Genomic DNA, 60948 nt, shown 5'->3' on the forward strand with positions numbered 1-60948 from the left:
GTAGTTAACAGTACTAAATCATCCAACATAAAGGGATACACGTGTACCAGATAACTCTACTATTGCCTCTTTTATTTTCCACAAAATGATCAATGATAAAACCTGAATACCAAAAAGTACTATTTACGTTAACTTCTTAGCATGAAACTACCAATTTGTGAAATTACTATTATGAAAAACTTATACATTGTAATCAAATTCACCAAAGAGAAACAACAATTAAACCCAGAATGTGGGATGATACCTTACCAAAGTATCTAATCGGATTTTCTGAGCAGCTTAAAATTGTCAAGAGAACATATTCAAAAAGCCCCGATGTCTCGCCCTTTACTGCCTAAATTTGAACATTGAATAAGCACTTCTTTTCTTCGGGCAAAAGATTTTTTTTTTTTTTTTTTATACATTAAAAAATACAAAAACAAAAATATAAAATTACTCAGAAAATATATATATATATATATACCTTTTTTTAGTGAATTTCAATACATGTCATGGTAAGCAGAAATAATAGCAGCCAATGTGCCCTGCTTCGTTAACTGAATATGTGGATAAAGGTCTTCTCATCAGTTCCCAATTTCTTTTCCCCTGCTTTAAAAACAGCCTTTGAATCCTTCACAGCTATCTCTCTGTCAAATTCCAAGTCTTCATAACCGGGTGTGCTTACATATGCTACCAAGAGCTACATCAAATATTTTGCATTAAGATATTGATGACTTCATTTCCTCTCATATCCTAAAAAGGGATCTTTTAAATTCGAAAATATCAAGCCACCCCTCATATACCAGATATTACATATATAGTTATATACTACTATACTATAAGTTACTAATGCTGTTTTAACTGCGCCTATCACTACTACAGCATGAAGTGCAAAACCCCAAAGCCAAGGAGCATTCAATGAACCGCACATCAAGTGTGCACTTTTGACCCTTTTTGGAAAATCCCAAAGGCCATAAAGTGTGCTGCTATTCCTTTCTTTCATATTTTTCCCATAAATCTTTTCAATTAATCACTACATTTTCGTATTTTAGTGCTTCATCATCTCTGACTTTTGGTCATATTTTGGTTAAGCCATGTACTTCATTTCGATCATTGCTATTATAGCTGTCCAAATTTTGTAAAACAGAGGCAATTTCCTAAAATGTTGCCTTTAAATTGTATATGATTAATTGATTATCATGTTCTCCATTGATTTTTTTTTTTTTCAAATTTACTATGTACAAAATATAAGAAATTGAAATAGCCATTGTTTGATTTAAAATTTGAAGTGACAACCTTTGTGCAATTGCACCACTCCAATGATTTGATCTAATAGCCTACATATTACTATTTTAAATTTTCAAAGTAATTTTGATTGTATATTATAAATATTACTCCGTATAAGAAAAAGCCTTTAAATACTTCAAAAATGCACTTCCAACTAGGCTGTGCTTGCACTTTCTGTGTAGAATCTGAAATGATTGTCATGTAATAATCATTTTGTAATATGTGTTTATAGTCATGGCAAAAGCTATGAGGATACAGCAAATATACAAATGAAAAGCCCTACCTTTTCAACGCATGACGTCTCATACAGCTTTTCAACATGAGGTTCAATTAAGATTCAATGTTTTACATTTATTTTCGTTTTGGTTAATTCATTGAACTGGTTTGTCTTACATTCTTGGGATCCGAATGGTTGAGCACTTTCTACTACTGTCAATTGTTAGGGGACTGAAACAGGAGTTCAATGGACTTAATTAACCACTAACATTAACTGTGAACTATTAATATTAACAGATAGAAACAATTAAATTCATTAAGAACCAATTGCAATACAAAATTCTATATGAATTTAACAAATTCACCATCAAATTCATGTATAATCATCTCAAAATTCTTAAACACATTATTATTATGTATTGTTATTAAATATGATACTATGAACCTTAAAAAAATCATTTCCTTATAAATAGTATATCAAATGTTAACATACTATTTCAAACAAAAACAAAAAAAAAAAATGAATACTTTAAAAAATCTTCCTAATGACATATTTGTTGAAATCTTTTCGAAAGTGGGCAAAGAATCCGCAACACTCCTAGGAAACATTAAGTTAAGGTATAAAAAACTTTTTCCTCAATTTGTATCTACTTATTTATTTCCCTCTATTTAATTATGCAGTCTATTAACTTAATTTTTCCCTTCTTCTTAATTAGTTGCAAACGCTTCAACAAGTTAACGGAAAACAAGTTAGTTCTCCAACAAATTAAACTGACACCATATTTCAACCACCCAGCTCTACTACATGACAAAGAAAAAATCCTAATTTTTTCATGTTATGAAGCTGAAAATCCCGATGCGCTACTAATAGTGGGAAGCTACAAATACTTTTTGAATGAACAAGTCGATGAAGGAAAAAAGTTAATTGAAAAAACTCTTCCATCTCCCAATTTTATTGCAGCTTATATTCATGGAATCATGCTACTTTGTGAGTCAAATACTGAAGGCGTTGATAACCTTTTGGAAATTTTAAATCATGAACATGGGAAGCACTGGCTTCTAAAATGCCGAAAAATGCTTCGACTACTTGCTGCGGGAACCACCCTGTATAAAATTCCAAACTTTCAAGCATGCCACAAAATTGGAATGGGACATTGGAACCGAGATGAACCTTATCCTTACGGTTACGAAGAATTTGTGGTTACATGCAAAAGATGCTCAATCGACCTTGAAATGTTTAAGTTGGTGCATCGCCTTCTTTAATTCTCTTTTATTTTATTTTTCCCCCTCATTGTAGCATCACTTAAATTATAAGATGCAATATTCTGTTTTTTTATTTATTAATTATATGTTAAGCTTGGCAAAAGTTTAAAAATTATGATTTCCTTAATGCTTTGTAAAAAGGAATGCTTATCGATTGTGGAAAATTCAAAGTGTGATGAACCTTATCCTTCTGATTATCAAAAATTTGTCGTTACATCTCATTGAATATAAAACCCAAACAAAAAAAAAAAAAAAAAAAAAAAAAAAAAAAAAAAAACTTTTTAAAAATTTCATCTACCCTCTCATTTTCATCCCATAAAATTTAGGACATAAAATTCGGCTAAATTTGTGAATTTACATGAATTTCAGTTCAAATTCATGAAAATTTTGGGTGAGATCAAACCATAGATGAAACTTCATCTCTCTGCCTATAATTCTCCCATCCCCACTCCCTCTGATGTAAACATTGGTCTGTAAAGTATAAGGCTTCCCAAATGTTGTCCCAAGGAATTCAGTGTCTACTTCATCATGGAAACCTGGATGAGCTTCATTGCTGGAGATTTGCCATTGCCCAATTTAGTATACAATTACACTAATCAAATTATAATTCAAAAATATAGTTCCTTCAAAAAATTATTATACTTGTCAATACACATAAATTTTAATTACTTTTAAAAAATTTAGTCTTTTTTAAGTATAGTAAAATTAATACCACTTATTATTTGGTCCAACTTCTGACATAGAAAGCTGTAATGTCTCCTGCAGTGTAGCCAAGTTGAAACTTAATGGAGCCACCAAAGTAGCCACATCGAAATGGACGTACAGACTTGAACCCACTTCATGTTATGAAAAACCAAGCAATAAAATGAAAAATAGTTAATATAAAATCAGGATGTGCACAAAGAAATTTAAGAGCTATATATTACGTATACATAATGAGACTGAGTAAGACCTGAGGTACTATCAACCCAGATGGTTAATGCATTTTGGCCAAACAGAATATCCGGGTTTACTAAGAAAACAAACCAAATCCAGCTAATCAGAGGCTTCGGGTCGACCCACTGGTCTAAGGGTCTGTCGGATTCGGCCTTAAAACAAGCCCACCTCCCAATCAAAGCAAATTAAATTAATAAGATAAATTAAAGTCACAATATTGTTAACAACATACTTCATAATTACCTTATTCATATGATAAGTTATTGACGGTAGTCAAGAAAGTAATGTTACTGTCCTAACGATGACTCCAAAAATCAATAACAATTTACTAACTCAATAATTGTAAAAAATGTTTATAGTGTAACATTGCTCTAATTTAATAACAAAATTTTAATGATTCTTTTCTTTTTCATTTCATAAAAGAAGAAAAATTATTGAATACATTGGGAGTATCATAAAAACATATTTGCTAAGTTTTGTGAATGAAATTTTCTGATTAATAATATCAATTTAAACTTAACTGAGCATTTTAAACATAAATAAAATCATTATTAATAATATATCCATTCCCGTGCGGTAGCACGGGTTACATACTAGTATTGTTTAAAAACTGAAAACATGTGTTTGATTGAATGTACGACACAAAGCCTAAAGAAGCTAACTGGTATCTTGACTCAGCTTTTCCATGAAAGAGTAATTGGTGGAAGTAGTAACATGAGCTTGCAAAATGTACATTAACTCAACAAACGTTGAGTATTGGCAATATCGTTACATAAAAATTTTAATAAATTTGTGAAATCAAACAAACAAACAAACAGTGGAAAGTCACTTCAAATCTTCAAAAACTCTAACCTAATTATCGATCTAAGTTCCTAAATTAACTACTCAATGTGTGTGCGTGTGTGAGTAAAGAAAAAAAAAAAAAGAGTGAGCTAGATTCCATAGTATACGTACCACTCCAGCATCGCTGTAGGTAGAGACAGTGAACTTCTGATCGGAGTTGAAGTCCCTGGTTAGAAGATCTACAAACAAACAAAGCAAGCAACAGCGAATAATTAAATTATAAAAGAAACTGAATCAAAAATCAAAGCGAAGAAGAAGTAAACGAGAAATCGTGAGCGATGAGAGTACGATTTTTTTTTACCTTTGGCTTTCTTGCCGATATCTGTGAAAAGTCCTGGTCCCTTGCTCATCTTTGCGTAGAGATTCTAGAGAGGAGAGAGAGAGGGGTGTGCTGAAAATGTTCATATTTATTCGTGGTGTGGGGTGGTGTGGTGTGGAAATGAGGGTATAGAAAGGAAAAGGGTTTTTGTTTATTTGGGTAGTGGCCACGAATGTTGAGTGTGTGTGAGTGATGATGAGCTGTGACTGATTTTGGGGGTGACACCACACGCGTATCTCCAACCGTTTGATTGATTTGATCTCAGATCATTTGCCAAGTTTTTTATGCGTCCATGAGTGTGCTAATTGCTAAATCCTAATTACTTGGACATGCACTACTCTTCTGCTACTATCGGTGAGTGATAGAGATAGGCTGACCTTTAGCTTTGGAATCTCGGCCCACGGATCAAACTCCAAACTATTTTTAGTCGATAATGATTGAACAAAAAAATTTAAGGTTCAATTTTTGTCAATATCAAAAATTAATTAGTATTTTAGTCTTAGAGCATTAGCATTGGAAAATGCTAATGCCAAATCTAAAGGGAATTTAACATTTTCAACTTCAAAACAACCTGCATCAGGGAATGGCAAACAGCACTATTGCAAATTTTTTTGCAATAGTGCTACAGTGCAATTCTATGTTTAGAATTGCACTGTAGCAAGTATTGTATCAAAAATAATATATTTTATGTGTTTCCCCCTAAAACTTCTCTCTCATGAATTCATTCTGCGCGGGCTCTCCTCTCTCTCTATTCATTCTCTGTTTCTCACATCTGCTCTCTCCTCATCTCTGAAGCTTCATCTCCGAAATGTCTTTGTGACCATCTCCGAAATTTCTGGACCCATCTCCATCTCTATCTCCAAAATTTCTCACCCGATTCACCCTCACCCATCTCCATCGCTGACCCTCACCCATTCACCGATTCACCCTCACCCTCACCCTCACCTCACCCGGTCACCAATTCACCCTCACCCTAACCTCACCCATTTACCGATTCACCCTCACCCATTCACCCTCACCGATTCATCCTCACCCATCTCCATCTCTGAAGCTTCACCCTTGCAAAAACGAAGCTCCGTCGGTGTTGGGGGATTCAGCTCCGTCGGTGTTGGTGCTGACTGTAAGGTGGGTTTTGATCAATGTAGAGTTTTTGTGTTTGTGTTTCTTTTCTCTCTCTGCAAGAAAAAGAGGGATTCAGCTTGTGTTTGTGTTTGGGTTTTGATAAAACAATTGTTGTTGATGTTTGCAGAGTTTTTGTTGTTGATTTAGCATCTTCGAGATCGTAAAGCTCGAGTTCATCTTCAGAAAGTTTGCTCGGTTCATCTTCAATTACTAGTAAGTATCTCTCTCTATCTATTTCTCTCCCTTCTCTCTATTCTCTTTGTTTCTATAGCCCTCTGTAAAACCGTTCTTTGATAAGCCTTTTTTTTTTTCCTCCTGTGTAATACATGACTAGTTTAGTAATATTAAACCAAAATTTTGCTGGGAGCATCAAAACCAAATTTATTATTATAAACATACATAATCACAATGATGCTGGGAGCATCAAAACCAAATTCATTTGAGATTATTTGGTTTTAATGCTCCCTACATCACACAACACTTAGTGTCGAAATTAACATGTGGACCAAATTGTATCGTCTAAACTTTTTATATGATTGCTATATTTGAAAATCCAATAACTAAATTAGAAAATGGAGCAAATTTGAAGGACCCAAAGTGATGTTTTGCCCAAAGATAAACTTTCAATACAGAGCATGGCTAAATATGCTTACAATTCTGTCAAACAGTTCCCCTCCTGTCACATATTCTAAGACCATGTAAATCTTGGTTTTGCTTACCAACACCTGCATAGTTGTTGTGATAATGCATTAGCAAGAGAACATAACCAATGCTTACTAGGTACTTAATTAATATAATCATGGGAATATAGGTGTATTGCATAAAGTATTATGACAGAGATTTAAAGGTCGTAATTTCATTATTCATGGGCAAACTCTATGTGATTAATTGTTGGTGCCATATGGCTTGGTCTCAGCTCTATAACGTGATCACCAATAAATCCATTCCTAGCATAAGTGAAAGGAATAGTCAACAGGAAAACTACTAAACATTGTGGTCCAAATATTCTTCTAAACTAATCAATTTTATGTTCCTCAAATAGCATATACAAGGCAAAGTATGTGACTGTATTTCTATTAGGTCCGATTTTATTCATGACATGCCAAGCAAGTCCAGCAAAAAGTTAAGCATTAATATTTGGCTGTGTACAGGGCTAGTATTTCTGTCACAGGATATTACTGTAGTATACTTGAAATATGTTGATTAGGAGCTGTCAATATCTATTGTTTTGATTAGGAGTTGTCAACATATATTGTAGGATATTGCTATATGTGAGAAGTTGTCACCAAAATATTATGATTAGCTTATACTAATTGTAAAGACACAAATAAGAATTGACTTCATATACTAACTATTTTAAGTTCCCTATTTAAAAGGGATGGTTAGGCAAGAAGACTATGACCAATATGGTGATTTCTTACAAGCTGATTCTGATTTTGTGGAACCATTTTTAAGTGGGTCTCAAAATCCTTCAATGCCCATCCAGTCTTTACCGGAAGTTGAAATTGTCACCTCTAAACGTGGTGCCAACTTCAGTGTAGATGAGAACCTCCTCCTCATCGCTGCATGGCTTAACATTGGCATGGATGCTGTGCATGGTACTGACCAAAAGAGTGACAAATTTTGGACAAAAATTTGGGAATTTTTTTGCACGAACAATACTTACGGAACCACACGTTCTAGTACCTCCCTATCAAGTCGATGGGGAAATATTAATAGGGAGACAAGTAGGTTTGCTGGGTTCATGGCTAAAGTTGAAGCTCGAGATAAAAGTGGTACAACTAACGAGGACAAGGTATAAATTATATTACAATGATGTCACAATATTAATTTCTTTTATAGTTTCAAGACTCTAATTATTTTATTTTTTTTAAAAAACTTTAGTTGAAAGAGGCAAAGGAATTATATAAAGCTACACCAAATCCAACATCCGGCAAATACCTAGCTTTTGCTTATGAACATTGTTGGGTTGTGTTGAAGAACCAACCAAAGTGGAGTATACTTAAGGAAAGATCAAAAAGGCTTCCTCAAACTCCAAGTTCAATCAATCAAGTTGATAGTAATGATGATGACACAGTGGTACTAGAGAGACCAATTGGTAGAAAAGCCGAAAAGGCTAAGCGAAAGAGGCCAGATGATGATAAGGGTTTTGATGATTATTTGGCCAAAAAATAGCAGTATATTCAGGCATCACATGAACAAGACAAAGAGGCTCTTCGCATCAAAGCGGAAAAGCTTCGTCTTAAAACTATTAGGGAGGAGGGAAGAATAATAACCATGGATACAAGTGGCATGAATGACAAAGAAAGACTCTATTTTGAAAATCTCAAGGATCAAATCCTTGCAAGACAAGTTGGAGTTGACCCAAGGAACATGTAGATGTCTTGTTGTAACCTTATTTTGGTAGTAAATTATATTAGGGTTGGGTTTGGCATATGTAGATGCCATTTTGTAAGTAACCTTATTTTAGTAGTGGCTTATTTTAAGCATAGGTTTGGAACATGTAGGTGATGTATTGTTCCAACTTGATCAATTTGCAGTAGATTGTGCCACTTATGTAATCACATCATTTTTGTTTATATGAAAAACTTATGTATTTTCTATGTTTGATATCATATCTTCTACCAATTGGTTGTTCCAACTTTAAGTTTGTTTTCAGTTTTATACTTCTGTTTAATTTTTTCTGATAGTTATTTGCCTGCTGGTATCTATTTTAAGTCTGTTTAATTCTGTTTTAAGGGTGTTTCTTTGGCTGTTTATGGTAGTTAAGTTTGCTGGCTGTTTATGTGGCTGTTTTACTGCTGTTTGTGTGGCTGTTTGGTGAGATTAGAAGCACTATGTCATGTATCACTTAATTATTTTTTTGCTGTGGCTGTTTGAAAGGGAAGGGGAATTCGTCATGGTTTTCAGCTTTCACACTTTCACACCAGCTGACACTTTCACGCTTTCACACTTTCACACCAGCTATGTCATGTACCACTTTCACACCAGCATTATTCTATTTGTTGGAGCCATGCAATTGAGACAAACAGGACCAACATTGGAAACCTTACCTCCAACTAAAAGATTGATTAGAAAGTGGGTCCACAACTTTGATCTCTTTACACACTTATATTCTTTTACTTTTTGTTTGGGTTTGTTTCTTAAGGACTAGTAGAGATCATAGATGCTGGCAATGTTAACATGAATTTTATAAGTCATATGAATCTTATGAGTTATTCCACCTTCTTTCCTGTTTATAACCATCTTAGTAAATAAGATAGAGAAGAATGGAGACTTTTCCTTTTGGGCATTTTGCGTTAGACCATTTTTTCTTAGCAAGAGAATAATGCTGTGGACTTGTTGAGGCCTTAGGCTTTTCTTTGTGAAGGGTATTTAACAGAACAAGAAGGGAGAATAAGGCACTTCACTATCCCAAGTCACAGGGCTCGCCTTGGTAGACCCTTTTGTCCATAGAGGTTTCATTCTATCTGTCCTTTTTTTTTTTTTGCCTGTATTTTTTTTGCCACAATTCTTGTTTTGTCATAGATTTGTCATTTACTTGGGAGAATTGGAGCTGGTATTTTCCTTTCATATAAATAAATATAGATATATATATATATATATATATATGTATATTTTTTTTTTCAGTTGTTATAAATTTTTTATTGGATGAATTATACTACTGAGAATTACTAAATAAACATAATATGGGGTGACCATCTTTGGTCCTTGATGCTACCAAAATTTGGGTAGAAAAAGTTTACTATCCAACTAATTGCGTTGCTGGGAAATGGGAATTGTGTCTCCTTATTCAATGTAGTAGTTATAACTACTTATAACTACATTTTCTTAGCAATAAATGTAGTAGGTATAACTCATCTATAGGGGTTAGTAGATCCACCACAGTTCTATGCACATGAAACTTCAAAAGATGGCAACTGATAGTGGGGTCCTAATTAAATTCAAAAGTTGCCATATGAAAGAAAAACCAGAAGGCATTCCCAATTAAAAATGTTCTACCAATGGATAAATTGTCATTTTTTATGTACATAACCTTATGTTTGGATGGGGAATTGATGAGAACATAGAATAGGAGTAGGAAAAAGTGATCAGAATATAGTCCCCTGCTTTTCAATAAGAAATACAATGTGTTGTACTATAAAAACAACGGTGTGTTTTTATTTTTTAAATCCAATTGTTACTAAAAAGTGGTGTATGGGGATTTCAAATTTTGGTTCTCCTAAATAAGATTAGACAATGCAATTTTTTTTTTTTTTTGTTAAGAAACAAATGCACACACACAATTGAGTTACAAAGTTCTTAACAAAATAAGAATGTCTTATTATGTTAAAAAAAAAAAAAACTAATCAGTAGGGCTAAAGAAAAGTGGTCTGTCATATTGAGGAAAAAAATAGGCACAGATGTCAATAAATCTTAGACCAAATTACATTTTAAACCTTGTTCTTCATAGGTGGTTCAAATTAAACCCTAAAAATTAGAAATTATAAAGTTCTTGTTTGTTAATGTTATATGCTGAAGGCTACTTGGAAGTTTTTGAATTTTGGAACTTATAGTAATGTCACAGGGCAAAAAACGCAATGTGATCATGAGCCAAAATTTTGATGAATTTGATATTGACTTATTGACAGGGTAATATTCCACTAGAAAAGCCTCCCCTGCTACTTAGAGTGTACAATAGATTATGACTTGTTGGCTTAGTCAAGTGTTATGTTTGTATTGTTGTTTACTTTTCTGCTGCAGAAATGACTGCCCTGTGTAAATGAAATGTGTTTATTACAACTACTTAAATAAATAAAAAAAGTTTAATTAGTTTTCAAATCATAGAGCCCCAACGGTTTACACCTATTTAAGCCAACATTTCGTGTAATCAATGTTTGTTATTGTCTGAGGAGGTAATGGTTATCACCAGCAAATTGTATAAAAATGGAAACTTCTGAGCTTTCATTTACTTGCTAAGGTGTTTTAGCCCAATAAAGAGAACTGGTCCACCTGTTTTTGATTCATATTGTAGTAAGTGGTTGTGGATTGTCCATCCAAAAACTTAACTAAGCCTTGTCCTTAATAGATACCCTTTGAGCTCATCTTAACAAATTAAGTGATGAGTGGGCATTAAGTGATTCACATAGGTGTCCCTTCCTTCATCCAAAATAAGTGATTATGTTGATTTTCTAATATAACTGTTGTAGCTTTTATGGTTAAGTGGCTGTTTAAGTGGCTGTTTAGGTGGCTGTCCACAAAAAGGTAAATTCAAGTGTTTAATGTGGCTGTTTTATGTCTGTTTCAGTGGCAGAATTTGTCAAAATCTGTTATGGGGCTGTTTTAAGTATGTTTTAAGCTATTTAAGTGAGATAATTTCCTGTTCAATAATGGTGATAAATTCCTAACATTGTTGTCTTGAAGGTTGTCTCTATGGGTCGCTCTCTTTTCAAAAAGTTGCTTTTTGACGACTCAGACGAGGATGAGATAATGAGGCAAATTCTTAAGGGTTCAACTAAACAACGTAAACGTCGTTGGTATATCGAACGTGATCGTTTGGCAGGCCATAAAAGACTTTATCTCGACTACTTTTCCGACACACCAGTGTATCCTCCTAATTTATTTCGGAGGAGATTTCGGATGAGTCGGAATCTTTTTCTTCGTATTCAGCATGAGGTAGAGGCATATGAATCTTACTTTATCCAAAAAAGACATAATGCGCAAAAATGGGGTTTATCTTCTCTTCAAAAGATAACAGCTGCACTTAGGATGCTTGCGTATGGAGTTACAGCTGATTTTATGGATGAGTATGTGCGAATTGGAGAATCCACTGCAATGAAAAGTCTAAAAAAATTTGTTAAAGCGGTGGTTGATATTTTCTCCAAGGAATACTTGAGGTCTCCAAACAACGAAGACATTGCTAGACTTTTAGCCAATGGGGAAAGACGTGGATTTCCAGGGATGCTAGGGAGCATTGATTGCATGCATTGGAAATGGAAAAATTGTCCGGTTGCATGGAAAGGTCAGTATTCTGGTCACATTCGTGAGCCAACCATTGTTTTGGAAGCAGTAGCATCATTTGATCTTTGGATATGGCATGCATTTTTTGGGTTACCTGGGTCAAATAATGACATTAATGTATTAGAACGGCCTCCTATATTTTCTGAGCTCGAACAAGGACGTGCTCCTGCAGTTAATTACTCAATCAATGGTCATGAGTATACAATGGGATACTACCTTGCCGATGGCATATATCCAAAGTGGTCAACATTCGTTAAAACAATTCCATCTCCACGAGGACACAAACACAAATTATTTGCAAAAGCCCAAGAGGCGAATAGGAAAGATGTAGAGCGTGCATTTGGAGTACTTCAAGCAAGATTTGCAATTGTGCGTGGACCTGCAAGATTTTTCCATAGTGAAACGCTTCAAGACATCATGAAAGCGTGTGTAATTCTTCATAACATGATCGTTGAGGATGAACAAGATATAAATGAAGCGGTGGAATTAGATTATGAGCAAGTTAATGACAATCCTACTATACAACTGTCACGAGAGAACACAAATACATTTACGGAGTTCATTGAAACCCATCAATGTATTCGAGACCATAAAAATCATTTTCAACTCCAATCAGACCTCATTGAGCATTTATGGCAATTACAAGGGGAGTTGTAGGAATTTAGTAAGTGTGTGAGTTATGCGTGTGGTGTTTTATTGTAATTTGATATATGTATGAATCTTCTAAAGATAACATTGGTAGTTATGTATGTGGATTGTATCTATATATATGTATGTGGATTTTTGGCAAGTTGCATGTATATATATGTATGTGAATTTAGGTTGAGTATATTGATATTTGGCAAATTCTTTCTATAAAGAAAAATTGGCAGGTTCTATATGTGTGTGTGTGGATCATTGACAGGTTCTATATGTGTGTGTGTGGATCAGAAAAATTGGCAGGTTCTATATGTGTGTGTATGTATTTGGCAGGTTGAATTTGACAGGTTCTATATGTGTGTGTGGATCAGAAAAATTGGCAGGTTCTATATGTGTGTGTATGTATTTGATAGGTTTTATATGTGTGTGTGGATCAGAAAAATTGGCAGGTTCTATGTGTGTGCATGTATTTGGCAGCTTGTTTGAATAGTTGTTGAATTTGACACAAAAAAAAAAAAAAACGTTTGCTGGAAAGAAATGATGAAGGCCAGGGAAAGATATTTGATATGTTCTTTGGAATAGACGTTGAATTTGACCCCAAAAAAAAAAAAAAATGGTTTGCTGGAAAGAAATTATATAAATGGTTGTGGTGCTTTAAAATCCCTACCAATGTCCAATTGTACATGCCTGGAATATGCAACGATTGAGAGTTGTAGTTCTTTGATGTTCATTTCAAAACGCCAGCTACCTCCAACTTTGAAAAGTCTAGTGATAAATGATTGCAAGAATTTGCAATTTTTGATAGACGAGGGAGAGGCTTCTTCTTTATTATTGAAAGAGGAGAGTATTAACAGTAATGCATCTCTTCTTGAGCACTTGGTTATTTAAAGGCCAAGAAAGAAATGTGATTGCTGGAAATCTCAGAATTGTACTGTTGAAAAAAATTGGCTGTTGGAGCTTGGAAAGCCCAGGAAAGAAATTGGCAGTTGGAAAGAAAGTGACCGTTGGAATCACCAAAATCTGAAAAAAAATTGACAGTTGAAAGAAATAATAAAGTAAGTTTAAAAAAAATAATATTTTAATACAAATAGAAGTTTGGGATGTGGAGGTATTGTAAAATAAGATGTTATAAATGATAAAGTGGTTTTTAGAATTGTAAAATAGAATAGCATTAGCATTTTCCAATGCTAATGCTCTAAGATACGGAGTTCCATAACTGATTGTGATGGTTCTCTCTCTCTCTCTGCAAAATTAATATATAAATATTAATCAGTACTAATAAATAAATACATAAATAAACAAGTATATAATAATATAATTATTATACATAATATATATATATATGTATTTTTCATATCTAATTTTGTAAAGAAAAGAAATTTCAGGAAGGAAAAGTAAATTCTCTGAAATGAAACTTGTATTCACAAAGAAAATGAAAAGGCACGCATAATCTTACTCACTGGTTTGCTATTTATACTTCACAGCAATCAGTTACTCAAGCCCACAAATCAGGCGGTAAACTAGCAAATGTAACTAACTAAAACAGAAAACAATCTAACGGCTAAAAATAAATCTAATAAAATTACAACACGTGTCCATCTAACCGCCTGAATCACGTGCCAGAAACTGAAACCTCATTTAACAATACGACATCGTTTTTCCTTTGTAATTGCTTATTTCCTTTGACAGAAAACGATGTTGTTTTCTTCAATTGCTTCATCAGACTTCTTGCTTCAGTTTCAACAAATTTACTTGCTATCATTGACGAAATACATGAAAAGTTATATGTGTGCTTCACTGTCTTGATTGTTTTAAGAAATATTTGTAGAATTTAATGCTTGTTTTCTTTATTTTTCAAAATTTTTTATAAAAAAAAATCTTAAAGTTTAAAAATTGTGAAAGAGTTAAGAGATTGAAGAGAAAAATGCTGGTGGGGCAAGAAAATATGACATACATAGTGGTAATTATTATTATTACAGCCTCAGTTGCTTTCAAGTGCCTTAAAGATTTTGTTTTTTGTTTTAGTTTAAAATATAGAGAATCAATTATTTTGAGTTTGAGATACCGTGACATGACCAGTTGTTCTGCCCTGAAAAAATGTTGTGATATGGGATAATAGAACATTGAGTTTCAATTGTAGGGACTTTCAATTTCAAACATAACATTTTCTGTTATTTTCTGTTTGAAGATAATAGAACATTGAGTTTCAATTGTAGGGACTTTCAATTTCAAACATAACATTTTCTGTTATTTTCTGTTTGAAGGACTAACAACATATCCTATAAAGTAGGAATATAATTAACATTTTCTGTTTGAAGGACTAACAACATATCCTATAAAGTAGGAATATAATTTTCTATTTGAAGATAGAGAGTGGTCCTTATCGATGAAAAGATAAGTAAAAGCCACATAAGATATTAAGATGGTTTGATCATGTGTAGATAGGAGTAATTAATACAGAATCTAGAAATACTTGTGATTTTGCGAGTCAAGAGAATGAAAAGATGTAGAGGAGAAATCTCAAAATCATATTAATAGAAGTAGTAAAAAAAAAAAAATTTAATTAAAAAGCTAGAATATGATTTTGAATAAAATAAAATGGTAAAAAAAGATTATAGGTGATAACCATGAGTGCAGACTTGTCTATGAGAAATGAGGATTCATAGCTAACTTTAAAAATTATGGGATTAAGGTTTATTGTTGTTATTTGGGTGAAGATAATTGGTTTGGATAGCTATAATATTATTGTGAAACTTTGAACGCGTGTGTCACGGTTCTCACCTGTTAGGGATTGAGCCCTGTAATAACTATTGTGTGGTCCTAACTGTATGTGTCTTTTTTTTTTTGGGGGGGGGGGGGGTGTCTTAGACTAATGGTATGTGTTGTAATTACTGTTGTTTGGTCTTGATGGTATCATTATCAATGTGAGTTTCACTTTGTGTTTTTAAGCAAGTTAGTTTCTCTACTTGAAGCATGAAATTCAATTTCATTAGTAGTACGAAATTTTGGAACATGCATGTGCTCAATTCCAATCAATGGTCCCTGAGTATCAAGGATAATATCGGACTCTTAAAGAAATTCATTGAGTTGCTAAACTAATTTTTTGTTAAAGTAATCAAGCAAAATCCAAAACCATCAGTCAGCAACCTTTTTTTTTTAAATCATGAAAGTATGATAAAGTTATTGAAACAGTGCTTAAAATAATTTTTCTGCACCAATTGAATTCCATCAAAGTATCAGATTAAGAATTAATATTGGTAGCTAGTTGTAGAAAATAGAGATCACTGCTAAATAGGCTAACTTTGGTGCATTACTTAATTAATCTTCACTCTATTAGTTCTAACCAATGCAATTTTTACATCTACAGCTCAAACTTATCTCTGGGATGACAATGGTTACAGGAGGAGGTCACTACATCTCAACAACTTCACTAACAACAGCAGTGCAGCTTGCCTAGCTAATAAAATTGCAGACCAGTTAAAGAATGAAACTTGTAAAAACGCCTTTAACTTCGGCTCTACTCCAAGCACCAAGCCTAATGTCCCCAAATTTGACAAGTTCTTGCATAAGTGTGACATAAAAGACAAACACGCAGTTGATGGGATCATATTGCCTGTTTGTGTGCCCAGATTAGACCCAATTGTGGCGTTTTCTAATTATACAAAATCTCAATATGCAAAATATCTGAAGAATTGCCTCTGAGGATAATTGGATGGTGGTTGTTTTGAGCACTAACACAACAACCGGCAACTTTTCTGGTGCAGCTTCTTTGATTGCAAATATCAGTATGGGTAACTATATGTTGGCTTTGTTCCTTGGATTGCTGCTTGTTTCAGTGAGCTGAAATGCTCTAGGTGCTTGTGATTTACACAAATTTACCTCCTTTTGACATGTTTTTTATGTAAAGTTGTGAACTTGGCAGGGATTGTTTCTTTTTGTAACATATTATGATTGTAATTGTGCATATTTCTTATGGCAAGTTCATTCTTGCTGAATATGTAAGAACTGCATAACAAACTTGTGCAGTACATAAATAAAATATGGAGTTCCATTACTATGCTTTGGTAATAGAGTAATAATTAAGGGGTAAAGGCCCAAAAACATGACCTTTTTATTCATGTTTATAAAAAAAAAATGACCTTTTTATTCATTAGTATCTTCAATTGATTTAAAGCATTTTTTCTAGCTCATGCTTTCCAAGGTTCAAATGGAGAACTGATGCAGCAAAAGTTGCTTTTAAATAGGATTTTGCAAACAGAAAAATAAAATAAATCTAGGAATCAACACCAAGCAAGGATTAAAAACTTGTCCTCATTAAAGCACAGTGTACTTATATGGACTACTATGACTAAACTCTGACCATAATTGACTTGTACCAAAGCTCAATTATTAAATAATAATTAAAATAGCATTGACTCTAGAAAATTCAATAAATTACTAATTAGCTAATAAGATCTAAAATAAAATCCAATGGATCAATGGTAAAATACAATTGGTTTCTAAAATTAAATGAATTTTAAATAATTGTTGCGCTTCTTGCATCTAGAACTGGCATTACACTTTTATCTTTGTTTAAATTACACTTTGGCCCTTTAAAATTTGAGATTTTTTTTTTGTCCCTTAAGTGTTAAATTTTTTATTTTAATCCCCCAAGTTTGATTCCGTTTAGATGTTAAATCAATGTCAAATAAGCTCAAAACAACGTAAATTTTTTATTTGAAACTACATATTTTTAAAGTGTGTTTAATTCACATCACTTTTTATTTTTTAGTAAAATAACTCAATTTTTTTCCTTATTCTCTTTTTTTTTTTTTTTTTTTTCTCTAACACTAAAAATAGCAATTCATGCCTTAGAGTTGATACCAATTGGGGTGGAGGATGGTGGCGACACAGTTTGGGTCTATGTATGTTTGAGTAGTGAAACAACAAGATACGATGTGCAAGTGGTGCATTGTCATGGTTTAATCATGAGTCATCGGGACTTGTCCCAACTTGGCCATGCAACTGTGTAGGGTGAGTTTCCATTCCATGAAATTGGTCGGGTTTGTGGGTTGTGTTGATGGAGTTTTGTGAGGTTTGATTGTTGTGTGGATCATATTTTTCCTTGGTTTTACTTTCTTTATCCTTGAAATTTGAAAATTAATAGTATCTAATACTACTTGAGCAACTGTTGTAACGTTAGTTAGTATATAGTTAATTCTCAAAATAATAAAATAAAAAAAGAAAGAAAGAAAGAAAGATCAGTAGTCTATGGTCAGTAAAGAATTTAGTGTCCACTATAAATATTCTCCATTGAATTATTGCAGCGTAACACACAAGATATGATATAAAAGATATAACAATCAATAACTTTTTCATTATAGATGTAGATCGTTATGGTAAAACGTATTATCGTTTGTTTATATACAGACTTACCTACTTTTTGTGTGTTTCTTGTGTAAAGTTGTTAACTTAGACGAGATTGCTTTGCTTGTTGTAGCATATCATGATTGCAATTGTGTATATTTCTTATGGCAAGTTCATTCTTATTGAATATGTAAGATCTACATAACAAACTTGTGCGGTACATGATAAGATATGGAGTTCCATAACTATGCTTTGTTAGATAGTAATGGAGTAATAATCATTAACTCAAATGGTAAAAGGCCCTGAAATATGACCATGTTTATTTAGTATATTCAATTGATTTTAAGCATTCTTTTTTAGATTCACGCTTTATTTTAGAAAATCCAACACCCCCAGTACTCTTCCTTTAAATTAGTAACATACATAAAGTTCTCCCTATTGATCATATTCATGATGGCTTTAATTTTATTAAACTGTAAATCATGGTCCTGTTCAGAGGCATATATGATATTTTCTCACATATAGATTAGTTGAAGTGAAATTCTTCACTCCAGTGGCGGAGCCAGGATTTTAGTTTAGGAGGAACAAGATTTAAAGAAAATATTAAGCAAAAATAACCTAAAAAAATTAATCAATATCAATGACCAAATGAATAAAAAGTTGTAAACAACTGTAATTGTCATACAAAATTTAATATAAATGTAAATGTAAACTATAATTTATTTTTCATACCAGGTTTAATTTACTGAATAGCCTTTGACTTCTTCTTCTTTTTTTTTTTTTGAAATTGTTACATAGTCACTAACCATCAAAGTAAAATATTAATCTAAATAAATCAATCTAAATATGTAAGAGTATAGCAATAACCTGTAAAATTGTATATAAGTATGTGAAAATAACAGACAATAAATCATAGTCTTCCACGTAGAATAGTTGTGAAAGATGTGTAGTATTGGTTGACTTGAGGTTGTAGAATAACTCAAATGGTTGTGAATATAAATATATATTTTTTGGAGTTAAACACTAAAGTGCAGTGTATGGTACTTTTCAAATTGACAACTTGGACAATATAAAAGCTTAAAAAAGAGAAGTTAATATTACTATGGTAAGCATCCGCAGCGGGGCATGGATATGGCAAATGTAAGATGGGTTTAGCATAAAGGCCTCCAAAATCCCCCACAGCTGGGCTGGTAAAAAGAGTATTGCAAAAAAATTTGCAATACTGCTACAGTGCAATTCTAAAGGTAGAATTGCACTGTAGCACAATTGTAAAAAAAAAACTAATATTTTATTGGGTCTACACTTTTATCAATTCCTCCCTCTCTCACCGGTCACACTCTCATCTCCTCTCTCTAGCTTCTTCTTCTTCTTTTTTTTTTTTTTTTTCAGTTCACCCATTCAATCCCGCCCCCTCTCTCGTCCATCTCTTCCCTTTCATTTTTTTTTTCCTCTCTATTTTCCCTTGAATCAAGGGTTTGATGTGGTGGCAGATGGGTTTGATGTGGGTTTGATGTGGTGGAGAGCTCATGGGTTTGATGCGGTGGAGGGTTTCAGTGGTGGTGGGGATGGGTGATTGAGGGTGACGGTGTGGAGCTTGCTGTCCGGCGTGGTGGAAATCGGCGTGGAGCTATGAGCGATAACATTAGATCAGATCGGAGAAGCACCAAGCCACAAACAGAGAGAGAGATGAGAGCGGGTTTTGCTGTGAAAATTGGTTTTGCAGTGATGGGTTTTGCTGTGAGAGCGGTTTTTTTTTTTTTTTTTCCTGTTTTGCCGATCTGGGTTGATATGGATGATGGGATAAAGGAATGGAGTTGTGTGGAAGAAGGTGATGGGGTTTTGCAGCGATGTTGGGGCGTTTTTTTTTTTTTTTTTCGCCGATCTGGGTTGATATGGATGATGGAGGATACAGGACGGAGTTGTGTGGAAGAAAGTGGTTAATGGAGGAGTCTGGAAGGTAGCATGTGGAGGAGAAAATTGGGAAAAAACAAAAAAAAGAAAAAAGAAAAAATATATTTTATTGTGTAAAAATATTATTTTAATGAGTAGGATAGAAAAATAAAAGTTGGGATGGTGAGTGTGTTGTAAAATTGTATTGTATAATTGATAAAGTGACTTTTTGGGATGGTAAAATAGGATGAGATAGAATTTCCGGAAGATGCTCTTTTAAGCGGCGTGAATTGTAAAGCTTTTCCTTTTTCTTTTTTTTGGTGTCAGAGCTGTTTTTCTACAACAGGACAGGTTACGCTTTTTTTTTTTTTTTTTTCCCTTGTATTAGGCAAAGCATTTAAGAAAGGAACATAGATGCTATAATATCCATGAGACTTTTCAGGAGGAGTCCCCGGGGGGCGGGAATGCCCCCCTCGCCCCCCTTGACTCCGCCCTTATTTCACCCTAACTTCTTTTTAGGTGACAAATAGAAAATTCTGGTTACTATAGATATTTATTAAAGCAAATGATGAAGCTATTAAGGTTTTCATTTCACCGTTAAAACTTGAAAGGTTTTTTTTTTTTGATAACTTGAAGGGTTTTGATTCTCACACATCCACTTTTATGTATTAAAATATGGATATTTTCATATCAATTATGGACATGCGCAGGAAATAATGAATGTGAGTGAATGTGAAACAATTAATATTTTTCAAAAAATAAAATCTTACACCTACAGCCTTTTGTAACATGTGACAATTGTCTTTATTGTAAAAGCTACTTAGACGTAGCTTTAAGCTATTATGGGTACCACAGGTTATGTTACAACCAAATAAATAAATATAAATAAATAACTTGTTTGAGCCAAAATAAATTATAAGGTCCAAAATGAAATAACTTTAAACTTAAAATGTCAAAAGTGTACTTTAGGGAATAATTTAAAAGATCAATTTTGAGAATTGTTAGTAGTGAATTGATAAGCAAATAATCCATGTCTACCGGGACGGACCTATCTTAGGAACAAGGGGGCCAAGTCACCCACCCCAAAAGATTTTATATTATATTACCAATTAAAAAATAAATGCAAGTGTAATAAAAATATATAATTTTAATTAGTAATTTTTGCATCTGAAAAAAACAAGAGAATAGAGTTTAAGTAAAAATATTAATTAAGTAATATTATTTAAAAAAAATCATATTTAAATATATATAAAATGTCTCAATTTAATTCTCTCTTTAGGCTCCAAAATACATTAAACCACCCCTGAGTATAAGTATTGTGGCCCAACAACATTCGAAACATACAAGTGGAGCAACAAAAAAGCTAAACCTTACAATTCAAATGCTTTCTCAAGAGTCAAGTAATTCCAAGTTCTTTCCAATATCTTCCTCATATCCCAAGCAAGGATATATCCTTACAACTTTTTAATATAAGGCAAGACAAATATTTGATAGGAATTGCATTCAAGTTACATTAACGTTAACTTTTACAAAATTATAATACTCGTTAGCTTTTTCCCATAATGTAATATTTGGATATTACAAATATCAAGGAGATTTGGAATTTGGATACTACAAATTCACTTATCTATGAAGAACTTAAATTATAGTATTTTTTATTTTAAAATATAATTAAAAATAAACTCATAGAGATTTAGTGTCCGTTTGGCATGATTAATTTTGCCAACTTATTTTACTATTCATCTTATTTTTGCTACTATTCATGGGTCCTACTGCACTTTTTGGTACTAGTCATAGGTTCAACTATACTATTTTAGCTAATTTTTACTTTTATCTACAGTACTTTCAATAAAAAAATTTTCAGTTTCAGCAAAATAAACGAATTCCAAACAAACCCTTAATGACAATAATTGTTGTGAAGTTTTGCATGCATGATAAACCTGCTGAAGATATTTAATCAAACAATGGTTTCAACAAAATTGAAATTTAATAAAAGTTAATAGAGTGATGTAACTTTTTTAAAACTTACACTAAATTTAACTTTAACCCAATTCATTTGGCAATAAATCTAACAAAAATGTATTAATTTAAGTGAAAACCAACAACTAACAATTAGGCCCAAAATATATTGCATTTGACATTTACATTACAAATCACATACATACGTAAGAATAATCTTGCAAAAACAGCTTTTAGTACTTACAAGAACAAAAATTCAATTTTGGCTTTAGAATACCCCTAGGAAAGCTTCTGAGTTAGACCATGTCTTCATTCCTTTTAAAGTTAAGTTCACTTCGGAGAGTTTATCTATATAACTTCTACCCTATATAGGACTAAGGTGTTACTTTTTAAGGATAAACACATGTTCTTTTGTTTTTTGGTTTCAACTTATGACTATGTCATTGTGACCAAAAAAAAATTCTCAAAAACAAAAGAAACAAAAAAGAGAAACAAATGGGTACGTAAGGCATTTATGCTCGTAAACAAAATTATAAGAATCAAGAAAATACTATATTCCATTAAAAATTTTTGCCCCCACACACAAAAAACTCAATTTAAATCACTAGAATTTCCGTCTAAAATACGTAGGACGTTTGGCAGGTATGCAAAATTACTATAAAATAGTAATTTTTTTATATAACTTTTATAAAAATTCAGGAATCATAAAATTGGGTTTTTATTTATTTATTTATTTTTTTGTGGGTGGGAGAAACAAATTTTAATGGAATATAGTACTTTCTGATTCTTAAAACTTTTTTTTTTGATAAAATATATTTTTAGTACTATATTAATTCCAATGTACCTAATCCAGTTACAACATTGTTCACCTTGTTTGCTATTAAAGAATGGTAAATCATGATATTTTTAAACTTCATTAATAAATTCTAATACCTTTTATATGTTTACAATCTTTTTTAGATTATATATATATATAGTTTGTTTAGAAAATGAATTTTTAGAATTAGACTAGTAGTTATATATCCTAAATTAAAACTAGTGCATAGAAAAAATAAATAATAAATTGGAGACCAATAAATACATTTTTAGATCTGTGTATGTTTGATATGGCACTGGAACTCAACGAAGTCCTCACCTTATTTAGTGCTACAATGTCTCCAATCTCAAGTGCAGTCAATTTGGTGTGCAAAAGTTAGGATCAAACATTGTGAGAAAGAAAGTGTGAAGGAGAGAGGTTGAGAATGGGAATATATAAATTAGGTGTGGACATAATAACTGAAATTTAAAATGGTGTTGGGGATTAGAGTGTGGTCTCGTCTCCCCTTAAGCTTACCAAATATTAGTTTATCATGCTTTTCAAATATCAATGTCATTAGCCATTAATAAAAACTCAATAACTAATGACAAGCTTAATGTTTTTTTTTTTTTTTTTTTTGGTGTATTTGTATTTCTAAACAGACTAAACAAATAAGCTTATAGACTTAAATGGTATATGGCATCCAATTGTTGTGAAATTTTACATGTGATTAATTTATAACAGATGTTTAATAAGATTATAAATTTCACTTAATAGTGATTTATAAAAGTTAGAGATCATGTACCTTTTATCAAAGTAGCATTAGATGTGTAGGTTCCAGTTAGTTCAATTGATAAAGTCTTTGATGGTTGTATAAGAGATCATGGGTTCAATCCCCGCCTACACCAAAAACTAATTGGTGTCTTGGTCTGATGATAAAGAGTTATCATCAGAAGCGGACGTCATAGGTTAAAACTCTAAAAAAAAAAAAAAAGTAGCATTAGATGTAACATGAATCAAACCCATTAGTAATAAATATTGTTAATTCAAGCAAAAATGCCAAAAATTTGTTGCATTTTTAACATTTATAAGAAAATTAAGTAAGTAAAGCAACCTACCATTTATGAATGGCAATTAAAAAAAAAAAAAATAGGCATACGACAAAAGTTAGAGAAATAACCATCAATACTTACATTGCAAGAATAAGAATCAAATTTTGGTTTTAAAAAACACGGAAGCTTCCAAGTAAACCAGTTATTATATGCAAATTAGGCAGTCGCCTAATGCCTTTAAGTAGAAAAAAAGATCCCCAAATTTTAATCAATATGGTTATTTCTTTCATTATAATAGTATTAATTAAGCTCAAATATTAGCCAATAAATAAAATAATTATTTTTTATCAAATGAAAAACAAGAAAAAATGAAAAAGAAGAGAAATGATATATCTACAATATTTTCATAATAAATCTTAAGAGACAGGTTGTTATTAGTTATTATTGCTAGGTAAAAAATTAATTTCAATTGTGGGTTCAAATTATAGTCAAACAACTTAACACCTAGAATTTGTTGTGAAAATGTTGTCGATATAACACTTCAAAAAAAAAAATGGCACATACACAAAAATTTCATAACATTTTTATAAACAATTAAGTTGACAAGTTTTTACTAGTTCTCATTTAGGTCTACTACTAATATCATTTTTTAACTTATTACTAACAATCTGTCACATTAATAAGTGTGAAAAGTTTTGTCAAATTTTTTTTGCATCTATAAACTTTCTCAAAAAAAAAAAAAAAAAAAAATCTATATGGCTTGTAGGATCTGCTCTAAATTTTGTCACTCAAGTATAAAATTGTGATTTTTCTATGCTATGTTTAAACATTTAAACATAGCGTAGAAAAATCACAATTTTATAGCTGCGGGACTCAGGCTCTTCTCCATTCGAACCATTGCCTTTAGGTTTGCCTTTAAAAAATTTCAGAATTGTGTTTTTAGCCACTTTGTTTTATCCTTCGTGTTAAGTTATTGCTTTATTCTCTTCTCAAAAAAGTCATTTTGCCTTTCATTTTTTTTTTTGGTTAAAGTGAAATATGTAAAATTTATTTTATTAAAGAAAATTTGAGTACAACAAGTCAACAAAGGAAAAAATGTAGTCTATAGAGACAAAAGAAGAACATTGTAAATATATTATAGTCGGTTTTATTGCTTTAGATGGTAGGTTTTTTTTTTAAAAAAATAATAATAATAAGTGGGTTAGTCATGTTACATTACAAATTAAAAAATAAATGCTAGTAGAACAAGAATGCAAAATTTTAATTCATAATTTTTGCATCTAAAAAGAAACAAGAGAATAGAGTTTAAGTAAAAAAATATTATTTAAGTAATATTAAAAAAAATTAAAATCATATTTAAATATATATATATATTATATTAATAGGTCTCAATTTAGTTTTTGCTTTAGACCTAAATGCATCAAGCCGACTGAATGGTACAAGAAAAAGAGATGGCACCTAGAGCACCTTGACATGCACGGCAACTAAAAGAAAATCAGAGATTCTAAGGACAATTATAGCTAAGAAAAGTTACAAGCTCTTGTCTTTTCTATCCTCTGAATGTGTTCTGATAGTATTTTTATATACTGCTCGTTACAAGGCACAGCTCTCTGTGACAACTCTGAAACCATGGCCATCTTTAAACTTAGCCTCTCCCTTGTTTTGCTTGTTCTTCATGTTGTGCAAGGAAACGCAAAGAGTACTTCTGCTGGTACTCAGAGTACTTCTACTGGTACTCTCTCTCTCTCTCTCTCTCTCTCTCTCTCTCTCTCTCTCTATATATATATATATATATATAATCTCAATAACACTTACACCAATATTATACTCAATAAGTAATGTTACACTTACATTACTCAATAACTTGTTATTAAATTTATATTTTGAAATCTCACTATTGAATTACATGTTTTATATGCTCTTAACATAAGTGACAATTATCATACCAATTAGATATTATTAACCGATTGATCAATAAACTCATCCTTTATGCATTATTTTAAACTACAAAAACTTGAATTTAAACAATTAATTGATGACATAGTTATTGATTTTTGATTATCTTAAAATTTTGCAAGCATGAAGAATATACGAAGATAATGTAATCTAATAGTGTATTTGTCAAAACTTACATCCAATTAAATAATATCAAGTGATGCAAAATTGCATAAAGTTACACTTGGTGTAACTTTAAACTAAGTTACACCACCTAAATTTTTTTTTTTTTTTAAAAGATCACCTAATAATTTTTTATTGGATTAATATTTCAAATATCCTACTGTAGGATAACATGTTTACTATGTTCTTAATATGCATACCAACTTTCATACCAATTATATGCTATCTCTTATTCAATCTAAAAACTCATCTTTTATGTATAATTTTAAATATAAAAACTTGTAAATTAAACATTTAATTAATAACATGGTTATTGATCTCAGATCATCTTAAAATTTTTTAGGCATGTAAAGTATAAAAAGAAAATCTAATCAAATTGTAGATTTGTTAAAATTTGTGTTTAATAAATAATATTAGATAATATAACATAGCTTAAAACCCAACCAGGATTTTGATTTGGGAAAAGATTAAAAGACATGATTTGAAGCAAAAAAAAAAAAAAAACTATAATTATAATCGGTACTAATAAATAAATACATAAATAGAAAATTGTATAATAATATAATTATTGTTCATAATATATATATATATATATATATATATGAATTTTTCATTTTTAATTTAATTTACATGCTATAATTGACGATATACATGAAAAGGTGTATGTGTGCTTCACTGTCGTGAATCTCGTGATTGTTTTAAGAAATATTTGTAGAATTCGATGCTTCTTCATTCTACTAATTTTTAAAATAATTTGGGTTTATAGCAAAATTCTTAAGTGTGAAATTGTGAAATAGTTAAGAGATAAAAGGGAAAAATATTGGGGGAGCAAGAAAATAAGACATGCATAGTGGTTATTGTTATTATTATTATTATTAATTTAAAATATAGCCTCCATTACTTTCAAGTGACCTAAAGATTTTGCTATTTTAGTTTTAAAATGCAGAATCTATTACTTTGAGTTTCAAATACCATGACAAGATTAGTTTGTTCTGCCCTAAAAAAATGTTGTGAATATGAATATAGAACATGTAGGGACTTTCAATTTGAAAGATAACATTTTCTATTTAAAGGACTAAGAACATTCACATTAAATGTTCTAAAATAACTAAAATGTTATTTTAGCACTCAAAAATCTAAAAAATCTACAACATCAAAGGTACCAAAAGTCAAATTTTTTAACACCTAGGTAGGTAATAAACACAAGAAAACATTATTTAAATGAAATTTGAGAGGGAGAGACTTGAGTTGTAAAATAAATAATAAATAAACATATTATTACTGGTATGTGTTGTAGTTACTGTTGTTTGGTCTTAATTACTGTGTTTTTAGGCAAGTTAGTTCCTCAACTTGAAACATGAAATTCAATTTCATTTTCAGTTTCAGTATAGTAGGACTAAATTTTGGAACATGCATGTGCTCAATGGTCCCTGAGTATCAAGGATAATATCGGATTCTTAAAGAATTTCATTGAGTTGCTAAACTATTTTTTTTTTTTGTGAAATTAATCAAACAAAATCTAAAACCATCAGGCAGCAACCTTTTTTAAAGTGATGAAGTTATTGGAACAGTGCATAAAATATTTTTCTGTAGAATAGGGTAGCCTGCATTAGAAGAACTGAGCACTTAGACCATTTTATATCTTGAATCTTGATGAGTAACAGGCTTTTCAAAAGTATTTGGTGCTTTCAAGAAAACACAACCAAAATAATCTTTGCTTCTCTCACTTTTTCCCCCCTATAAGATCAAAATTATTTGACAAATCAAGAAAACACAACCAAATTATTTATCAAAATGGCATTTGTTTTCTTTTTTTATTTCTTAAGTTTTGGCTGATGCCTGTCCCACTCTTTCAACCACTTTAATTCCATCAAAATATCAAATTGACATTGGTAGCTAGTTGTAGACATAGAGAAGATTACTGCTAAATAGGTTAACTTTGGTGCATTACTTACTTAATCTTCGAATTTATTAATGTTAACCAATGCAATTTTTACATCTACAGCTGAAAGCTATCTTTTGGAAGACCTTAATGGTTACAGGATGTCACTACATCTCAACAACTTCACTGAGAACAGCAATGCAGCTTGCCTAGCTAATGAAATTGCAGACCAGTTACAGAACGAAACTTGTAAAAACGCCTTTCACTTCAGCTCTACTCGGCACCAAGCCTAAAGTCCCCAAATTTGACAAGTTCTTGGATAATTGTGACATAAATGACAACAACACAGTCGATGGGGTCATATTGCCTGTTTGTGTGCCTAGATTAGACCCATTTCTGGTGTTTTCTAATTATACAAAATCTCAATATGCAAAATATCTGAAGGATTCAAACTACACTGGGGTTGGGATTGGCTCTGAGGATATTTGGATGGTGGTCATTTTGAGCACTAACACATCAACCGGAAGCTTTTCTGGTGCAGCTTCTTTGATTGCAAATATCAGTATGGGTAACTATACGTTGGCTTTGTTCCTTGGATTGCTCTTGTTGTTTCGGTGAGCTGAAATGCTCCAGGTGCTTGTTATTTATATACAGATTTACCTTCTTTTTGTGTGTTTGTTGTATAAAGTTGTGAACTTGGCAGGGATTGTTTCTCTTTTTGTAATATATTATGATTGTAATTGAGCATATTTCTTATGGCAAGTTCATTCTTGCTGAATATGTAAGAACCGCATAACAAATTTGAGCAGTACATGAATAAAACATGGAGTTCCATTACTATGCTTTAGTAATGAAGTAATAATTAAGGCGTAAAGGCCCAGAAACATGACCTTGTTTATTCATTAGTATCTTCAATTGATTTAAAGCATCTTTTCTAGTTCATGCTTTCCAAGGTTCAAATGGAGAACTGATGCAGCAGAAATTACTTTTAAAAAAGATTTTGCACACAGAAAAATAAAATAAATCTATGGCTGTGGGTGTGCACACATGATTTTTTTTAGTTCATTGAATTTTTCTCACTCTTCGTTAAGAGTGTGGGTGTGCACACGCATGTGTGGAACTTTTTTATATAACTCTACTCCAAATTAATACTATCTAATCCTACTTGGAGTGCAACTGTTGTAACCTAAATTAGTCTGTTGTTGATTGTCAAAAAAAGAAAAAAGTTAGTCTATGGTTGGTAAATAATTTAATCTTCTTTTTTTTTTTTTTTGAAAAATAATTTAACCTATTGTAAATATTCTTCAACGTGTTATTGTAACGTAACACACAATATATATATATATATAATATTGGAAAATTATTAACTACTTCTGGAATACCATAAATATATAGTCACCCCTCTTATATGAATGGTAGGTCCCATCACGAATTTAATTAGTGGGTCCCACCATGAATTTAATTAGTGGGATCCACCATTCATGTGAAAGAATGAAGTACGCATTTATAGTATTCCGAAAGTGTATAATAATTTTCCTATAATATTAAGGATATAAATATAATTATCAATACATTTTTCGTTAAGGACATAAATCATCATATTAAAACATATTAAGTCTACTTTTGCTCTCTATTCTCCCTCTCACTCAATCCAAATACCAATTTTAACATATTTTTTTTTTGTACGTGTGTGTTTACAACTGTTTCTAGTTGGTGTGTCTACAAAAAAAGCTTCACATACTCTCCAATATTGCAAAGTGATAAACAAAATTGACATGTAATTGACTAAATTAATGTACTTCCACACCCCAAAGAAAAAGGAAAAGAAAAATGGAGGCATATTAGCTAGCTGAACCTGTCGGTGCAGCTATCATAATTAAGTAATTAGACCTTTCTTTAGCTGGGCCACAATTCATGAACCTTTTTGACTAATTAAAATTTATAATAATTTGATAAGAATAAAGGAACCTGGTTGGAAAGATTCAATTTCACTTCGTACATCACCAAGACACCAACATAAATTTTTTGATAGTGAACCATAAATATTGCGTCAAATATTGTAAACAGATTCTTTTCTTATTTGGTTTTCTCTACCTCTTTTGTTCCGTGTTTACCAAGTCAAAAAGTGGAACTATTAAAACATCTTTCCAAGAAGTTTGGATTGATAAATTATAAAGATAGAATTTTGAAGTATTAAGGAGTCAAGGGAAAAAAATGCATTTAAAAATGAAATAAAGTTTTGAGCATATATCTTCTGTATTTGCCTTGTCAAATGTGTGTATAATCTTGACACACTTTGAAAAAGACAATTGGTTCCCATGAAAATTGAAATTCACATTGAATTATTCGATTGCTACAAAGTTGCTCGTGACTTGAAAAGTTCTGAATTGATTCTCAGCCGAAGAAAATGATGGGGGAAAAATTCAAGCAACAACTGCAGCATGCCAACAATCTACATGTTGTAAGAACTTCCCTGTGATGACAATTGTTTTGGTATGTCATAATTATCGATAACAAATCCAAGTGATACTGTGATACTCGAAGAGTCTAAAAAATAATAGCATCTTTAATTTTATGCTAAGAGTTTTGTAACTCAACTAACACATTTGGGTATTTCCAACTAAAACATTTAGATTTCAAATCTCTCATCCTCCAACTATCAATTTTTTTTTTTTAAGCATTATTTATGGTGCCCCATGTTTGTGATTTAAACTCCACTTTTTATGCCCCTCACTTCCTACCTACTAAAAATATATATTCTTCTAAAAAAAACAAAAAAACTTTCTGCCTATTAAAAATATAATAGAATGGTGTTATTTGTACACATTTTCTACACACTCCATACAGATATCTCTTATTTATATCATTAATATAACATCGATTAACTATAACTTACTATCTCTATAAAAACAAAATTAAAAAACTATAACTCACTATCATACAAATCCATTCACATAAGCACACATTGTAATATGTTCTCTACATGTAGAATGGACAAAAGAAAATTGTGTCCACGTTATTCGTACACATTTTCTACAAACTTCTTTGGTTTGTTTCTTTTCTTGTAAAATGCAATTTTTATTTAACAAAAATAAAAAAGTAAAAAGTATTACATAATTTAAAATGAAAGTCAATTTTCACGAGATATTTGAATTTTTTTTTTAAAAAAATTGGCAACTAAAAAAATTTAAAATGTGAATTTATATTTTTGATTTAACAAATTTATGTTTCATCTTTCTAAAAAATTTAAATTAAAGTTCTTCACGTTCTTGCATGCAATTTATAAGATAGAGAATGATGTAACGGATCTTATAAAAAGAATGGGATTGACATTTTAAAGATATTTTATGGACCACATTATGACCTTTTTTTTTTTTTTTTTTTTTTTTTTAGGGAAATGACTTTAATTTTGGGAAACAAAAATCCAACTCACACCATATTTTAGGATGGAAAATAGAATAATGTTAGAGATAAAAAAAATTTTACAAAAAATTTTATAAGCTGCTGATGTGGTGAATAATTATTGATAAATGAAAAAAGTAATATTAATGGTGGGTTTAGATAAAAACTAATAAAAAGTTTGCCATATTAACATTTTGTAAAAATATTGTAAAATAGTTTGTCGAGGTAACATTACTAATGGAAAATAATAAGCTTACTTAATGACATATATTAAGGTGGAAATTTTGGTTTTTTTTTTTTAAATTATTATGGGAATAATTTTGTGGTTAGTCTAGTTTCACTTTTACATGTGATCAACCGTCCAACACTAATACAACTTGATATCTTCAACGAGTCATAAAGTGTATATCTTCCTAAACTTAAATTAGGAACAAAATTGTGTTTTAAACAAAAATAATAATAATAAAATTTTAGTGACAAAAAAATTTTCACCATTATTTAATGTTGTTTATTTGGTTGTGATTGATATACAACAAGACAGTAGTCCTATGATTATAAACTATTCCATAAATTTTTTGCATAATTCTAACAGGATAAATTGTAAGTAGTTATCTATCATCTACAAATGAATCGACAAATTTTTTCTTCGTCACTCACACTCTATATCACATCACAATTATGACCAAAAAAATTGTATAATAATTTATAGTTCTAGATTTTTTTTTTCCATAGAGTAAAGGTTAATTTGAAAATTCATATCTAATGGAGTTGTATTAATTACCCATTACGTTGCTTAAAAAAAAAACCCTGTAATTGCTAGTAGTATAGCCGTGTTGGATGGAGTTTATTCCACGTCAAATTACACCATATTCGAAGTTATTATTATAACCCACCCACGTGCGCACCGTTTCGTGCCAAGCCAAAACCCTCCATTACCAAAACACACAGAAAACAAAAGAAAGAGAGAGTTTTGTTCAGATTCAGAGGAGTCCTCTCCTCTCCTCTCCTCTCTTCTCTTCTCTTCTTCTCCAGCTAAGTTTTTAATATTCCATGGCGGAGGACGTCGTGGACGAAGACGAGAGCTTCGGTGATTTCCACTTCGCTTCGTTTCCCACCAATCACCATCCCACACCAACCCATATCAACGGTCGAATTTCCGATTCGTTCGGCGGTTCCAACAACCGGGTCGGGTCGGATAATTCTGGGTGGGTCAAGCCGCGCGGGGCAATACCGTTGTCGATATTTGGGGAAGAGGAGGAGGAGGAGGAGGAGGAAGAAAAGGAGGAGGGATCTGGTATGGACGAGTCTAGAGTTGGTGACGGTGCTACCGTTTTTTCTCTGGAGAAGAAGAAGAAGCCGGATTTGGAAGTTAATGATTTGATTGCCGATTTGTATAGTCGGGATCGGGAAACCGAGAACCGAAATGGGTCGGCTGTGAATTCTAATGGGTCGGCTTTGAATGTTAATGGGTCGGATTCGAATGGTAATAATGGTTTTATTGATGTTGTTGATGACGATGACGATGACGATGATGATGATGGGTGGGAATTCAAAGCTGCAGAATTGGAATCTGGGATCGGAAATGGGGATTCTAAGTTAAAGGTAAAAGCTTTTTTGGTCCCCTGACAAAAAGTTTTTTTTTGGTTGCTGAGAGAAAATAATACTAATAAAAAGAAATGACCAATAAAAATAAGATTTTGCAATTAATTTGAAATTGGTTTTTTGGTTTCTAGGTGATTAAAATTTAAAAATTTGGCACTCTATGATTTTGGTTTTTAATTTTTATGGGAAACAATTGAGTAGAGAATGATTTTTGATAGGATAGAATGATGGAAATGAATACATGTCTATTGAGATCTATAGCTGATCCCATAGTTTTGGAACTAAGGCTTTGTTGTTGTTGTACAATTGAGTAGAGCTTTTAGTTTTCTTAGCTCCTAAAGGGTTCACAATTCTTGAGTTGATAGATAGATATTACTGGCAACAATTAAAAGTGGGGTATTAGGAAAGCTATGGTTTTGATATTTTATTTTATATCAGGAAGAAGGGGTCTTTGAATCACCAGGATTGAAAATGGAAGCAACAGTGCAGAGAGATGAAGAAATCCAGGCGGGTATTGTTTAATTTTTGTGTAATTGTTTGTTGAATTCGTTTGTGTCACACAATTGAATTACCCTTTGGAATTTAGAAGCAATTAGCTACCTTTAAATTGGCAGTGAACTTGAAATAGGATGTTATATGTGTAGTTGATCATGCTGTTAATATAGATGCATATGAGCTTGAATGTCGATTCTGATTGATCTATATATATAACTAATATTTTCTTGTATAAAGGTTGATGGGAAAGGGCGGGAAAACACTGAGGGAGCCCAACATATATTTGAGTTTGGCAATGGTGTGCATGGTCCTAGTGATTTCTTTACTGCATCAAATGGATTTTCCCACAGAAGTAGTGAGTGGAGCTTCGGGTTTGATTTTAACATGGCTTCAATGACTAAACAAGATGCTTTTACCTTGGGTTCATTCTCTAAAAGTAAGGACAATGATATTGCAAATGTGGTGACCTCTTCCACAACTAATAAAAAAGTTGATTCTGTTGAAAATTTTTGGGATTTCAAGGGTGTGTTTCCAAAAATTGGATCACAGCATAAGTCGGTGAGTCAGTTTGATATGGTTTTTAGTTTTTACTGATAATATACGGATTAGAGGGAATGTTCATTGTCAAACTTTAATTTTGGCTGTAGGAAGAGCAAAAGATTGCTGTTACATCTCCTGCCGGTTTAGACGCACTGTCATTTGACAATAATGGCTTCGGTGGTCCTATTGATTTATTTGCCGTATCAGATGGGCTCTCTCAAAAATCTGGGAAATGGGACTCTGGATTTAATTTTGGTCCTAGTTCTGTGAATGGTATCGTCTTGGATTCGTACTCTAAAAGCAAGCAGAATGATTTGATATCCTCTCCTGGTGAGAATGATGGTGCCAGTGGGAATTTTTGGGAATTTAAGGATGCATTTTCAGAATCAGGATCACAACTTAAATCAGTGAGTCAGGTGATTTGAATTCTTTTTTCCTTATTTATCAAAAAAAAATTCTTTATTCTTTATATGATGTTGAAAATCTTGAAGAATGTGCTCAAACTTCATTCATTTTGGTTGTAGGAAGAGCCAAAGGTTGCAGATAATTTTCCTACTTCTGCTGGTGTAGCAGTCGTTTATGATGTCAATGGTGCAAGCAATTCTAAAGATTCGCTTGTTGCATCAGATGGGGTTTCTCACAAATCTGGGGAATGGGAGGTTGAATTTAATTTCAATCCAACTTCTGTGACTCAAGATGATATTATCTTTGGGTCTTACTCTAAAAGCAAACAGAATGACTTGAAATCCTCTCCAGTTGATGAGAATGATGAATTTGATGAGAACTTTGGGGAATTCAAGGATGCATCTTCAGAAACTGGATCAAAGCATGAGGTGTTGTATCATTTTGATTTGATTTCCTTTTATTCATTCTCTATGCTAAAATATGTGGAACATGATTACTAAAACTTTACTTTTGGATGTAGGAAGGGTCCAAGGTTGCTGATCATACTCCTTCTGTTGTAGAAGCACCAGCTTTTAGTGATGAAATCCAGGTAGTAATTTAGATTGTAGGCTTATTGTATTGATTCAAATATAGATGTTGGGTTTCCTATAATTCAATATCATTCAACCATAGTTGCTAAACAGAACATATTGAAATTCAGGAAAACCAATATCTCTTTCAGCTTATATATATTAGAACCATTCTTCACATTCTTCTTCTTCTTTTCATTCGCTTTTTTTTTTGGGTGGTTGTGGGGGGTGGACGGAGGGGAGTGTTAAAATGATATATATATATATATATATATGCTTCTTGTTGATCTTTAATGATGTTGTTCAACAAATGTAGTCCTAACTATAAATGTCACTGTAACATGATCAAGGTGATGTTTGTTTTTAGCATATATATGGTGCCTTGATGTTGATCTGTTTTCACTTAGCCTTATTGCTTGCAGAATTATATTGGTCTATTTTTTGAAATTTTTTATGCCAATGGCAAATGAAGTTTGCCAGTGGTTTATGCTTTCCTTAGCAAACTTTTTTCCATATAGTTCTGTGACCATTTTCCTATTTTTTTTTCCAGAGGAATGAGGTAAGATCTGAGAATCACAGGGAACCCTTGCCCATGTCCATTTTCAGTGATGGAAAACTGGAATCTGATGATTCGTTAATCCTTCAAGATATTTCGAGTTTTACACCAACCTCCAACCCAAAAAGTAACATCCAAAGTCCTGGTTCTAATATATCTATCAACGATCTCTTATCAACTTTATACAGTCAAGCTGAGCAGAATGCTTCTGTTAATAATATGCCAAAAGAAAGTGACCATGAGACTTGTTCCACCTCAACAGTGTTTGAATCTGATTTAGGCAACAGTGATGATTTTGATGATGATTCCTGGGACTTTAAAGATGCCATTTCAGGAACCAGAGCTGAGGATCAAACTTCTGATATTGATGTTGTAGATTCACAGAAAAAACTTTCTTCCACATTAGAGCTAAATGATTGCGTTGATTTCTTTTGTAACTTAAAGGGTGAATTGTGCTCAATTGCACTGTGTCATCTTGACAATCTGAAGGTTGGTAATTTGTTAAGATCATTTTTTGTTGTTGAAATTTTTTACCTTTGTTTACCCATTTAAACTTGTGAAAATGCAATTTGTTAGAAAGCTCAAAGCACTGCTGCTCTATCTGGTGAAGAGGCAAAAGCAAAAGCTCTTGATGAGGAAATCCAGGTTGGTGACTTTACCCTTTCACGTGTATTTCCTGGCTTATTATTGCTTTTACTATTTCTGTTTGACTTCATGTTTTGAGTTGACTGAAAAGCTTAAGAAACTTGTATAGAAGCATATTAACTTGTCTGTTTATCTTAAATGGTAATAAATTTATTCAATGAGATCATGGCTTCTAGAGATTGGATCCTCTCTCTTTAATCAATTTATATAAGCATCTTAGGAGTGGATATTGTATTGTTCTCTCTCTCTCTCTCATCAATAACACACCTGTTAAATATTTTTTTTGCCTCATTTTGAATTGGTTTGCTAATGCTCATTTTAAACCACGTTTAGATTTTTCTTTTGATTAGTTTGTTTTAGAATTATTAATATATCTTCTTTGATGAGCAACATTTTTTAATGGGTCTTTCACCTTGTTATCTTTCTTGTTTCTTTCCTTTGTAGAAATTCTATAATGAACTACACGAAGATAATCTGATATCTGAAGAAGACCTGTCTGAGCATCTATCCCAAAGAAATAGACACTTCAATGAATTTTTTGAAGTTTTGCAGGAACCAAAGTTCCAAGTGCTTGAGTCTGAATATGAGTTATCAAGAAGATTGTCATTGGTATGCATCTTTCACATTGATTTGTGATGATGAACTAGAAAGCATCTTATATTTTAGCTAAATGCTTCTCTATTTGAGAGTTTCATGTCATAATATTCTGATCAGAACATGCATTAATATATGTACAATGAGTTAACTCAAATAACTTTAGATACTTACGTTTTTTTGTATTATGGTCAATATATTTGATTTTTCAATTCTAATACTGAAACTGTGCTTTAACTGCTTGCAGTAATTTGAGCAAATTTTAACTATTATAAGCTGTTTGGCTTATGTTTTTTGTTCAAGTATGACTTAGAGAGTAGTATGTGCGATGAAATTAAATGCAATTGTTGAGAACTGGTTTTTGCTGGTTCTAAGAAATATTGTTTCCTTGTTTGCTGCCATTCTCCTCCCCCCCTCTCCCTCCCTTTTCATTTTATATTTTATTTGGGTTAGAAATTATGCCAGCATTATGTTTCCTCCTTGTTTTTTCATTGTTTAAGTAGTTCTTTCTTATGTTTTTTCTGGGGTTCAATTCCATAGGACCTTAAGGAAACAGTGATGAACTCTAATTTTTAGATTCTATGCATCTCATCAAGCAGTTCTGAATTTGGTGCAATGGGATATGTGGAGTCCCAACAATGCTTACAACCAATGTTCCATTTTTTGAACAACCCCCACCACACCCCCCCCCCCACAACAAAAAAAAACAAAAAATGATGTCTTTCAAGACACTTACACAATTTGTATCGGTCATAATATTCTGCTTATTAGACTTTGGCCTTTTACCTCACCATGTATATTTTTTTTTTAACAGGCAGAAAAGGATATCAGATCAGCTATTGATCTCCTAAAAGAAGTGGCATCAGCAGTAACAATTCTAAAATTGGGATCAGCGGAGGAGCAACAGTATTATGTTTCAACCTGGTCTAAAATACTCTCTGTTTGTGCTCAAGAGCTGAAACATGGAGCCTTAATTTGGAAGGAGTCATTACAAAAGAATGTTCAAAGTCAAATATTATCTGAACCTCAAGGTATATGCACCTTAATGATCATGGCAGATCCCTTTTTACATAGTCTTACACTTATTTTCTTTTTCTAAAAAGCAAAGGGTAGATTCTTTTGAGCTTAATTGTTATCCTAATTGTTTATTTTTTGAGGGTTGAAAATACAGGGAAGCGGTATATCCTTGCCCTTGGAGAAATTTACAGAGTAGTTGAAGTTCTTCGAGCCTCAACCAAGATTCACAAGCCGTGGCTATTACTAACTTCTATGGATAACGCTGGCTTGGTTGGCCTTCTAGGTGAATGTTATAGTATATGGTCAAGTTCAGGAATTGAAGATGCTCTCAAGAGTATTTCTGATCCTATTGATTTCGAGTATGATGGAACTATAAAGGCACTGCTGGAATCTATCAAGTATATTCATGATAGTGACGCACTTGCACTTCAAAATCATGTTTTCTCTGGACAACAACCTATATGTCACTTGTCAGCCTTGAGTGCCGGAATTGTACCAGGTATATTGATTTCATAGCTCTCAGGGGTCAATTAAGCTATTCCAAGCCATGAAAATAACCATTTTCCTTTGCATGGGTTTTGGATTTATTGCCACCCGCTGGTTTATTGGCATTCTCAGGTGTCCATGATTAAGAAATTCTTTTAGATAATTTTATATATAAAATGGATTGAGGAAAAATTATATGTAAATGGAATAAATAATTGGAGCTGTGATGCAAATTTCTTACTTTGGTCATCAATCTAAGAACATTACTTGACTGAAGCTGAAGCAGCTACTTTCAAAGTAACAGAAAGAAAATCAAAGCCTAGAGTGGGAGAGTCTTTTGCCATTTTCATCAAATTTTAATATATTGCAAGCATCTCTAGTTTGCAAATTTCTTCCTTTGCATCTGTGGTTTGCCATTTTTATCAAATTGTAATATTTTGCAAGCATCTGTGGTTAGCTTATCTAATGAAGTTAAATTTTTTAGTCCAAAAAGATAGTGTGATATGCGAGGATGACTATGTTCGACTTGGCTGTCTGGTGCTTATAAATTGATGCAAAAAAATTATAATACCCTACTATCTTATTTTAAATTCTGACCATCTTTGACCCAATCTCAATTTCTTAGTTCATTTTTATCTTTTGTTTTTGGTGGGTGGTGGAAAGAGCCTGAATTTTCTAACCTTCTCTATATTTGCCTGAATCAGGCTTGAGACTGGTGGCTTGGAATGGGGAGCACTACTTTCTCACACTTGCAAACTTGTGGGCAAATCTAATAAGTTGTGATCCTCCTAATTTGCCTCAAATTCATGATAGCTGATGAGAAGGAACCGTTCAAAAAGAAGTTAATGAAGGCTTTAAGAGCTCTTCGGCTGTGATCAAAATCCAAGTCAATTGTCTCCTCTGGAATGAGGCTTTCGGGGAACTAATTGCAGGTGCTTGACCATAAGAATCACGCAAGGGAAAGAGAAACAACAATTTGAATTTCAAGATCTTGATAAACAAATGCGTGCTCGGTTTTGATCAGGCCAAGTATACAATTCAATCTTTCTTTTTCTTTTTCTTTACGGATCATCATTCTTTTTGGTAGAAATCATAGCTTAGCAATTGGATGTAGAAGTGTTGTATTATTGTGTTGTTTTGTCTATGTATGTTCAGAAAGTGTTGATAAATAAAACACCCATATACCTAGAAATAGAGCTGGGAAAGAGTATTATGAGTTGAGAGGGAAAAATGATAATGAGAATGTTCTTGTTTGTGAAATAAAAATAATTACATTGTGCAACATATGTAGAATTTCAGGTCAAGACCAGTGTTTTATTTATGTTGGTGGTGGCGGAATACAATGTGAATTGTGAAATGAGTAATGAGTAATATTGTTTTCTCAATCTAGCTTTTCTTTTGAGATATAGTATGTCATTATTATCTGATAACAAATTCTGTAACTAATACTCATCTGATAATAAACATTTATTGGACATCACTAGCTGCAAAGGCCTTTTTAGGTTGTTTTAGTTTTAAAAATGTAAAGGATGATCTTTTACTTATCAAAAAAAAAAAAATGTAAAGGATGATCTTCGACAATTCCAAATAGAATTTGCACGTTGTGTCAATGCTTTTCTTGCTTTGCATTTTTTTTTTTTTTTATTATAAATGATACGTACTATTAATTCGGTACCTAAAGAAGGTATTGGAGAGAACCCCAAGCCCTTCCTCAATATTTTTTTCTTTTTCTTTTTCTTATTTGGTTAAGTAAGTGGGAGGCTAGTGGATGAAGAATTTATAGGTGCAAATCGCAAGCTCGACTTAAAAGAAATGTTTTTAACTTGTAAAAGGTAGCTTTATTAGGCACTTATAAAGCATCCAACTCTCTCCTCTCAGTAACGTCGGATGAAACACACGGCACTAAAAAAATGTCGACATCCCACTCAATCTCACTACCTCAATGTTATTAGCTAAAAATCTTTTTTAAAACAATAAAAACTCATAGTTTACCTAACCATGAGAATGGCTGCAAACGATTTCAAATTAGTAATATATATATATATATATATATATTTCATATAATACTATGTGGGCTAAAATCGCTTACCTATGGGATATGGGCCTTAGCCTTAACAAGTAACAACTAATTTGTAAAGATGGGCCTATAGACTATAATTTAGCTATGGAGAAATCTTGATCGCACAATGGCAGAAAAATAACTAACAATAAATAATAATAAAAACAAGAATGTGTATAATATATGACCTCCCTCGGGATGACCGAGGAGGATGGATTACAAAGAACTCAAGTCTCACTCTACAATTCTTTAATTAGGAATTTACACTTTTCTCTCTCAAGCTCTCTTGTTTTATAAGTTTTTTTTTTTTTTTTTTCTTCGGATACCCTTTGCATGAGGAATTAGCTTTTATTTATACTGAGGGTGGATCCATCTTTATCGTCCATTTGTAGGGCAAATATAAGGTGTGTGAGGATAATTGTCTCATCCTCTACTTCCCATTATTTTAAGGCTAAATGAGTGAGTAACAGGATATTGGAGTACTGTTCAGGGGTGTCATTCAATCAAAATACGGCATAATTGGTGGGTGAGGTGCATTTAATATGGAGGAGATGATTGCTTCCTCTAGAAGCTTCCTTCTTCCTTATCTGGGGTCCCATTGTTACTTTGTTTGAATGGTCATCCATGATACCTTTTAGGCTTATTAGGTGCTAAATATGTTTTTGAAGTCGGGTCACTCCTTGGACATGGGTGATCCTTGAACATTTCTTCTTGAAATCTGTTATGGTGACTCCCACTAGTTCATTTGGCTCTTATCCTTGGACATGATCAAGATGTGTTTTGCCAGGGCCAACTCCCTTTCATTCAAGCTCATTCGGTTTGGTCTAGGCCTCCCCCTTTATCATTAGCTTATGGGGACTTTTTGGGGTTTAGACATGTTTATTTGGATCTTTTCTCTCACACATACTATTCTTTAGTCTAAACTACCATAAAAGAAATTTGTTATTAAAAAATCAAATTTTAAATACACAATATGTCGTTAAAATTACCCAAAAAAAAAAAAAAAATGTAAAACTCATACTTACTGTTATTGGTACAACAATGATAATAACAAAACCTTAGTAAAAAAAACAAAAATTGAAATCAATCATAGAATCCTTAAGAGACCAATTACTTAGTTGCATATATTCTTCTTCATGATTCTATCATAATTGAAATTGTACCATATATTACAATTGCAAGAAAATCATACTATTTGCCGTCAAAAGCCTTGTATCTTAATTGATTCCTTCAAATGTTTTTAACACGTTCTTGGTTAAATCCCTTCTCTCTCTCTCTCTCTCTCTCTTAGAAGCCCTCTCCCAGGCAGGGTTAGGCTCACCCTACATCCCAAACAGCAACTATTCTTTTGCTATTTTGTCTTTTCACAACCTTAAATAGGCTTAGGGTTTTTGAAGAAGATAATAAAAAGCAAAACCTCAAAACCTTTTCTCCTACCTCAACTTTATTCCACTCCTTCTTCACCTCACAGTTTCAGTTTGCAGACAAAAAACGCAGAGAATAACAGATTCAAAATGCTGGACATCAATCTCTTCAGAGTAGAGAAAGGTGGAAACCCCGAACTCATTCGCGAATCCCAACGCCGTCGTTTCGCCAACGTCGAACTCGTCGACGAAGTCATCGCCATCGACAAACAATGGCGCCAACGTAAAAATCTCTCTCTCTCTCTCTTTCTCTCTCTTTACCAAATCTTTGGTTTGGATCTCTGTTTTTTGAATATGGGTTTTTGTTTTTTTTGGGTTGTAGTTCAATTCGATCTGGAGAATCTTCGCAAGGACTTCAACAAGATCAACAGGCAAGTCGCTCAGCTTCGAATTGTGAGTCTTTTCATATTCTTTCTTTCGTTTCGGGTTTTCGGATCGTACTTTTTTTTAATATTAGGATCCACTTCATTTCTTGCTTTAAGATGTTTGTAATTTTCACAAATCTTAAAAAAAAAAAAAAAAAAAGCTTACAGATTGTGTAAACAAATGTGATCAGTTTTCAAATCTTAGTATACTGATGATTACTGATTTCAAATTCAAATGACATGGCACCATGTATGTCTTATTGATTCCTTATTTAAAATACTAAATTTCATTTTGAAATAATTTGATTCCTCCCTGTTAAATAAACAAATGAAGAGAATGCTTATGTGGGGCCGAGCTGTATATGGTGTCATGTCATTTCAAATCTTAGTACTCTGGTGATAAGTAATCCCCCTGTGAGGTCTCCAGTTCAAGTCCTGGGGTTACGCGATACGCGATTCTTGCTTGTGGTGTCGTGTTATTCGGACTTTACTTGACACGGGTGGATACACAGAGTGATTAAAAGGAAAAAAAATGAAACGAAACCATTTTGATGCATTTAATAAAAGAAATGAAATTGAATTTCACATTTTCACTGTGAAAAGTTTTGATCCCTCCTTGATTCATAAAAAAATGTATAGGATCCTTATATGAGGTATATATGATGTCATGTTTTTTAAAATCTTAATGCCCTCTAAGTAAGGGATTATAACTGATCATTGTACACCTTTATTTTGAGAAAGTTAAAAGCGTCACCATGAAAAAAACTCTTATCAAAACACAAATGGTGAGGATGTTGATAAAGGTTTACCGGAAAATATTTCAACAGAAACATCCTTGTTTGTGATTATATTAGAGCAACAAAAAAATATATATGCCATACATTTAGTATGGCTTCATGCTTTTGTTGGTGAAAAGTTGAAAACTTTTAGGGTATATGATTAGATATGTTGAGAAAGTGCATAACATACTGTACCTGAAATTTATCGTGTCCAATTATGACATTTAGGAAAAAAATAATTAGGAGTGTAGAATAACCATTATGATAGTAGTGGAGCCTCTAAAAGTTTTTCAGAGAACAAATTTCCTAAAAAATTTTCCTGTGTAGTTTAGCTTCTGTCCTGTTCTAGTGGGAACAAGATAGATTTGGTCGTGGCACATGCTTCACTTGGGGCCTCAGGGTGCAAGTAGGTGGGATCCAAGGGACACATGCCAGTATCGATGCAGGTTCAACATTAAAAAAGATTTCCTGTATAAGCTAAACAGGAACTTGAGTGTTTTTTGTGTAGATTCTTTAGAAAGCAGAAAAATTTAGTGAAAATACTGGTTGTTCTAATTCTTAATTACATTCTTTTTAAATTTTTTAGATTTCTTTAGTTTTGGAAAAGAAATAAGTTGTTTGAAGATGGGTTTCATTGAATAGACTTCAGAGTGGAGTCTCTAGTTTTAAACCATTATTTTCTTGCTGTATATTGAAGTAATAGAAAAATTAAGCATTTGGCGGGTGTATGCATGCAAGTAAGCTGATGTATTTTGAATTATAGAAAGCATCATTCTTCTGTATAAGAGTCATGAGCTCCAGAATTTGGGATTTGAATTGGATTAATTCTGTGTGGGCAAATGCTGTTTGACTTAAAATTTGTTAGTATTTCAATCTATTTCTTCTGAATATTTTGTTCTTGTTGGATTTTTATTTTTGTAATTAGTTCTTGGGTTTGTCTGGTATGTAACTGAATTTCAGAATTTGTTTGTAAAAAAAGGCAGGTGAAGATGCCAGTGAGATGATAAAGAATACTGAGGAGAATAAGAAGTCAGCAGCAGAGAAAGAAGCTGAAGTTCGGGAAGTTTTACAGCAGTTGAATTCAAAATTGCTATTAATTGGAAATCTTGTTCATGATTCAGTTCCAGTTGATAATGACGAGGTATTGGAGTTGGCAAATTTCATTTCCTTTTTATTGTACTTAATGCTTATTCTGAATTGTAAAGTTGTAACATGTATTACAGGCAAACAATAAGGTGGTCCGATCATGGGGTGAGAAACGATTGGAGCCAAAACTAAAGAATCATGTTGATCTTGTTGAGCTCCTTGGGATTGCAGATTTGAAGAAAGGTATTTAGGAAACTACTTTCATTCAAAGTTCGAAAGCAAGATGGTTTTCTTATATTGAACACGTTGTGGTGGTTTTAATATTTTATGACTTGATTGGAGCATTATTCTAGTTTATTGTTTCTCTTGTGTGCGCTGAATTTAATATGTCAGCTTACAGTTAGTGTACCTGGCTTTCAATTCATGAGTTGCATTTTTAATTCTTTGGGTTTATTCTAAATCTATATTGATTCACCTGATTACAACTTTTTCTGGGCCATATCTGGTTGCAGAAATCTAAATTGTTGATCAAATGTAACTGCAAAACGCATTTGCATCATGACTTTTTTTGAAAAATCAAACCACATCTCTGTTCACTTCTCTACAAGAAAAAACTAAATAAGTAGAAAAGCACCTATATCTAGGTTGAAGTGTCTGGAGTTATTCATTCTAGCTTGATCAGCTCTGAGGTTTTAGGCTTTTAGCATCTGTACTTTTATAAATATGTATACTTGTTAAGCTTCTGGAATATGGTCACTAAAATTATGAATCGGTAAATTAGACAACAGTTTAATATATTCTTGTTCAATTCAACCTGGACCAGCGGTTTGTTCTTAGTATAGTGGGTTAGTTGCTTCAACTCACTCATTGCACTCTAACCCATGTATTGTGGTCAACTTACTGAGTTTGTGTAATTCATACTCAGTGGGAAAAAAAAAAAAAAACGTGTGAATCATATTCCTTGGCCATTCCAAGTTATACTCAGTATCTTAACACATTCTTTTGTCCTTTCATTTCTACTTCCTGTATTTATTACTCCTTTGTAGACCATTGCTAGGCTTTGTATCACTAAAACAATCTCAATAGATTTATACTATGCTACTCTAGATGATGTTAATTTGATTTAATTACTTATCCCAATATGTGTGAACTTTAGGTGCCGATATAGCTGGAGGCAGAGGTTTCTATTTGAAAGGAGATGGTGTGCGTCTTAATCAAGCTCTTATTAACTTTGGTCTTGATTTTTTGGAGAAAAGGGGATATACATTATTGCAAACTCCATTCTTCATGAGAAAAGAGGTCATGGCAAAGTGTGCTCAATTAGCACAGTTTGATGAAGAGCTTTACAAGGTAACATTCGTAAATTTTTGAAAATATCCCCTTATCTTTCTTTATTTGACTTTTTAATTTCTTGCATTTTTGCTTCTCTTCTTCCTCTGTTCTTGTTTTAACTTTTGTGAGTTACCTCTCATTTACCTCTCATGTACCTTTTATGCACTCATTCTTTATACTAGTAATTATCAGAAAAAGAAAACAAAAGAAAATGGGGGAGAAAGTGTGGGAGCCCGGGAGGGTCTGACGTCATAGAAAATGAATGCTTCATTCACTTTATTTTCCCACATCATATGTACACGTATGTGAGCTAACTGAAGTAGTTGTCATTTAATAGGTCACAGGTGAGGGAGATGACAAATATCTGATTGCTACAGCTGAACAGCCACTTTGTGCGTATCATCTGGAAGATTGGATCCACCCTTCTGAGCTACCAATAAGGTTGTAATATCTTCTTGAAGCTTGTTCCTACGACTAGAAAGGTGGCCTTTTGCTCATAAATATTCAATTTTTCCAGATATGCTGGATATTCCTCTTGCTTCCGTAAAGAGGCTGGTGCACATGGTCGAGATACTCTGGGAATATTCAGAGTTCATCAGTTTGAGAAAGTGGAGCAGTTTTGTATTACCAGCCCTGATAATAATGAATCTTGGGAAATGCATGAGGAAATGATCAAAAACTCTGAGGATTTCTACAAGATGGTGTGTTGAATTTTCCATTAATCTTTTTTCCTTCCCTTATGTTTTAAGACTATTAAGTAGCATATTAACAAGTTGGTTAGTTTTGTTAATGCCACATGATATGGATGATCCAAGAACAAGTTTTGATGGTCAATATCTATCTTCTTCCAAGTTAAGAGATACAGATATGTTTGTATTTGGTATGAACATTTGTGTATAAGTCAAGACATAGTGGTATACTTTTGTGTATAGGTTGACTCTTTCCCTCTCTGTGCTTCATGTAGGAGAAACGTGAGGTAATATATATGAATTCCTCTGACTGCTTTTCTCTCTATGAATCTGATTTATTTTTTCATGTTTCAGCTAAACCTCCCCTATCAAGTTGTTTCTATCGTTTCTGGTGCTCTGAATGATGCTGCCTCAAAGAAGTATGATTTGGAGGCATGGTTTCCTGCATCTCAGGCTTACAGAGAGCTGGTGTCTTGTTCAAACTGTACAGACTATCAGGCAAGAAGAATGGAAACCCGATATGGACAGAAAAAGGTAGATCATGCAAACTCTTTTATCACCTCCCATTTATTTGTGTATACTGAGCTGGAATCCTCTATCAACAGCAATATTGAGTATATTTTCAAGAAACAAGGTTAGAAACAACCAAATTTATTGGAAAATTTTTGAATTAAAACTTGGTGAAAGTTACTCATCCAAAAAAAAAACTTGGAGAAATTTCAATGCTGTTATAAATTTGTCTGCAAGTCCAAGTAATTTAAATTCGTCACCCACTAGATATTGATGAATTTTCCTTTATAAAGCTATACTCTATCCTAAGTTTTAATTTTAATAATGGCTAAGAAGCAAAGGTTTATAGTGCTTTGGACTTTTCGGGATGATCCAAAATGAGGATTGTCCAAATAACAAGAAAATAAATATTTCTAATAGGCCCTTTATGCTTTCAAACATGTCAAACAGAAACAGCAAGGAATGTTTGCTGTTATAAATTGTATCATCATGCCTTGTTGATCAGTCTTGCTAGGAAAGTGAATGCCTATCTTACAGAAAGCCAACCTTTATTGTGAGGATGATAAAAATGGTTTTAGGTTTAAATGGGCAAGTGAACCTAGATTGCACATTTCTGATATCATGATTTTAGCATTGACTGCATTCAACTTCTCAAGTTCTTATGTTATATGACTTTTTCAAATTTATGATTGTTTGCCCACTATTATTTTGTGCTGTTGCAGAGCAATGAGCAGACAAAGAAATATGTGCACTTGTTGAACTCTACTCTCACAGCAACAGAGAGGACCATGTGCTGCATTCTTGAGAACTACCAGAGGGAGAATGGTGTCGAGATACCAGAAGCTTTACAAGAATTTATGGGTGGAAAGACCTTCCTACCTTTCAAGATCAGACCAGCCCCTGAAGCCAAAGGGAAGAAACCGAAGGCCTAGTTTTATTATTATAATAAGCTTTGACTGAGTATTAGCTGGGAAGTAATTAACATTTCTATGTTTTTTTATGAAGGGTGTCGGGGATGGGTGGGAACAACAGAAAACAAATTGTTCTGATGCATTGTTGAGAAATTGGAAAACCTAATTTTATGATCAGTGTTTAAATTCGATTTTGCAAGATCATTCTTACCTAAATACCATATTGAACTATATGGTAGATTGATTTAATAAGGGCATTGTTACATGTTCACCATTGGCTGGCACCTTCATCGAAATCATTATTATCACTTTTTTTTTTATAGAAATCAAAGTAATGATTGATGATGTGTAAGTTTGTAGTGGTGGGGTTCTTGTGTTGATATGTCAACAGGATGAGTGCAACTATTCTTTGAGTTTTCAAGTAATATCAATGGGAAGATATGCTTGAAAGCTTGCAATTTTTACCAAATGAGACCCTGTTTTATGGATTTGTTGGGAGTACTAGGTTGTGTATGTGACTGTTTATGAAAGCAAAGAAAGATTAATTTGATATTCCTGTGGCTTCGATTTAAACTAATATTCCCACTTGATGAGGCTACACCGAGCTGATTGAATTTGATAATGAGCTGTGTATGGACGTGGCACAAGTCAAATGTCCCATGTAAAAGTGATCAAATCTAGTATATAGTCTCATCACTTATGTAGCCTTTAATCACAATCCCGGCTTCTGAAATTTACATTTTCTTCTTTTGCAGGACACGCAAGTCCATTCAATCCAATCAAGCTGTACCAAAATTCGCTCCAATTATGAAACTGTTTGAAAAGAGGAACATGGTGTGGAAACATGGGCTTAAATTATTCGGCAAACATTTGTAATATGAAGTCCAATCTTCTTTAATCAACTTTCCAAAGCACAATGTTTTTAGATTAATTCCTAGCTAGTAATTTATCTAGCTGACTGTTGAAAGTTGGACTTTATAAACTAAGAGTCCACGACAAGGAATTATTTTGACCTCTGAAAATCAAATTTAATCAAGAACCTTTTTATTATTTTTTATGTTGTATTTTGTTCCATAGTCAAAGAAGGATGTAGCATCGCTCATTTTATTCAAAGTATTGCCCCAATTCAAGGACATAAATATCTTTGTTGTACACAATTAAATATTGAAAATATCATTAGCATAAGGGATTTTCTGCCACATACCTTCATGCTTTTATTGATTTCTCTGCAGTTCATTTCTTTTTTTATGCACACTGCAACCTATATTCCTTATTTTTATTGTTGAACTTCAATATCCTATGGTTTTTTCTTTTTGTTTTTTCGTTTCCTGACTGGTTTATAACCTAAAACGAAGGCCCAGGGCACTACCACCATCCAAACTAGCAAAGCAAGGCATTAGTGGGTTTGCAATTTAATTGAAAAAATTTGGTCCTTTCTTACTTCTATTGGATCGAATTGGGATGGGATGAATATATTGAAATAAATTTTAGTCTGATAGCATTCGCATCCATTTAGAATGGTGGGTTTAATCCCACGAGGCCCAAACTCTTAACCACCTATCAATAAAGCTATGTTTCTTGCTGCACACAAAGGAGATCCTTAGAGATATTACAAGTGCTACAAGATCTTATTAATGCTGCAATGGTTTAATGAACAGCATGCTTATAATGGAGAAGAGAGACAAGAGAGAAGAGGGGAAAGACAGAAGAAATATAGATCATATTTGATATTTTCCTTTTCTAGTTGAATATAGACATGTAAATGAGACTAAATCCATATACTTAATTTGCTTAAACTTTTAAATAGAAAGATGTCTTAATATGTTATATTAACTCTTCGATTAGAACATTCCCAAGTTGTTATCTCTCAATACATACTTTGTCCAATATAGTAAGATTCATTGTTTATTATAGAGTTCAATACACAACAGGGAGAAAAAAATGAACACGATTGATGATTTATCTCTCAATACACTCTCCAAACACAATAGGGAAAAAAAAAATTAACATGGTGATTTATCTTCCTAACACACCCTCCATCCAAAGAAAGTTTTTATTACATAATTTAAAACACAATAGAAAAGGAAAAAAAGAAAAAGAAAAAAAGAACATGGTGATCATAGCTACGTGTGTAGGCAATATGACACTGTTATTTTGCACTGATATTGCTCACGTTTAAACTTATTCTTTTTTTTTCAATCCTAGGTAATAAACAATACAAAATAATAAGTAAAAAACAATAGCTCACGTTTAAACTAAAACATGCATTTTCAATCCTTACAAAATAATAAGGAAAAAACAAACATCTTTTCTATCATTCAAACTTGCCGGATTACTCAGAAGCTTTGACCAATCTCCCATGTAATCAGCAATTTATATACAGCTCCACATAACTTGAAAATTCACTTGCATGTAGATTGTAGACCGACTTAATTACTTGTTGTGCAAGGGGTCAGGACAAGATGGAACTGTTCTCTCGACTGTTGTAAAAGAGCTTTCAACTTCATTTTTAGAGCTTCCACTATTAGAAACTTGAGGGTTCTTTATACTATCCTCCTCTTTTAGATATCTAGCTCCCAAAACTCTATTGTGAAAAGCTGAAATACTTAAAAAAATCAGCAAGAGACACACAACTTGACTCCTTGAGACAAACATGGCTTCCCTATATATTTCAAGAAAAATATTTTATTTTCTTTCTTTCTTTGTCCCTCTTTAGCTTTCTCTTTGAGCTAAAGATGGAGAAGAAACAAAGAGTTGTGAGAGAAAGAGAGAGAAGCTGCACTTGTGGTGCAAATTTGTTTTGGTTTTAAAGGGGAAGGAGTGAGTGAAGGGCATTTATATGGGGAGTGCAATTGTGAAGAGGAAAAGATTTGGTCAAATTCCCTAGCATGGACAACTAGGGAGTGATGGGTTGAGTTCTTATTGTGGTAGAGGTGTCCCACACCTTTTCATGTAAAGAACCCATTGTTTTGGACTTGCTTTAACATCTATAATAATAACAACAACAATACTAGCAATAATAATGACAATACCAATATAGCATTCCCCTACATAAAAATTGATGGCATATGATCTCACTAGCTTGAGGTGATGCTTTTCCCCACAGAATATGAGGTATTGGTTACCTGCAATCGTTACACAAGGTAACACCTTGTCTTATATACAGACAAGCTTACACATCACAAGTAAACAGAAATTTACAGAACTTTGGGTAGTGTATGTATAATGAAATGTGTTTAAATTTCCACACCAACCAGTCCTTTCAAGTCTCAGACTATGTCAGCCAATAATATTCATATTCAATGAATTGACAATAATCTAAAGCAAGTGAACCTTAAGTATTTTCTCCACAAGAGCCTCAATTTCAGGATCTTTATTTTGACTCTTCCTTTAGTTGTTATAGGTTTCTTCATATCTTTCTTCTAAAGTCTAAATTGCTAAAGTCCATGCTAATGCAGTTCTCTAGGGCTATTTGTACTTCTTTCTGTTTTTTTAATAAAGTTTCATTTGTTAATTATGTTTTTTGTTTCACAAACTACGGTGCTTGCCTTTTGAAGTAACAACACATTTTCAGTAAAAGGTATCTTTAGCATTGGTTTTGTTGGGGTTTAGGTTTCGTTTATTATATATTTTGCAGTGTTTTGTTTTTTGTTTTGGACTAGCTTATGGCAGCTCTAACATGTTGGTCTACTGGTCTCCTTTCTTTAATCTTAGTGTTGGAATTTGTCTACTTAATCTTTATCTTTTGTTTCACCAAATCTCTCTGTCTCTCACACACACACACATTGGCTGTGATTAAGTCTTTCTTTTCATTTTATTTTAAATATTGTGACCATCAAGAGAAATCTCCACAATGTGTCACCATTCCAAATTTTTTGCTAAAATATGTACCATTTTGCATAGATCATTGACTGGTCAAGTATGTCACGTTGGCTCCTAAGTCATGGGTTCAACCATTCAAGGATGAGCAGACAAGAAAATCAGATTTTAGGCTGAGGAAATTATTTCACTAACCACTACTAGAAGTTAGTTGAAGGCTTTGTAAAGTTGGGTTTCAATTTTTTAGTAACATTATATATGTGTTTCATTATAATGCCAAAAGACTAAGCCACTTAATTGACACCTACCTTCTTCTCAAAAAAAAAAATAATTGACGCTAACCAATGTATATGATTCAGAAAAAGACTAATAAAAGTCTGAAACTCTAAATAGAAACTAGTTCCAAATTTAGAAATTTTGTGTCAACATCCATTGATCAGAATCTTCTTCTTGAAATTTAAATGAATCAAATAATCAGGCATTTTGGAGTGGATATCATCAAGAATGTGAAGAAAGTAACATCAAATAAAATTTAAGATAATGTCTGCCTTGATAACCCTTATATTGGACAAGTTGCATCCAATTGAATCAAGTCATCTGGACATTATCACAAAACATAATGATAATCCATGCCGTCTGATAAAAATAGAGTGGGAGTTCTAATTGTCACTGAAGTTAAAAGAAATAATTGCAGTAGATCATGGATGGAATTAAAATAAAAAAAATTATGTTAGAAATACCATGAGCTTTTTTTTTTTTTTTTTTGAAAGCAATACCATGGGCTTCTTAAAATTTTAATTGTTAATTGTCATAGATTAACATTTTATCATGTCACAAGTACTTAAATAAATGCTAAAATTAGGTTAATTTACTAATTTGGTCCTTCAACTATTAGATAAAATTGTTTCTCAAAAAAAAAAAAAAATCAGATAAAATTCAATTTAATCCTTAAACTACTAATTGTGTCTTTAGTCCCTCAAATATTCTTTCTAAAAGAAAAAAAAAAGTTCAACTACTAATTTTGTCAATTTAGACATTCAACATTTAAAATCAAGTTAATTTCATGTCCCCTTTATTTAATTTTTAATGGAATTTACTGATATATAACTAAAATATGCATTAACATGTTATTATAGATAGTGTAAAATTTTGAAATCAAGTCAATCTTAACTATTAATTCTATTAAAATTTAAATAGAGAAGAGATCTAAGAATGAAATTGACTTGATTTTGAAAGTTGACAAGCTAAATGCAATTAAATACCACAATTAATAGCTAAGGGACTAAATTGAACTTTGTCCAATAGTGGGAGGATCAAATTAGTAATTTAACCTTAAAATGATGATAATTCTTGTATATTTAAATATTGATAATGTGGCAAAATCTAGACCATTTATTTAACATTGAATTTTTTTATTTTTTTAGGAATTTTATGGTAGAATTATAATAAAAGTTCTAGAGTATCTTAATGAATCATATGATTTAATACACATAAATAGTTTTATGAATTGCCACATAATGGGTTGAAAGGAATTCCTCCAAATCAACTTTGCCCTAAATAATTACCAAGTAGATAAATTAAAGAAACATTTCTCCTAATGTGCAGCGCTTCAATTTTTATTTTATTTTATTTTTTTAATTTTACACTACCTTTGTATCTCTATTTTTTTTTGGTCTGAATCTACATCTTTGAGTTTTCTATTCTACTATGAATATTCCATTAAAATTTAATATTAGAATTCTAACTTAGGAGGGGAAGAGGGAGGGGGGGGGGGGGGGGGGAAGGAGCTAGTAGGATGGCTATATATCTTTCCATTGATTTTTTTCCTTTTGATCAACGGGGAAAAAGAAAGCATTGAACTGAAATCCTTTGTATTTTGAAGTCAATGCTATAACTACAGTTTGTTTAACTGGATGGAGTTAAGAACACTAGCCAGGAAAATGTTAGGCTACTGTTTTTGACAAAGTTTTTAACTTGATGATTAAAGTTGACAGTGTTAGCATGACTAACAGACTATGGCAAATTAGTCCAGCCCGCCACAGCATGTTAATCATCATAATATATGGACTTAAGGTCCCTATGGAAGATAACAAATCTACATGTAGACTTAGTGTGGCTAGCATGTTGACTTAGTGTGGGTTGGTAAGGATTCCATCACCCATGACTTGCAAAAAGGCATCACCCTATGATATGATCCTAAAAAATTTAGGTTAAGATGCTTACTTCCTTTAAGTATGACTAAAATTTATATTAATCTTCTAATTTTACTTTTGCTCAATTTAATCCTCTAAATTTTAAATTTATTCAATTTAGATCTTTCATCTTGGTCAATAAAAATTTGCCGTTAATTATTAAATTAACTAATAAAAAATAATTTTTTTGAAAACAAAAAAAATCTCACATAAAAAAATGTATAAAATATTTTTATTGATTTTATAATTTTTTTTGGTGAGAAAAATATTTTTTTTTAATGACAATTTTTAATGAAATTAGATAAAAGGTCTGAATTGAATAAATTTAAAACTTGAAACACTCAATTGAACAAAAGTAAAAATAAATAGCTATAATAATTAGAGAGTGCAATTTACATTTTAGCCAAAATTCTATCATGGATTACCTGTAAAGAGGCCCTCATTATATCATCCTAGATTAGTCAATGATGTTGCAATGATGATGTATCAAACAATGAATCAATGATAATTTAAAACTTGTACAGAGTAATCATTTCTCTCTTCCTTGGACAATGACTTTTTTTTTTTTTACTTGTAAAATGGAAAGTGGAAAAAGGGGGCAAGATCTTCCATTAAAATGTGATATTTCTAAATATCTTTCTGATAGCATTTTCAGCAACACATCCATTTCCTCAAGTGGAGTGACTGTCATAAATAAGAACATGACAGAACACATGATCAATAGGAAAATATGAAATTTCATCTCAGAATCAAACTCAACAAATAATTATACACGTAAGTTTAATCAATATTTGCAGAAAATTTATTCCCGCGATACATTATTTCTCAGTTGAAAATTTCCTCTGCAAGGATTGGCATTTCTTTCATGTAACATGCATGCCTTACCATTATTGCTCTTTAACTTAAGGAGGAATTCTTTGTTACAAAAAATAATAAGAAGTTTCTACCCAGGAAATTGAGCCAGCTCTATGAAGTCATCTGTTCCAATGAAACCAAATAAAAACTCACCCTATACATTGGATTTATGCAAATCCCCCTCCATATGCTACCATCAAGCATTTTTTAATCCACCCCTTGAGAGCAATAAGAACCTTCTGGTGGCAAGTATAAGAACCCAAGTAGATGCAGTGATTTTCTCCTTGATCATCAAAAGCAGTGCCGAGCTCAGAACAGTCTTCAAGATCTGAGCATGCAATCCCTTGAAAAAGCCTGGTACCCCTTCACTTTTCCATATAGCACGAATAACTCCTGGCACAGTTTTGCGGGATTTTTTCTGAGCTTTATCAGTTTCATTATCGTTTGAGTCCACAGCTTGGATCATGACCTTACACCTGTATGAAGTTAAAATATGAAATGGTTATAAATATTATGCTTTAACATGTAGCAGTGCAACAGAGAAGACATACATTCTTTTGATAAGTAAAAGATTGAGAGCAAATTATGCACCTGATTGCAGGATATGTCAGAATTGTGGCAATAGTCTTTGAAATTGCACCTAACGCAAAGGCCGAGGAGGCAGAAAGGGCTTCTGGTGATGAACCATTCCCTGCTTTATCCTGTTTTTTCTTCAGGAGTCTGTTTTTCAATTGATCAAATACTGTAAACTGCAGCATATAAACATTTACGTCTAAGCCTGGTTTACTCTCTCAAATCAACTATATAAGATAACTCACAAATAGGCAATACAACTTGGAGTGAAGGATTTGAGATGGAGATGATACAATCTACCATTTATACCTGAATTGAAGGGTTTGAGGTCAGCAGAAGAGAGATGCCAAGCCCATCAAATGCGTCAGTCCATTTTCCCTCTGTAAGGGTCTTCCAGAGCCCTTTGGATTTCCCAAAGGCACTTGTCTGCATCCTTGAGGAAGCTGTGTCCAGGGGCTGCACAGTAGTAAACCAGATAGCCTAACATTAATCTTCGAGCTTTCTGCATGTTTTAGGCGTGAAATGGAGCATATATGAAAAATTAATGCAAAATCATACAGAGGAAGAATAAATGTTTCCCTGTATAACAAATTGCAGTTCAAATTTTCTATTTTCCAAATATGATGTATAAATACTATGCAAAATTTGAAACTAACACTAGAAATATAGTGCTATGCCCACATGTCAACAGTTCATACTTTTTATAGCATAGAATGGTAGTTTCAAAAGCCATTAGTTTTTACAGAAATACTTTCTCAACCAGAATCAGGGACAGATGCCCTCACAACAGCTCACCTGTGTCAAAATGGCAGTGCATGCTCCAGCAGCAGCAGCAAGAACTAAGTTTTCTTTTGTTCCGATTCTTTTGGCACCACTCTTTTCTAGATATAATCTTTTGAAGTAGCTGTACCCATAAAAATAGACAAACTGTGAAATGAAGGATTGCAGGTTTTTTGTACCTAGGCCCTGGTAAAGCGAAAGAAACTGGCGATTTTGAATTGCTTCCCAAAAGACATCTGAGAGGTTCCTGCATAAGCCAGAAAAAGTTAATTCAAGTAAACTTTACACCTTGTCTAAAAAGCTGACTTCTGACTAAAGAATTCTGTGCTTATACAAGAAATTTGGTCTTAGTTTTTAACTATATTTTACCTAGGACACTGAAACCACAACCTAGAATCTACCTCAAAACTCAAGCTTCATCATCTAAGGGTACCTGGAAATACCAACAAGCTAGAGAGAAAAAATTCATATTCCTTATTATTCATCAAATTCAACAATAACAAACAAACCGTAGTCCCAAATTCTTTGTGGTCACTTACGTATCCTCAATAAATTAGTCATGGTCAGCTACATCCATTCCTTTCCACTATTTTATTTTATCAAAAATCAGTAGGGGAAATCCCAAGGTGTAACTGTAGTGGATCCTCTCAGAATATAATTCAAATCAATTCAAAAAACTTAATTTCAAATTCCCATGATTTGGACCAATTGTATCCATTGGCATTAATTTAGTGTCTGCACCAATATTCCAACCCAATCTTCAACTCAACTAAGGAACATATAACGTAACAAGAACAAAGAAAATCTAGAATGCTCAATTAAGAAGGTTCAATTCTATAAACTCTTCTAAGGAAAGAACAGGAATATAAATTTAATTTGTTACATTTGCTAAGTAATTGTTCAAGATCCAGTAGAAAAATGAAACAGATTTACAAGCAACAGACAATTTACAAAGCAACCTCCATACCTATAGTCAATTCAGTATGCCCACAGATAACTGACTTCAAAGTAAACTCACAGTCAGTTCTAATACCTTAGATTGCTTTAAAACCTTAAGTAGCTATATCTTTGACCCCAGTACAAGTACAATAACAAAAAACTAAAAAAATCAAAAGTTACAACACAATATATAGTTGACACACTTATTTTTTCACCAATGAATGTTACATGTACTGGAAAACAAGGAATTAGTAACTACTGTTCATGCACGTGCAACATGGCAAAACCTAAGAATTTTACTCACAAGGAATTAGCACACATTTTCTGTTTGGAAATTACACGTTCACAGGAATGTACAATATACAATATGAAGTACAGAGGAGAAAAGTCTAGAAGTCACATTGTAACTCCTATTGTTACGGTATCATCATAGATCAATGGTTCAGAAAGAACCATCTGAAATCAAATAGTTACCGATGGTGTCAAACAATTCTCCTACTGAATGCCAAATATTAGTACTATAGCCAATTAGCCATATGATAGGTGACTGACATTGTGTTATTAGAATGGCTTCAGAAGGGAAAACCATAGAGTGCCCAACATATATTATGTTAAAAACCGGACAACATAATACCAATATTGAAAACTATGTTTCCAAAATGACCTTGTAATTACATTCACATAGTTTTAATTTCAAATATTTTCACACAATAAGATATAAAATAAAATAAAGATAATTGGACCATTGGTTGCATAGCAAAACATAATCACAAAGTATGACATAATCTAAACACTGCCCATCAACCAAAGTACTGGATGACACAACAGTAGAAGGTTCAACAATCAAAGATTCCATAAAGGCTAGACTGCCAAATGCATCATACATTCATACAATTCACCATTGACTTATAATTCACTTATAACAAAAGATCATCATAAAGCATGACATAATCTAAACACTTCTTGTTAACCAAATAAATGGATGACACGCAACAAAAAAAAAAGGTTCAGCAATCAAATGTACCAGAAAGGTTAGACTGCTAAATGCTTCATAAGATTCAATTTTGACTTATAAGTCACTTATAACAAAAGAAAATCACAAAGTATGACAAAATCCAAACACCGCCTGTAAATCAAATCAAAGGATAATGCTCAACAAAAAAGGTACAACAATCAAAGGTACCATAAAGGCTACACTGCCAAATGCATCATAAAATTCATTGACTTCTAATTCACTTCTAACAAAAGATAATCACAGAGTATTTCATATCTAAACACCGCATGTTAACCAAATTAATGGATTAAAGTAACACACACAAAAAGGTTTCAACAATCCAAGGTACCAAAAAGGCTGCACTGTCAAATGCATCATGAAATTCAATATAACTTATAATTCACATACAACAGAAAGATATCACAGAGTATAACATAATCCAAACACTTCCCAGTAACCAAATTAAGAGATGACTCACGACAGAAAAGGTTTCAACAATCAAAGGCACCATAAAGGCTAGACTGCCAAATGCATCATAAAATTCAACATTGACTTATAATTCACATATAACAAAGATAATCACAAAGTATGACATAATCTAAACACTGTCCATCAAGCAAATTGAAGGATGACACCCAACAAAAAAGGTTCAACAATCAAAGGTTTCACAGAGGCTAGACTGACAATTGCATCATAAATTCAATATTGACTTGCAATTCACTTAGAAATATAACTATTTCAAATTCAGTCCTTTTGATCCCTATAATATCACAAACACAACATGGGGTTGGTAGAACTCAATTACAGCTAAAAAAACAGAGGCAAATTAAAACACACACATACAGAGGCTGCATATAAACAACACAAATCAGACAGATCATAAAAATAAATATATAAACTTTACCCAGATACAGAATTACAGAACCATGATCACATAAAAAAAGACAGACCCAGATCGAGAAAAGGACAAATTATGGTTTAAAAAGAGAGAAAGATTGAAACTTTGTGAAAAAGAAGAGATGAGTAACCTGTATTTTTGCTGGCCATGGGCTCTGACCTCGGCTTGGTACTTGGTCTTACAGGTGTCAAGTGGGTAAAGGATTGTGGTGCTGACGAGGGATCCTATAGCCCCTGAAGTTGCCTCTGATATGGATTCGAGATCAAGACCCATCTCCAATATTCAAGGTTCCACAATATATTCAAAGATCAAATATACTGTATGGCACTTTTTGGTATTTTATATATGTGGAGAGAGAGAGAGAGAGAGAGAGAAAAGTTGGTGAGTGTAAACATTTATTGAGGAAGGTAGCTGGAATAGGAAAAACGATGTGAGTTTGGCTATGTGATATTGTGATGTGTGAGTCTTGTTTGTACGAGGGAAAGTGACGGAGACTCGGAGAGACTAATGGTGTGGCGCTTTCTTGGGAATTGAAAAACGTGATTGGTCGGATAAAACTCATATGTTATTTTATCTTATTGGTTATTACAAGAATATTTCAAATTGTACACTGATTCTGTCAGTGCATTATTCATGCTAAAATGAAGAGACGTGTTAAAATTGGCGTGTTGCTAATTAGAACAAATATATATATATATATATATATATTTTTTTTTTTTTGAGAAAAGAACAAATAATTTTTAAACACTTGTTATCTTGTTGAAACTAGTCAAAAGACACTTCATCTTAGGGTAAAAATTGTAGTATTTATAGTCTTTTATCTTTGTCTTTATCTGGTTTTCTTTTTTGGGTCTTTATGAATATCCACAATCGTGGCTTAATTTTTTTTTTTTTAAAAAAAAAAAAATCAAAGTTAAGAGAAAATTTAATTATATTTTAAATTAGATTTCAATTATTATCTAATTTTATATTTTATATAAATTTTTATTTTATTTTTTTGTTCTAGGTGAGTTACGAAGAATCTAATATAAATAAATCATCAAAAACCTAATAAAAGAAGAAGAAGAAGAAGAAGAGTAAATTTATGTATATATCTATGGTTTAAAAATGTATTACTCTTATACTATGTATAATTTGAACTCATATATGTGTGTAATTATAATTTTTTTTTTAATTGTACTGTGTATATACATAGGTTATACACTAGTAGATTTAAAGTGTGTGTTGTAATTCCATAGGCTTTTAAATTTCATCAACTATACTATTAGTTCATGGAGTTTTTCAGGATGTCTCATAGGTAAGGTTGATACATCAATTACTTATATATAAAGGGACAAGATCAAGTTATACTTGCTGTGTAAATAATTTGTTTTCAAAGAGACGCCAAAACTCTCTCTTCAAAAAAAAAAAAAAAAACTTTACCGACACTATCCACAACTCGTTATTTCACCAATTGGTTATCAAACACTATTTGGTTTCTGTGCAACCAGAAAGATCGAAGCTACAAATAGACTAGTATTATTCTCCGCGATAAATCAAAAAGGATGTGATCCTTCTAAATTTGATTTCGTGTGCGAGTTTGTAAACAGTTAGGAAATTTCGGTAGTCAAATTAATTTGATTATTTGGAATAAATAATTTTGTACAATATTTGCTTACATCAATCTAACAGCAATTCAATTTAAATTATGATGCATATATACGTATAGGCAAGATTGACCAGCAACTAGAGTCCAACAGTGGCCCAAGTTGCAAAACCATGGTCTTGGAGGGCATTTCCTAATCCAAATTTGTTTGTTCAAATTGGGTCTGTTTGGATAGAACTTATTTTGCTGAAACTTAAAACTGAAAACTGAAAACACTGTAGCAAAATAATTTTTAAATGTGTAAATAGTACCGTGGGACCCATTTTTAATGAAAAAGTTGTTAAAAAGTGTAATTTGTGGGTCTGTGAACAGTGCATATGTGCACTGTTCACTGCCGGAAGTCAACAATTGCGGTTACTGTTCATTAAACAGTAACCGCAATACTCCAAATGAAAACGCGTGAAAAAAAAAAAAAAAAAAAAAAAAAGAAAAAAAAGAAACGCAATTCAGAAACGCAACGCACTTTAAGTGGAAACCAAACATACACAATGTAGATACAATTTAGTGGCTATCATTATCAACATCTTCTATCAAATTTTTCCTGAGTGTTATTCATTTGGTATAACTTATTTTTATTGTTTTGTTTTCTTAAACAATTTGTAGGATAAATTACTATCTAAAAGAATTGATTTTTTTTTTTTTGAAAAAAAAAAAAAGATTTTAAAAGTTATATTAACACGTGTGTGTAAAACTTCACAAAAATTACATATTTTTTAACTGTTGATTTCATAGGATCTAACGGTGAGAAAGAGACAATTTTTCATGTAATTAATATTCTAAAATTTAATTAATGAGATAATTGTCTCCACATTATTTTATTCTTATTTTCCACAATCCCACACATTCTCTCCCTTCTAACCCAAAAAACCTGACAATTTTTCTCTCTAAGTTTACCTCCTCTTCCAGGGCTCTTTCCTCTCTGTTGATCCTGTTGACAGCAAGGCTCTTGGGCTATAAAACCAACTATGTTTATGAAGTTTTTGTTCTTAGTATATATCCTATTAAGCGTTGAGATGTCATATCACTTTTAGCTTGAACAGATGTCTTCTCAGAAAAAGATTTAAAAAAAAAAAAAAAACTTGTACAAACAGATGAACTTCAACAAGTTAAAGTAAATGTTTCTCACCCCTGTTCCCATGA

General features: G+C 32.3%; 4 protein-coding genes and 1 pseudogene across 7 annotated transcripts; 4 read left to right on the forward strand and 1 right to left on the reverse strand.

The window, feature by feature from the left end:
• Positions 1-5817: 5817 nt before the first annotated feature.
• Positions 5818-12622, forward strand: LOC115980213 (putative nuclease HARBI1). Its single transcript, XM_031102489.1, has 3 exons — positions 5818-5968; positions 6093-6178; positions 11369-12622. Exon 3 carries the CDS (start codon positions 11378-11380, stop codon positions 12620-12622), a length of 1245 nt encoding a protein of 414 aa, XP_030958349.1. The 5' UTR covers positions 5818-5968; positions 6093-6178; positions 11369-11377.
• Positions 12623-25218: 12596 nt separating this feature from the next.
• LOC115982402 lies at positions 25219-28509 on the forward strand (annotated as a pseudogene).
• A 3461-nt stretch (positions 28510-31970) lies between these two features.
• LOC115979835 (dentin sialophosphoprotein) lies at positions 31971-39329 on the forward strand. Of its 4 annotated transcripts, none has more exons than XM_031101893.1 (12): positions 31971-32651; positions 33090-33158; positions 33384-33704; positions 33794-34093; positions 34211-34519; positions 34612-34680; positions 35211-35705; positions 35793-35861; positions 36306-36470; positions 37270-37486; positions 37627-37971; positions 38663-39329. In XM_031101893.1, exons 1-12 carry the CDS (start codon positions 32100-32102, stop codon positions 38773-38775), a joined length of 3024 nt encoding a protein of 1007 aa, XP_030957753.1. In that variant the 5' UTR covers positions 31971-32099; the 3' UTR covers positions 38776-39329. The 4 variants fall into 4 exon arrangements, with proteins under 4 accessions (XP_030957753.1, XP_030957752.1, XP_030957754.1 ...); XM_031101892.1 differs by having other exon boundaries at positions 31972-32651; positions 33794-34102; XM_031101895.1 differs by having other exon boundaries at positions 32563-32651; positions 33090-33162; positions 33794-34102.
• A 1978-nt stretch (positions 39330-41307) lies between these two features.
• On the forward strand, positions 41308-48169 carry LOC115979965 (serine--tRNA ligase). Its single transcript, XM_031102094.1, has 9 exons — positions 41308-41664; positions 41764-41834; positions 43565-43726; positions 43809-43914; positions 44828-45021; positions 45341-45444; positions 45521-45704; positions 46047-46226; positions 46925-48169. The coding sequence occupies exons 1-9, from the start codon at positions 41532-41534 to the stop codon at positions 47132-47134; spliced, it is 1344 nt and encodes a 447-aa protein (XP_030957954.1). The 5' UTR covers positions 41308-41531; the 3' UTR covers positions 47135-48169.
• Positions 48170-53843: 5674 nt separating this feature from the next.
• On the reverse strand, positions 53844-58760 carry LOC115982231 (peroxisomal adenine nucleotide carrier 1). The gene is made up of 5 exons (XM_031104772.1): positions 58294-58760; positions 55348-55579; positions 54862-55008; positions 54571-54728; positions 53844-54455 (listed from the first exon to the last, which is right to left on the reverse strand). Exons 1-5 carry the CDS (start codon positions 58434-58436, stop codon positions 54176-54178), a joined length of 960 nt encoding a protein of 319 aa, XP_030960632.1. The 5' UTR covers positions 58437-58760; the 3' UTR covers positions 53844-54175.
• Between the last annotated feature and the right edge of the window lie 2188 nt (positions 58761-60948).

This window comes from Quercus lobata, chromosome 3, assembly GCF_001633185.2.
Source record: "Quercus lobata isolate SW786 chromosome 3, ValleyOak3.0 Primary Assembly, whole genome shotgun sequence".
NCBI classification, from domain to species: Eukaryota; Viridiplantae; Streptophyta; class Magnoliopsida; order Fagales; family Fagaceae; genus Quercus; species Quercus lobata.

Excerpts from the sequence above, each read along its gene's own strand:
- LOC115982231 (XM_031104772.1), bottom strand. The coding sequence starts at position 58,436 with ATGGGTCTTGATCTCGAATCCATATCAGAGGCAACTTCAGGGGCTATA. Across the intron at positions 55,009-55,347 it reads GCACTGCCATTTTGACACAG|CCCCTGGACACAGCTTCCTC; the intron begins GTGAGCTGTTGT and ends ACTACTGTGCAG. Across the intron at positions 54,729-54,861 it reads CCTCAAACCCTTCAATTCAG|TTTACAGTATTTGATCAATT; the intron begins GTATAAATGGTA and ends TATATGCTGCAG.
- LOC115979965 (XM_031102094.1), top strand. The coding sequence starts at position 41,532 with ATGCTGGACATCAATCTCTTCAGAGTAGAGAAAGGTGGAAACCCCGAA. Across the intron at positions 41,665-41,763 it reads CGACAAACAATGGCGCCAAC|TTCAATTCGATCTGGAGAAT; the intron begins GTAAAAATCTCT and ends TTTGGGTTGTAG. Across the intron at positions 45,445-45,520 it reads CCTTCTGAGCTACCAATAAG|ATATGCTGGATATTCCTCTT; the intron begins GTTGTAATATCT and ends CAATTTTTCCAG.
- LOC115979835 (XM_031101892.1), top strand. The coding sequence starts at position 32,100 with ATGGCGGAGGACGTCGTGGACGAAGACGAGAGCTTCGGTGATTTCCAC. Across the intron at positions 35,862-36,305 it reads CTCTTGATGAGGAAATCCAG|AAATTCTATAATGAACTACA; the intron begins GTTGGTGACTTT and ends TTTCCTTTGTAG. Across the intron at positions 37,487-37,626 it reads AATATTATCTGAACCTCAAG|GGAAGCGGTATATCCTTGCC; the intron begins GTATATGCACCT and ends TTGAAAATACAG.
- LOC115980213 (XM_031102489.1), top strand. The coding sequence starts at position 11,378 with ATGGGTCGCTCTCTTTTCAAAAAGTTGCTTTTTGACGACTCAGACGAG.